This window comes from Lygodium microphyllum, chromosome 8, assembly GCF_053477565.2.
Source record: "Lygodium microphyllum isolate KBCC chromosome 8, Lygodium_microphyllum_v1.1.10, whole genome shotgun sequence".
Taxonomy (NCBI): domain Eukaryota; kingdom Viridiplantae; phylum Streptophyta; class Polypodiopsida; order Schizaeales; family Lygodiaceae; genus Lygodium; species Lygodium microphyllum.
In genome coordinates this window covers 2,515,967-2,588,055 of record NC_141142.1, presented here as the reverse complement: position 1 = coordinate 2,588,055, position 72,089 = coordinate 2,515,967, and the positions used below count along the sequence as shown (strand labels likewise).

The 72,089-nt window shown below is 41.4% G+C and overlaps 1 protein-coding gene across 1 annotated transcript; it reads right to left on the bottom strand.

Moving 5' to 3' along the window:
• Positions 1-44,708: 44,708 nt before the first annotated feature.
• On the bottom strand, positions 44,709-49,402 carry LOC148031899 (protein NRT1/ PTR FAMILY 8.5-like). The gene is made up of 5 exons (XM_087682469.1): positions 49,106-49,402; positions 48,795-49,014; positions 48,478-48,695; positions 47,413-47,969; positions 44,709-45,948 (listed from the first exon to the last, which is right to left on the bottom strand). Exons 1-5 carry the CDS (start codon positions 49,106-49,108, stop codon positions 45,087-45,089), a joined length of 1,860 nt encoding a protein of 619 aa, XP_087538595.1. The 5' UTR covers positions 49,109-49,402; the 3' UTR covers positions 44,709-45,086.
• Between the last annotated feature and the right edge of the window lie 22,687 nt (positions 49,403-72,089).

Sequence of the window (72,089 nt, the reverse complement as noted above, 5' to 3'; positions counted from 1 at the left end):
CCTTTGTGTGGAAAATCAAAGTCTTCTGTCATCACTGCTTACGACTGTTGACAAGTATCCCTGTTGAGTTCAATGAAGAAGGTGGGATGGAGCCGTCAGTTCATCCTCTAAACATGCTAAACTTTGACTATCATAACTACAAATAGAGGAGTTCGTGATGGCAGGCTGTGTAAACCCATTGTGGACGTACACATTATATTTTGATAGAGCATCCAGGGGCCCTAATAAAAAGGGGAGTGTTGGAGTAGTAATCCACGATCCCCGACGTAGAGTTACGATGAAGTTAGCTACTTGTCTCAGGGTAGGATTTACTAACAATATGGCAGAGTATAAAGCCTTGATTATGGGACTGCATATTGCCAAACAAGGTGGTATCTGGCATTTGTTAGTAAAAGGGGATTCCCAGTTGATTTTGAATCAGCTAGATGGGACATACACAGTGCGGAATCCCATTCTTTGTATGTATCATCGAACTGCAATGACCCTACTTGAGGAGTTTGAGAGAGTGTCTTTTCAGCTGATTCCACGTTACTGGAATCAGTTTGCAGATTCACTAGCAAATCTTGCTTATGAAGAAGACATTTTCTTCAACTGTGGTCCTAGTTTGGATATTGTTATCAATGATGAAATAGGACCCGGTCGCTTGTGGGGAATGTTATCAGAGCATGCAATATATGGCAGTAGATGTTTGATATGGGTGATGCAAAGAGTAGTCGAGACCAATCTACCATTGTTATCTCGGACCCATAGGTTGATTAGACAACATGTTATGCATACAACTCTTGCTATATATGCAGGAGGGATGGGTCATAATCTTATGCATTTAGTTTAGGGCTGCGAGTCCTATTTTCCCTCCTTGGGAAGGAGCATATTATTGTATATCTGTACTATTTCAGGGAGGGATGTGTAGGTGCTATTCTGTTTGATCTCATTAGGCCAAGAGGGCCAGTTTTGCGAGGTTTTAAAAGTTTCCTTTCATTAGGCCAAGAGGGCCAGTCGTCTGTTTAGTACGGGTGCGGTTAATGGGTTTTTGTTTTAGTTCTGTGCTAGATAAGTTTAAAGACGAGCTTGGAAGGAGCCTTTGTTGTGCGGAAGCTTCTCATGGCCCTATCCAGGTGATATCTCTCCTTTACGAGTATCGTGTTTTTATATTATATGTGTCTGTGTACTTGTCGGGGATTTCCTTTTCTTATTGGGGACCGGTGTCCAAGGCATGAAGTCCCAGGTTTACGTTAGGTATATCTAGCGGAGGTCTGAGTAGTTGTTGCCTTTGGTAAAGACATTGCCAAATATCAAAAGACCTGTTTTAGAAGGAGTCCTAGTGACCCTATTTTGCTAGCCTGGTAGGCAGCCGTTCTAGGAGTTCTTATTAGTTGTGAGGCAATTAGAGAAGCCTGCTGAAAGGAAATGATGATGATAGAGAAGAAAATAAATATATACAAAGGTGTGTAAAAAGGGGTTATGCCCCCTATAAAAATAGAAAAGAAAAGAAAGGAAAATTTATAAGCAGTTGATCATCGCCTTGCGAGGGCCTGGTAGGTTCCTGGGGACGAGTCAAACCCAGGGCCGATGCCTTGTCTTCCTAGGGGTGGCGTCTTGCTGGAAAAGAAGAAAGTAAGGAAGGTTGGAGCGAAAATAAAAGTGAGCGTCATAAAAGGATTAAGTGTCGCCTTGCGAGGGCTTGGTAGATTCTTGGGTACCGAGAATGGACCTAAGGCCGATGCCCTATTCTCCATGGGTCACTACGCTCAGCTCCCTCCTTTTTACATGCCCAAGTATGGAAGAATAAAAAACCTAAAAGAAGAAATGTGCTAAAAGAAAATACTTCTTGCTCAGGCTATAGGAGTCCTCGCCTGGTAGGAGCTTCTGGTTGTGTTGTCCTTAGTTAGGTAGGTAGTTCGGACCACCACTTAGGGCGACCTCTTTGATAGTTCTTTTTAGTTTGGTTGTGTTGGAGCAGTCGGTTAGTGACTAGCTTCAGACCTTCTATCACATTACGCTAGGCCTACTCCTTGTGGATTTCATGCCTTGGTTTTGTCAAGGGGTAGGGTGAGCATTGTGCTGTGTTTTAATATGTATCTATTTTTGTATCAGCTTGATGCTTCCTTTGGTTGTTTTGTGCAGATCTATTGTGGGATTCGACGGGCTGAGTCGCCCTATCCTGTGGTCGCCAATGAGAGCGGATTTTTGAGCCCGGGATGTGCCTAAAATTTGCCAAAAAATCTAGAATTTAGGGGAAAAATATTTAACATCGAAGGCGGTGGCTCTAGCTAGGACGATTTTAAGCACCAAGTGAAAGATGACTTTTAAAAAGCGCCCAAGCGACACTTCTGGATTTTTGATAATTATTCCGACTATCGTGCAGGCTGTCAAGAGTTTCCAGTCAATGTGGGATGTCAAGCCAGACGCCCAAGATTTGTCAGAGCTCGAATCGGATGCCGAACGAGGGAGGAGCCAACAAACGGTCAAGATATGAAAAGGTTAACCAAAGTTTGGCCAAAAGGGGATGTGACCTTTGGGAGCTTTGGAACCCCCCAAAATTTTTTTATGAAATATGAAATCATAGAGAGAGAATGAGCATGAAATTGTGGAGGAAAAAATGTCAACAGTGCGCCCGAAAATTGCGCTTGATCTCCATGGATGCTTGATGGCGGGTTACAAACACCCTATGCAACCGATCATGGCCCCAATCTTCTCCCTCTTTGCTGGTCCTATCGCCACCCTTTGCCCGTGAAATGGCTGTGGGAATGAAGAGATGGAAATCTAGTCTTTCTCTCTCCTCCCTCTCTCTCTTCCCTAAAGAGTTGTTCTTGTGTGCAAGAGCAAATGAAGAACGGTGAAGGAAAGATTGTCCGATTGGGACCGGATTGCTTCCGGGTCAATGTAGACATGAAGATTGCTGATTGTGAAGATGTTGGACATTGAATGTGGGCTGACCCGCAGTCCCGTAGCAAAACCGAGATCCCGAAACACGAAACCTAAGCAGTAATTCACATTTTTATGAAGAAAAATGAGTTTTTATGCTATTTGATTGATGAAACATTGTTCCCATGGGCTGATTATGCATTATGATGTTGTTTCCTATGAGTTTCAACAGTTTATAATCTGAAAATCAGAAAATCATAACTGATATGGCTGAAAGTAATGTTATAAAACCCGAAAAACATGCGTTTAAGGGGTAAAAATGGGGTTTTTTACAAAATAAATGGGAAATATGAGACATAATACCTACAAAACCTAAAATTTTGCTGTCAAGGAACCTAAGGGCCATAGACCACAATTAATCTTAATTTTTAGTCATTTTTTATTGAAGAAAATAGAGGAAAAATACCAAAAAAGGTGAAAAATGGGTTTTAAATGGGAGAAAATTAGGAAACGGTAAAAGAAAATTTCCAAAAAAATTACATGTGTGTTTGTGCAGTGTACAATGAAGGTAAAGCAGGAGGTTGGCCTCGATTTACCCTCGTTTCTATGTTTACGTTCATGTTTATCGCTTTCTTTGTAAGGAAACACACATAAAATGACCCTTTCACCTATCAACGAATGCAAAACATTAAATGGTAGGGTGAGAGGGGAGGTTGAGCGCCAAAATATAAACTAAAATCTAGTTTATGTGTTGCATCATGCCTTTCGGGCATTGTTTTAAAATAAAGGGAAAGGTAGCATGAGCGTAAGGCTCGGTGTCTTTTCTCTTTGCATTACATAAATGCTAGCATGGAAATCATAAAAAGATTGGTTTCGCACGATGCACAATGTTGATTTTCTTATGTGTGTGCACAAAACCGTTCACATTATGCACTAGGCATAGTTCATGGTATCAACGGAAAAGCTCTTGGACTGCATAGCACTTGTTTTCTTAGGAATTTGACCCACGATTGAGAGCGTAAGGTTATCCCTTGCCGTAGGATAGAGAGTCGGTTTTCTACGAGACTGTTAAGTGAGCACACATGGTATATCTCCTGGATTCGAAATGAAAGAGTGGAGTGTGTTTGTTTGTGTTATATGTTGAGCAGCGCATCAAGGGGCCAATCCCTACAATGTAGGAGAGCTGTAGTGGGGCCGGGGTGTTTCTACCGAGAGGTTGCCTCCATGTATGTAATCGTGGCATTGCCAATATGTATGGGTTCTCTCTCTGAGGAGTTTTTAGAAAGGGAAACATTGGACTATAAACTATAAAAGCATAGATTAGGCTTTAGGGCAGTTTGTCCTTTAGCAGTAGATAGACGCTTCTGGTCCGTGAGGCCGTGAGGGTGTGTTCGTCTGTCATGAGCATGAGGTTCGGCTAGTGCCATAGCCAGTGTCGGCCCATTTTAGGTCGCATCACCGTTAGCCTTGCAGACTTGCTCGAACTACTCTACGAAGCTATATGGGTCATCTTTTGGCTAGTACTTGTCTAACTACTTAGCCACGACAAGGATTCTTGATTAGCTCTTAAAGCCCTAGTTAATTACTAATCCTACAAGCAACGAGGTTGCCAATGCAGCGGCACTCTACTTTACTGACGAGTTGTCTAGCAGTTGCTTTGTAAGAAGCTCACTCAATGTGAGATGGCCTTCTAGCACTCTTTCCCTCTCTGCGTCAGTTCCTATCCTATTTCTACTTCCTAGGGCTATCAATCATTGAATCTAGTATATTTCTATATTCTGACATAAGCTTCTAGCTTGTTGCTCCTAATTGTAGCTCCTAATTGTAGGCCGCTGTGCTTTGCAAGGCCTTCTGTACTAGCTTCCTCTCCTCTTTGAGGTTAGCCATGATTTCCTCGAATGGCCTACGATGGTGGTCCGTTCGGGTTTGCAAATCGTATTTGGTGACTAACTGCTGGATTTCCATTGGGAAATCACCTAGATCAAGCTTTTTTCTACATATATGGTTAGTGCTTAACTCTGCCATATCCATAGTCTCATGCTTCACCAAGTTGTCGATGAGATTGATCAAGTTGGGTAGATCCACTCCTTCAATTGGTCCTTGTTGCATTTGAATCTTGTGTCGTCGTGTCCTTGCTTGGTCCTATACTTGGGGTTCTCGATCACCCAACTACATTTCATGTTCTTCTCCTTACTTGTGGGTTCATTTTGATTGTTAAGTCTCAGTGAGTTCCTTATTATTTACAAACAATCCTCAACTTACACACTCAATGTGTGTGTGTGTGTGTGTGTGTGTGTGTGTGTGTATGTGTACTCTCTTATGTCCACCATACAAAATTAGGTGTTCAGCTTTTCTTAAGTGCACCTCAAGTATTGAAAAACAATGTGGGTGTGAATACAAAGTGACAATTGCAGCTCTTGCACTCTTATCTATGTACTAAGTCGAATGGGACTCTAGGCTTAATTCCTAGCTGTTCTTGCTAGTGATTAGGGTCTATGCTGTATCATTGAGCTCATTTTTTAAGTGCACTTCAATTGCTAGAAAACACGTGAGTGCGAATACAAAGTGACAATTGTAGCCCTCGCACTCTCATCTATGTACTTAGCCTAATGGGGCTCAAGGCTCGCATTCTTGTTGGTGATTAGGGTCTGTGTTGCATCGTTTAGCTTATTCAAGGTCAAATTGGGGTCTGCTGGTTAGCCTACAATTTAGCTTGTTGAATATGCTAATATGAGTGTTAGCACTATTCTTGGCCATTCGGTTGTGATTTTTAAGTTTAGATTTGCATGTAAGGCTTTTGGTGAATTCTCATGTTGCAAGTTGTACTCTCGATCGTCTCGGACGCAGTAAATTTGTCAATTTTGATGTGTCAAAATCTAGTCCAATTATATAGAGTCTGATTTGACAAGTGTTTGATTTCAGCAGTCTAATCTACTCTATCCGATTTGGAGTGTCCGATTCTAAATGGTTTGATTTTTGTATCCAATTATGGGATGTCTAATTTTTGAAATAGAACATGATGAGTTGTTTTGATGATTTGAGTGTGTTGGATTGCCAAAATTGGGCAGGGTGATCCAAGCGTTCGATTTCCAAAATGGGATGAGCTCACACGTCCGAGTGTTTGATCCTCAAGATCAAACACATGGCAGTGGTCCGATTGTTGGCTGGCCGATTCTTGGAATCTGATGGGTATAAGGTGTTGTTAACCCTTAAACGAACAAGGTGGAAATTTCAAAAAAACTAAATTAAAAGACAAGGCCAATGAAAAAGTGAAACAGAAGACGAAGGCATGCTAAGAAAAATATGGAAATACAAAAAGTGTAGAAAAGTCCTAAATCAAGGAGAAAGGTGTACAAGCAAAAGCGCAAGTCAATACTTTTGTAAAAGAGCACAAGGTGCACCATGATTTATTTTAAGAGCGCCGGACTCGACTCTCACCCATGCAAATTGTAAAGGTAGATGGGCGATAGGAAGGAAGCTAAGAAGATAGGAGGACAATGGGAAAAAGGGCCTAGGCCACGGCCGACCATGTAAAGAAGGGGATAAGAGGATGACTATCCAAAAGGGATTTAGGGTTTTGTATATAAATTTGAAAAGTGAATGAAAAGCTCATTCTTGTGTGTGGCCAAAAGTAGCTCTTCTCTTCTTCTTCTTCTTCTTCTTCTTCTTCTTCTTCTTCTTCTTCTTCTTCTTCTTCTTCTTCTTCTTCTTACTTACTTACTTACTTACTTGAGCTTGTGCTTGAGAGAGGGAGTATGAGAGTATGAGGGAGGGAGTGTGTGAGGATGAGGGACAGTGGTGGAGAAACTCTCCATCTTCTCCTCTCTTCTTCTCTTCTCTTCTCTTCTCTTCTCTTCTCTTCTCTTCTCTTCTCTTCTCTTATTAGCAACAATGGAGCTTGGAGTGTGGAACCTGAGGATCGAGCTCGCTTGAAGCTTGTACTTGGATCGTGGAGCTACTAGAGTGCTCGAGAGAGGAGGCAACTCGATCCGGCATGGAGGTAAGCTCACTATACTCGTAGAGAGAGATAGCACATCAGCTATGTGAGAGGTAGCCTTGAGTTCTTGCACGCTCCGAATCAAGCATTGAAGTAGGGTTTTCCACAAACTGGTGCTTGAGGTAGAAAAGTAGAAAAGTAGAAAGTGAGGGAGTTTGAAGAGGTAGAAAAGTAGAAAGTGAGGGAGTTTGAAGAGGTATTCGATCTCCTTAGCAAGTAAGTTTTTGTTTTTTTAATTTGAAAAAGTAGATTAGAGTAGTGTAGGTGTTTGCTTTGTGATTTGGATGCATTGGGATAGGAAAAACAAAGAAAAAAAAAAGCATTGGGGTTTCTACTATCATAACAGGGCAAGAGGGTTTGATTTGTTGCCAGTTTCTATTTTGGAGTTTATTTGTTATTCCATGTATATAAAATCTTTTATTAGGTTCTATTCTTACATTTTGAAAGTTTGTGTGACCCCTCATAACTAAAATCATTAGAATCGAGAAAATTTTCGTCATTCCTACAAACTCGTCTCCGCAGGAGTTGGATACTATTACTAGAGTTTGACTCCCAAAATCAGACTTAGACATTCCAACTCCTAGAATCAAACTCAGTTAACCAACCACAGTCACGGATGAACCAACTGGACCAGTCGAACAAGCCCACCAGCCACAAAGACCTCCATTCTATCAGACCATCCGATCAAACTGTGCCAGTTAGACCACCTTGTGTCTAGTCAGACATCTGACCACCTTAGTCCGATCGAACTGCCATCCTATCATACATACCCAATTGGACTAGGAGCCTCTGACTCCCAGAGTCGAACCACCTAGAATCAGACTATCCGATTTTAATAACCCGACCTGTAAGAATCACACAGAAAATTGTCAAAATTGGACAAATAAATAGAATACAAATTCGACACATCTAACCCCTAAAACTGACCTAGAGCTAAAAGTACATCATAGATCTATCACTGGGCTAAAATCTAGAGCAAGTAGTTCAAAACTTGTCCTTCAAATCATGCATGGTATTTAGCGTAACACCATGTGGGCTCGGGGGATTTCCGCCCCCCCTCCCCCCCAGACCCCCGGAGAGGGCGCTCTGCCCCTCTACACCTTTCCCAAGTAGGCTGGAGAGAAAACGTGCACTATGACAAGTCCTTTAAATTAGATCCTAGTGTAGTAATGGCTCTGCACAAGAATAGATTCTCACTTGCAAAACAAGTGACCAAAAGCCCATACCCAAACAAAGATAAATGGAGACCCTATAACCTCAATGGGCCAATCTAGCCAACAAGGGAAAAAAAGACACACCACAAAAACATGTATATGTTTCATTTAGACTGCATCTAGAAGCCGAATGCAACAACACCAAGCTACAACTATGAGGATGACTAGACATGATAATCCTGACGATAGATGCACCTTGAACAGCATTACATAGACGACCCAAGACATCAGTGGAGAATCCACATCTGGTTGTGAAGTTGGGGACTCAAAGGCATGTATAAAAAAGCTTGAATTTATAAGCCAAGACCCGGAAGATGAAGACATAGTACCACCTGCTTATCTTAGCGTCAAACTCACCGCAAAAGGAGAGCACTGTGTTGATGCTCTCATCAATGAAGGAGCAGATTTTAATATCTTGACCTATGAAGCATGGATCCTACTAGGCTAACCAGATCTCACACCAACTAATGCAACTCTTAATCCTTACGGGGGACATCCATAAGTACTTATAGGGAAGTGAAAAATCATTGTAACTATTGAAACGGAAAGCTTGACTATCCTATTCCACGCTCCTCCAAATAGTGCAAATTCTGGAAAGGAAACTCTCCTAGGAAGACCCTTCAAAAGGGTGACGAAGTGTGATGTTGATTATGTAGCATAGAGGATACACTTGACACTACCAAGTGTGAGGATAATCACAACCTTTAGCAAGGGTGACCTCATCAAATCTTGAGGGAAAGACAAGGAATGTTCTAACATACCAGGCAAGCCCAATAACGAGAGCAAGGACTTGCTAAAAGAGTTTATACAAGCGCATGTTGAACAAAGAGGACCAGTGAGCAAGGCCATGCTTGAAATAAGAAGGTTAGGAGACAATGCCAAGGATAGGCTTTGGACTTACAAATATCATAGAAGACCACAAAAGAAGTTCAAGCCTTATAGACAAAGGTATCGATGGAGAGCCACCACAACGCCGCAATGAATATCCAAAGTGTTGTTATGTGCTCAAGGATATTACGCAGGTAATCGTGGGATTTGGGTACCAAAACCCCTTACTAAACCACCTCTATCAGCTGAAGGTCAGACTGTATCAAAAGCAAAGAAATGCAGGGGAGGAAATCTAAACGAAAATCTAAGTCTCGAGTCAAAAACATTGGAGTGACTGAGCCCCTTATGATTAAAATCAAGAAACCAAACATGACTATTCAAAAGGTAGATCCTCAACCTAGTGTGCTTAACAAGTAGATATCATATGTAATTGTCGAGTATGCACAAAGATCACTAGTGCCTAAGGAGCCTTTGACTTTCCAAGAGGATAATGAGCACCATAGGCACAAATTGCTCATGATAAGGCTAATTGCTCAACAAAGCATATGGCAGAATCGTCTAACAGCCATGAGCAAATCTTTCAGCCAGTGTCAAGTCCACCTAGGAGTCCCAAATCTCCTACACTCTCTTTTCCTAAATGGACACAAGAAGCACAACAACAGTCATCAATTGTAGCTGCTCAATCCCAATCTCTATCTCCATCTGAGCTCCCAAATTTCCAAGATACGGGACATGACACCACCCTTAGTTCTCAGCCTAAGGATATGCCTGTGCAATCCACCTTGACTAGCTCAACTAAAGCTCAATTTTCACAAGTGAATGCGCAAAGGGTAACAAAAGACATGACCACTTCTAATTGGCTTAAGGACTTGACACCGTAGTCTACCAACAATAGCCAGTCCATTGAACTAGCCACTACCACTTCCAATCAGGAATCACAGCAGTCACAGCCTTTGGCCGTGATGATGCCCCTTACAAAATATGTCCTTAGCAATACACATGTGGAAGAGGTGTTGCAACCAAAATCCTTGACACCTCCAATAATTCTGAAGCACCTAAAGCCTAGGCTTGAGGAGAAATCTCTCAAAGATTTGGCCAAGGAGATGGCACATCATTTGACTAATGAACAAAAGATGAAGTGCATGATGAAGCTTGATCACAAGCTGATAGCCATCATAAGTGCGTACGTCCATGTGGACGTTGAAAGGCCAACACCAAAGCACACAAAGCTCATAGCCGAATCCCTGACTTGGGATGAGCAACAACATGTTTGCTCCCGCTATGTAGCTATTGCTGAGGAATTCATAAAGGATATCTCAAAGGCCACACCTAAAGAATTGCGCTTGATACCCTCACTCTATACTACTCAATGTGAGACAAACAAGGAAAAGATCGAAGCAATCAAATGAAAAGGGAAAGGACAAGGAAACTTTGTGTAGAAATGGTACTCCAACCAGAGTTTGGTAGCCAAAATTGGCCACCAACTAATAACACTCATTGAGCAAAGGAAATCCCTTTCAACATCAAGACATGATCCCACGTATGTTGCCCCGACCTCACTAAGAGTATTGGCAATGGTTCATGAGTTTCAGCCTTCTGCCACTATCCAAAAGCATCCCTTATACGATAAACTACTTCTAGAAGAAGATCTACACGTGGCTAGTAGGCTAAGAGTAGGGAGCATGGTACTTGATGTTAGTGCATATGTCTTCTACCTCACTCAAGTCCCTGCAATCCCATATCTCTATGCTTCCCATCAATACAACCGTGACTTCTTCAATTGGTTTCGTCCAAGCTTACATGATAGGAATCCTAAACTATCTCTTGGTTCTACACTAGAGTCACCCAAACCTCTTGAGCAAGAGAAAAATAGCTCTAAACACAACACCCACTCTAATAAGAAGCAATGAAGGCATGCTCCAATGGGTAAGGACAAGAGTCTAGAGTAAACACCTGACCAGGAGCAACTGCAAATGCAATCGAATGAAGGGCTAAACGGAGAGGAAAGACTCTCCAAAAAGAGAGGTAATTGTACCCTCACAACCTAACGAGGTTGTTCAACAAGTTGCAGCTATGTCCCATAATGACATGCCAAAAAAAGAGAATGTTGAGGCCCAACCAAGCACATCAACAGCTGACCTAGTTCACGGTCCTAAGTCTATAAAGAATACACCTCAATTACCCAAGAAAAATAGGAGAAAACAACGAAAACAACGGCAGTTGCAAGTGGCTGTAGACGCCAAGAAGATTGGGACCAAGAGTGTTGAAGAGCTTAGGAATTAAGCATCGAGTGAACCCATTTCCATCTCCCCTAATGGCGACGAAACCTCAGACACATCTGTGTGTTCTGATAAATCAAAGCAACCATTACCATCAATGATTACTGGCAATGCTCAATCCATCGACAACAGAACTTACATTGACCAATCAAGAGTGGATACAACATTGTCACAACAGGTTGACGAAACTATACCAGTCACATCTGAGAAGAACCATGACATAATAACAACAAAGCCTCAGGAGAAACATGAAAACCCCAAGGACAGAAGCAATCCTGGCATTGTAATATTTCCGCACACTGCGTACCGTAAATATTGACTTCCCGCACGCCGTGTAAATCCTGTGCAAGGGTATCACCTACATCGTATTATTGGTAGCTTAATCCATACCATTCACGCTCAAAAATGAGGCCGCCACATTGTAAATAAGAGGCTGAGGTTGAAGACCGTAGAAAACCGCGAGGGAACACCCTTTTTGAAGGGGCAATTTGGAGATTTTTAGGCAAATTTTTTTAATTATTATCCCTTCCCCCAGCCGATGCATGGCTGGAGGAGAGGGAGTGTGGGGAGGAATGGCCAAGGAGGAGTGAGTTGGATTGCATGAGGAGGAGTCCTCCACGTGTGTAGAGGCCCTCTATCGACCCCCCCCCTTTTTGCCTATAAGAACTCCCGTTAGGGAGAGAAGGGAAAAGGAGAGGGACGGGACTGTGAGGAAGAGGAGAGAACGCTGCTGCCGCCGTTGGGGAAACCAGGCCGTCGCCATCGTGAAGCCGCCGCGCTGCCGCCCCAGTCCGCCAGCCGCCAGCCGCCATAGCTGCCGCCCAGTCCGCCAGACTGCCACGGTCCGCCGCCGCCTGGATCATGATTCCCCCCCCCCCCCCCCGCCCCCCCGACGTGCTGCAGAAGCTTGGAAGCTTCTTAGAAGCTTCTAAGAGGGCTTTCATAAGCCCCCTTCCCACTAGGTCCCATAAGCCCGTTTCCACGAGCTTTCCGGGATCTTAAAACCCATACCCTATAAAGGGGTACTCCTACCTAAGGGAGAAGTAAACATATTTTGAGACTACTTGCCAAGACTCGGAGGGAATTTAGAGAGCCATAAAGAGTAAGGACAAAACCCGGAGCCCAAATCCTCCACGCCTACGATGGCCCCTAAAAGGACACAAGGTGCGACTGCGGGAGGTTCATCTCCGAGCATACAAGTGGATATCTCCCCGAGCCCACAAGTCCAGGTTCTTTCAAGTTTATTTTCGCATAAAGAAATGATTAGATGCGCTTAATTCCATAAGGAAGAATGAATTTTACGCTTATTTTTAAGGCATGTGGCAGTGGTAAAAATACATTTGATAAAGTATCTCTTGAAACATTAGGCAAGGTTGAAGCATGACATGAAATTGAAACGAGTTGTCCGCCGTAGAAGACTAGCTGCATGTAGCTATTTTGGTACATTATCAAAGTAATGAATCTAAACATATATTACTTAGGGCAAAGAAATGAAATTGATAAGTGCATTTTTCTTCCTAGACATGGTAGGAATAAGCGTGTGCCGCATGTTAGGCAACATCCTCCTCGTAATGATTTCATGAGGAAAAGTTAACACCCATAAGATATTATCCGAAAAGAAATAGAAGAGTACGGAAATGATCTTATGGACTTGCAAGTGGCATGTAAAATGGAATAAATTATCAATAGCTTTAGTTTTATATAAGCTTCATTGTAGCTAGGAGAACGTTGTGTATTGCATAGTCATCATGCAAAAAAAATGTCATTCATTAGGAGCCGCATTTAGGAAAGGTTGCATGGTTCGTCAAAGCATAAGATTCTAAAGTGTAGACAACAAGGTTGTAGGCATGATTATTTGATGTAAGTCCTAGTAAGTCCTAGGAAAAGTTAGTAACCAGATTATCATGCATTTTTACTACACCAAGGAAAGATAAAGTTATCGTGAACCATGTGATGCGTAGAAGCAATAAATCGCATGTTTACGGGTATTGGTGTAGTTGTAACTATTTATCCTCCTTTAGATCTAGTTTATTATCTCTAGGAAAGGTTCATCCATGTCGCAGGACAAGTATATTGAGTTGCCTAAATCACCTAACCCCAAGGGATTCATATGGGCATGGTTCAGTCGATACGACAAATATCCCAAGGTGCTAACTAAGGTAGCACGATAAGGAGTCGACCTAGTTTACACTCGTTGCCAAGTCAAAACCCTCAAACCCAAAGATCATACCCACATTTCCGAAAAATGTTGAGCTAATTGGATGCTCATGTAAACAATAAGCTAGGATTCCTACCTTATGGGACCAAGCGTCCAAAATGATGAAACCCGATTTGAGTTGGAACCCTAGGACTAAAACATTGTCGACTTAGGGAATTAGGGATGGGTTGGGTAAAAGACACCCTAAACCCTCCTTCTCACCTGAAGTTAATTCCGTGACCTGGATACGCCATTCATTAGGTGAAAAGAGCCCTTGGAATGGAGGCGACGCTTGTGCAATAAATTGCAACGTCACTTAGCCTTGCAGCTGATCATAGGAAGTTTTACCATTCCATGGTTTAAGGTTGGCAGGTTCTTGTGCAAGTTAACTTGCAAGGGAAAAGGGTAGTCATCCTCTTACTCTATCCTCATTAGGGAAAATTTGTCAAGTTAAGGAAAGCTAGGTATTTGCTTGGACGCAAATGATTAGTCAATAAACTAAAGCGACATGGTCGCTGGAATCTACCATAACAAAACCTAAAGTATTGGTAGGGTATGACCCTAACCCAAGAATGATAGGAATCTTGCCAAGTTGCAATTGATTCCGAATCGAATGCGGGTTGCATTCGGAGAAAAGGAGTCACTCCTTAACAGTTTGCTAGCTAAAACGACCACTGGAATTGACTGTGCTTGTAACAGTTTAGAAAGCACTGTTTGCATTGTTTGCTCAATGAACTAAAGGACGAAATGATATCTAAATACTTCAGGTTGAAGGCCTGAAGGGAGAGGCAGCTTTAGTTACCCCCGACTGCCTGCCTGACCCTAACCAAGGGGGTTGTTAACCGCGCCGGGAACGTGGACCGAACCCGCCGTGAGAGGTCTCTCCGTTGAGTTCTACTTGGAGCAGGAGGACGCTTGGGTGCCAGAGGGGGCTCTGGCCGTAAATCCCTCGCCTTCCGGGCCCTGCACAAGAGGCTAACGTGACTCGGGATTGGATCTTGAGGCCCGCATACTAGTCTACGGGCAGAAGCTTGGATTAGTGATCCCTCGTGGATTACTGGATAGCCTTCGGGCGGATTATGAACAAGCCTACGGGCGGAACTCCTTGTATTTCAAAGATAAAAGGATAAAATGATAATAAAGAAGTTGTTTGACATTGTTTTCTTTATGCCCTGTGATAAGGTTACGTGAAGGAACCAGTGCTTAACAGGGTTAATCAAGGAAGCTGTTTGTTATATGTCAAATTAATGTGGTAGGTAATTACATAACTAAAACAAACCGAGGAAAGTGCGGAGGATGGACCATGGGTCCGTCCTATGGATGGGTGGTCCCGGTCAGCCGGGAACTTTTCTCAAAAATCTTCAACGAACAGAGGGATGATCATCATCGCCGAGCAAATAACGAGAAGGATGACCTAGATTTACCTGTTAACCGAATCACGCTGTTTTAGGGGAACGGAATGGGACTATGCTTTATGGCAAAGAGGTTGAGCATGGCATCCCTCTCGTTTCCCATTCTCCTTGAACCAAGTGCAGCGTGAATCCGCTTCGGACCTGGCATTTCTGCGTAAAGTAGTTCGCTCGGATCTGACGCTAGTTGCCGCTAGCTAATGGCCAAACTAGAAAACCTTAATTCCGGTCGATCCTAAGTGGGAAACGGCCAGGACACTTCCGCTACGTGGCAGACGCGGAAAGACCTAGATTACAAAACCCGTAACATTCCATGGGAGTGCCGGGCGGAGTTCTCTAGACAGCCTTCCAATGGACTGCCAAGACGTGTCCTAGAGGATTCTAGTGGACACGTTACAGTTGGTATCAGAGCCGACCAACAATGGAATTGTTTTCATGAGATTTCATTAAAAATGAAGTAAAGAAATTGTTCTTGTCCAAACATTTCCTCATCTTCAATACTGTCTTGCAGAATTACGAGGCGTGGAACAAGTTTTTGGTGTTCCGGATCATGTTTATGACTGCAATGCATTCTCCGCATTATAGGCAGAGAATCGAAATGATGAACATCCTGGAGCAGATTTATAATCCATCACCTTTATATATAGAACGAAGATGGACGGGGTCTTCAGGAATCTACTACATAGCTGCCCACCGGTTCGCTTATCTACAGACCAACCTGAAGAGGATCAAGTGGTTGGAAGATTTGAAAGTCGTGAAGCTGTTCATTTTTGTGGAAGCTCACGTAAATTCGACTTTGCATATTCGAGGTCGGAGAGTTGAATTGAACTCATATGTATATGAGGAAGTAACCCGTGTAATTCCAGCTGATAGGATTAAGGTATTGGGCCGCCATGGGAAGTATGGATTCCAGCGGAAAGGATATCCTGAACTTCCGATGAATTATCGATTCCTAAAGATTCATGACCCAAAACCCTACTATTACACAGTTCCTGTAGACAAATCCAATACAATGTTGTTCTCCCCAAACTAAATGTAATGATTGGATTATCATCACACGAGATGTTGTATAAGGCTACGCCATATAAATATAAATAAGGACTTATTTTATCAATATCCGATTGTGCATCAGGGTTGTTGCAAAAAGTTAAGTAGCTTCATGATTTACGAGATAGCTGAACTAAAGATAAGCTAATGTCAATTATCATACAATAATGTTAAGAAAACTTTTACTCAGGCACAACCCCAGGTACAGGTTCCAAATTCGCCCCCTACATCAAGTACTACTGTGATACAGGAGAAGAAGTTCCTCCTCAAACAGATAAAGCCACCCGAGTTTGACGGGAGAGGCAGATTCGTCCAGTCGGATGCTGAGATTTGGATTGAATCTATGGAGGACTACTTCGAAGCAGCTGGCACTGCACCAACCAATCAGGCCATGCTCGCCAAATTAAAACTCACCGGTGAAGCCAGACTATGGTGGAAACAATGGTGCAGGGATCAAGGGATTTCAGAGGGGTCCGTTACCTGGGAGAAGTTAAAGCAAGCCGTGCAAGGGAGATATTTGCCGCCTGCATATCGTACACAAAAAATGAATGAGTTCTATGAGCTAAAACAATTAGGACTCACCCTTGACGCATACTACTCTAAGTTTGTCTCGCTGTTAAAGTATGCACCACAAATGGACACGACACAGCAGGTGTCCAAATTTTGCGCAGGCTTAAATCCACCTGTAAATACCCGTCTCGAATCTATGCGTCCATCAGATCTTCAGGATGCACTCATTCGAGCGGCACCTATAATTCAGGAAGTGCAAGCTAAACCAAGGGGTATTAAGAATTGGTCTTATAGCGACACGAACAGAGGAGCATTCAGACCCCAGGTTAAGAGAGTTCAAGGCCACAATCAGGGACAAAGGAAGAAAGCAAGGACAAATAACGTCAATAACTTTGTTCCTACTCACGGTAATGGCCGAAACATCCGATGTTTCCACTGCAACGAACTCGGTCACTTCAAAAGGCAATGTTCCAAGCTTAGCGAAGGACACCGTCAAGGTATTGGCCGCGGTCAGGGAGCCGCCGCCCGTGGAAGGGGAAGAGCTGCCTGCATTACTAATAGGCAAAGATGTGAACCAGAAGAAGGGGAAGACCCGACTATGGAAGCGGAATTCGAAAGAGCAACGGTCCATGCCGCTTTACACAAGAAGGGGCCAAATCGCCAGTTCTCGGTAATTCAAACACCGCCGGACTATCAAGGTAAAGGTTTCAAAACCTTGATTGATTGCGGCAGTACACATTCCTTTATCTCACCAGCGTGTGCTAAGAGATTAGGAATAGCCACAGTAGAAGCACCTACCCTACTTGTGGAATTGGCAAACGGTCGTGAGGTAACTTGTGCTAGGCAAACTGCTAAGGAGGAGTTCTATCTGGGAGGAAAGAAAACCTCAGTCAAATTCAGAGTCATGAATTTAGGTATCCATGAGTGCCTACTCGGGATGGATTGGCTTAAGCCTAATGACGCTCACATCCACTGTGGAAAGGGTCAAGTTTCCTTTCGAAACTCTGAAAGAGAGTTTGTTACAACTCAAGGTGAGGCAGGAGTGCCAAGGATCCAGTTAGCCAAAGTATCGCGGATCATAAAAGGGGTTAGGAAAGGATTACCTGTTTACTTGATCAAACTCAACAAGTTAGATCGGAAGCAAGAGTCTCATGAGGGACCCTCTTGGCTAAAGGAATATGCTGACGTATTCCCTGAGGAATTAACTGAACTTCCACCCCCAAGAGAAGTTGATCATGAAATAAGGCTAATACCTGGAGCTGCGCCAATTGCAAAGAGACCTTATAGAATGTCTATTCCGGAAGCTATTGAGTTGAAGGAACAACTCAAGCAACTGTTAGATCAGGGTTACATCTGGCCTAGCAACTCACCATGGGGAGCTCCAGTTCTATTCCAGAAAAAGAAAGATGGGACACTTCGACTATGTATTGATTACCGTGGGTTGAATCAATCAACAGTCAAGAACAAGTATCCTATTCCTAGAATAGATGAGCTTCTCGATCGCCTTCAAGGTGCAAAGATCTTCTCCAAAATTGATCTCAGGTCAGGTTACTATCAAATCAGGATCAAGGATGAGGATATTCCAAAAACGGCCTTCAATACAAGATATGGGCACTTTGAATTCTTGGTTATGTCATTCGGGCTTACAAATGCACCTGCCACCTTCAATAGATTAATGCAGGATATTTTTAGACCATATCTTGATGATTTCGTGCTTGTCTTCTTCGACAACATTTTAGTCTATTCTAAACAGGAAGAAGATCATGAACCTCAACTACGGATTGTCCTTGAGACAATGAGGTCTCATAAGCTATATGCAAAAATGAAGAAGTGTGCATTCTTCAAACGTCAGATTGAATATCTAGGATTCATAGTATCACTAGAAGGAATATCAGTAGACCCAGCCAAAGTCAGAGATGTGCTTGAATGGCCAATACCATTATCCGTCAAAGAAATACGTAGTTTTCTTGGCTTGACAGGATGGTATAGGGTCTTTATCAAAAACTATGCTTTGATTGCAGCACCTCTTACCGACTTACTAAAGAAGCAGACTTCTATTACATGGTCAACTCCCGAACAAAATAGCTTCGACCAACTGAAGCAGTGTTTGGTATCAGCACCTATTCTGAAACTTCCTGACCTCAATAGGGAGTTCGAGGTAGTAACTGATGCCAGCATTCTTGCCTTGGGGTGTGTTCTTATGCAGGTAGGTCATGTAGCATATTCTTCAAGGAAATTGAAGAGTCACGAAAAGAATTATGCCACTCACGATCTGGAGTTATTAGCTGTCATCCATGCTCTAAAGCTTTGGAGACACTACCTGTTGGGTAACAAGTTTACTCTAGTAACAGATCATAAGAGTCTCAAATGGATTTTTACCCAGAACGAGCTCAACATGAGGCAACGTCGATGGATCGAAGTATTGGAGGAGTATGATTTTGAGATCAAGTATCGACCAGGGAAAGAGAATGTAGTTGCCGATGCACTCAGTCGCAAGGCATTCCTAAACTCCCTAATCTTGCAGAATCCATCAACGGCCAGATCTCTGGCTACAAAGGTATCTATGCCAAGCAACCCTATACTCGAACTAGCTAGAGAGGAAGCATGCCATGATTTGGCCTACCAAACCATGATAAAAGAAATAGCTACCAAAGAGCAGAATCTGAAGTCACAAGCTAAGTATCGGGAATTTTCCACTGATAATGGACTTGTTTATTACAGAACAAGGTTATGTATACCAACAAGCCAGTCACTTAAGCAAAAGATATTATGGGAAGCTCATGATTCCCCTTTCGCAGGACATCCTGGCTATGCAAAAACTCTTAATGCAGTTAGGAAGAGCTATCATTGGGAGAGGCTCAAGGGTGACGTTCTCAAATATGTCACCGAATGTTTGTCTTGCCAACGTATCAAGGCTGAACATGTCATGATGCCAGGAAAATTGCAACCACTTGACATTCCCCAAATGAAATGGGAATTCATCAGTATGGATTTTGTGGTGGGCTTACCCCAAGTCCAAGGAGGATACAACTCCATTATGGTTGTAGTTGACATGCTTACTAAGGTTGCACACCTGATTCCAGTAAAGACAAACTATAAAGCCTCCGACATTGCAAGGGTGTTTATCAAAGAGATATTCAAGCTACATGGGCTACCTAGAAGGATTGTTAGCGATCGAGACTCTCTCTTCACTTCACACTTCTGGAGAGCTATCTTTGAAGCTATTGGAACTCAGCTCTGTTTTAGCACTGCCTACCATCCCCAAACGGATGGACAAACAGAACGAGTAAATCAAATCATTGAGGATATGCTTAGGGCTTACTGCTGTCGGGAGCCGAAGAGGTGGATTCAATACTTGCCGTTAGTAGAATTTGCTTACAATGCTTCTTACCAGTAGAGCATTCAAATGACGCCTTTCCAGGCATTGTATGGTCATGATTGTCGAAGTCCCCTAAACTTTTCTGATCCTACCCTAAGGGTGGAAGCTTCAAGACAAATGTTGGAGGACATGGATGACCAAATAAGGTCAATAAGACAAGATATACAAGCAGCCAAAGATAGACAAAAGGCATATGCGGATTTGAAACGCCAAGAGAGGGTCTTCGGAGAAGGAGACATGGTCTTCATTCGTGTACGGCCGAAAAAGAGTTCTTTATCTCTAGGTGAATGCAAGAAGCTAAGTCCAAGGTATTGTGGTCCGTATAAAATCCTCAAATGCCTAGGACCCAATGCTTATAAATTACAACTTTTGGATAACCTAAAAGTTCACAATGTATTCCATATTAGTCTCTTAAAAAAATATGTACCCAACCCAAATCATGTACTTGATGACCAACAAATTGTAATGCCTAGTCAAGGAGTCCTTGAACTAAGACCGGATAAGATCTTAGATGTTAGGGAGAGACAGCTAAGATCTAGAACCTTGAAGGAATACCTCGTCCAGTGGAAAGATTATCCCGAAGAGGATGCTACCTGGATGGATGAAAGCTCTCTCAGTCTTCAATATCCCCAGTTTTTCTCGAGATGAGGACATCTCGATTCTTCTAAGGGGGAGAGAATGTAATATTTCCGCACACTGCGTACCGTAAATATTGACTTCCCGCACGCCGTGTAAATCCTGTGCAAGGGTATCACCTACATCGTATTATTGGTAGCTTAATCCATACCATTCACGCTCAAAAATGAGGCCGCCACATTGTAAATAAGAGGCTGAGGTTGAAGACCGTAGAAAACCGCGAGGGAACACCCTTTTTGAAGGGGCAATTTGGAGATTTTTAGGTAAAATTTTTTAATTATTATCCCTTCCCCCAGCCGATGCATGGCTGGAGGAGAGGGAGTGTGGGGAGGAATGGCCAAGGAGGAGTGAGTCGGATTGCATGAGGAGGAGTCCTCCACGTGTGTAGAGGCCCTCTATCGACCCCCCCCTTTTTGCCTATAAGAACTCCCGTTAGGGAGAGAAGGGAAAAGGAGAGGGACGGGACTGTGAGGAAGAGGAGAGAACGCTGCTGCCGCCGTTGGGGAAACCAGGCCGTCGCCGTCGTGAAGCCGCCGCGCTGCCGCCCCAGTCCGCCAGCCGCCATAGCTGCCGCCCAGTCCGCCAGACTGCCACGGTCCGCCACCGCTTGGATCACGATTCCCCCCCCCCCCCCCCCCCCCCCCCCGACGTGCTGCAGAAGCTTGGAAGCTTCTTAGAAGCTTCTAAGGGGGCTTTCATAAGCCCCCTTCCCACTAGGTCCCATAAGCCCGTTTCCACGAGCTTTCCGGGATCTTAAAACCCATACCCTATAAAGGGGTACTCCTACCTAAGGGAGAAGTAAACATATTTTGAGACTACTTGCCAAGACTCGGAGGGAATTTAGAGAGCCATAAAGGGTAAGGACAAAACCCGGAGCCCAAATCCTCCACGCCTACGATGGCCCCTAAAAGGACACAAGGTGCGACTGCGGGAGGTTCATCTCCGAGCATACAAGTGGATATCTCCCCGAGCCCACAAGTCCAGGTTCTTTCAAGTTTATTTTCGCATAAAGAAATGATTAGATGCACTTAATTCCATAAGGAAGAATGAATTTTACGCTTATTTTTAAGGCATGTGGCAGTGGTAAAAATACATTTGATAAAGTATCTCTTGAAACATTAGGCAAGGTTGAAGCATGACATGAAATTGAAACGAGTTGTCCGCCATAGAAGACTAGCTGCATGTAGCTATTTTGGTACATTATCAAAGTAATGAATCTAAACATATATTACTTAGGGCAAAGAAATGAAATTGATAAGTGCATTTTTCTTCCTAGACATGGTAGGAATAAGCGTGTGCCGCATGTTAGGCAACATCCTCCTCGTAATGATTTCATGAGGAAAAGTTAACACCCATAAGATATTATCCGAAAAGAAATAGAAGAGTACGGAAATGATCTTATGGACTTGCAAGTGGCATGTAAAATGGAATAAATTATCAATAGCTTTAGTTTTATATAAGCTTCATTGTAGCTAGGAGAACGTTGTGTATTGCATAGTCATCATGCAAAAAAATGTCATTCATCAGGAGCCGCATTTAGGAAAGGTTGCATGGTTCGTCAAAGCATAAGATTCTAAAGTGTAGACAACAAGGTTGTAGGCATGATTATTTGATGTAAGTCCTAGTAAGTCCTAGGAAAAGTTAGTAACCAGATTATCATGCATTTTTACTACACCAAGGAAAGATAAAGTTATCGTGAACCATGTGATGCGTAGAAGCAATAAATCGCATGTTTACGGGTATTGGTGTAGTTGTAACTATTTATCCTCCTTTAGATCTAGTTTATTATCTCTAGGAAAGGTTCATCCATGTCGCAGGACAAGTATATTGAGTTGCCTAAATCACCTAACCCCAAGGGATTCATATGGGCATGGTTCAGTCGATACGACAAATATCCCAAGGTGCTAACTAAGGTAGCACGATAAGGAGTCGACCTAGTTTACACTCGTTGCCAAGTCAAAACCCTCAAACCCAAAGATCATACCCACATTTCCGAAAAATGTTGAGCTAATTGGATGCTCATGTAAACAATAAGCTAGGATTCCTACCTTATGGGACCAAGCGTCCAAAATGATGAAACCCGATTTGAGTTGGAACCCTAGGACTAAAACATTATCGACTTAGGGAATTAGGGATGGGTTGGGTAAAAGACACCCTAAACCCTCCTTCTCACCTGAAGTTAATTCCGTGACCTGGATACGCCATTCATTAGGTGAAAAGAGCCCTTGGAATGGAGGCGACGCTTGTGCAATAAATTGCAACGTCACTTAGCCTTGCGGCTGATCATAGGAAGTTTTACCATTCCATGGTTTAAGGTTGGCAGGTTCTTGTGCAAGTTAACTTGCAAGGGAAAAGGGTATCATCCTCTTACTCTATCCTCATTAGGGAAAATTTGTCAAGTTAAGGAAAGCTAGATATTTGCTTGGACGCAAATGATTAGTCAATAAACTAAAGCGACATGGTCGCTGGAATCTACCATAACAAAACCTAAAGTATTCGTAGGGTATGACCCTAACCCAAGAATGATAGGAATCTTGCCAAGTTGCAATTGATTCCGAATCGAATGCGGGTTGCATTCGGAGAAAAGGAGTCGCTCCTTAACAGTTTGCCAGCTAAAACGACCACTGGAATTGACTGTGCTTGTAACAGTTTAGAAAGCACTGTTTGCATTGTTTGCTCAATGAATTAAAGGACGAAATGATATCTAAATACTTCAGGTTGAAGGCCTGAAGGGAGAGGCAGCTTCAGTTACCCCCGACTGCCTGCCTGACCCTAACCAAGGGGGTTGTTAACCGCGCCGGGAACGTGGACCGAACCCGCCGTGAGAGGTCTCTCCGTTGAGTTCTACTTGGAGCAGGAGGACGCTTGGGTGCCAGAGGGGGCTCTGGCCGTAAATCCCTCGCCTTCCGGGCCCTGCACAAGAGGCTAACGTGACTCGGGATTGGATCTCGAGGCCCGCATACTAGTCTACGGGCAGAAGCTTGGATTAGTGATCCCTGGTGGATTATTGGATAGCCTTCGGGCGGATTATGAACAAGCCTACGGGCGGAACTCCTTGTATTTCAAAGATAAATGGATAAAATGATAATAAAGAAGTTGTTTGACATTGTTTTCTTTATGCCCTGTGATAAGGTTACGTGAAGGAACCAGTGCTTAACAGGGTTAATCAAGGAAGCTGTTTGTTATATGTCAAATTAATGTGGTAGGTAATTACATAACTAAAACAAACCGAGGAAAGTGCGGAGGATGGACCATGGGTCTGTCCTATGGATGGGTGGTCCCGGTCAGCCGGGAACTTTTCTCAAAAATCTTCAACGAACAGAGGGATGATCATCATCGCCGAGCAAATAACGAGAAGGATGACCTAGATTTACCTGTTAACCGAATCACGCTGTTTTAGGAGAACGGAATGGGACTATGCTTTATGGCAGAGAGGTTGAGCATGGCATCCCTCTCGTTTCCCATTCTCCTTGAACCAAGTGCAGCGTGAATCCGCTTCGGACCTGGCGTTTCTGCGTAAAGTAGTTCGCTCAGATCTGACGCTAGTTGCCGCTAGCTAATGGCCAAACTAGAAAACCTTAATTCCGGTCGATCCTAAGTGGGAAACGGCCAGGACACTTCCGCTACGTGGCAGACGTGGAAAGACCTAGATTACAAAACCCGTAACATTCCATGGGAGTGCCGGGCGGAGTTCTCTAGACAGCCTTCCGATGGACTGCCAAGACGTGTCCTAGAGGATTCTAGTGGACATGTTACAGGCATTGACCAATCTTTCTCATCTAGGCTTGAGTCCCCAATTATGCTAAAGCCTAGGGAAACTCCCAGAACCTTGCATGAGATAGCAACTGAGCAATCCCTCATCGAACATAGAAGTGTCACAGAGTGCTTGACTGAGTTGGATGCTAAACTCAAATTATTCGCGCTACCTCCTTGTGGACATGGGCACATTCCCTAGGGAGCAGCTTGAGGAATATATGTCATATCTCCTATCCCGGGAAGAGCAAGAATATCTTAATGAGCACTATGACAAGCTCCTACATGAACGCATGCAACTCACCTCTGACGAGGAAGCCGACGAACTACACTTAACTGTGATATTCAACGAAGCGCTTTGCCAACCAAATATCTTAGAGGTAGAGCAACTAAAGCGACAATGAGAGGCTTGAAGCCATTTTAAAAACATATGTTTGAAAACTGCACTACAATGGCTGAACATGGAGCCCAGATTATGACAGTCTCAAAGGAGCAACTGGCCAAATGGCAGTCTCAAAGAGACCCGCCCTATATGTGGTGCCAACTTCTTTTCGAGTACTGATTGCCATTCCAGGTATGGATTTAGCCAAAACTAGCCAAAAGAACTCTCTGATCGATAAAGTTCTCACTAATTAATGCTACATGTTGTTAGTAAACTTGGACAAGGTACCATGCTACTTGATGTTGCAAAATATCTATTGTTATTAAGTAGGCTGCCATGATTACTCGATATGTGTGCCACACTCCAGTACAATCCTGAGTTCTACAATTGGTTTTTATCCTCATGAAGTGACATGGATTCATAAACATGTACATAAATAAACAACGTGTTTTGTGACTGTGTATAGATAATACCAAAAGAAGCAAAGCCAAAACACACACAAGCAATGATAATCAAGTGCAGGTGACATGCATCGAAGTCAATGCTTTGGGATTCGGATAAGTGATGTCTCTTTGAGGTGCACCTACTCATGATGGTTGAAGCATATGACTTGCATGTACTCTCATGAGTGGCCAAGTGAATGAAGGACAACACAGGTCTCTGTATGAAAGTGTTCAATGTCTACATCACCACAAGACCACCAACCACACAAAGAACCATTATGGAGAAAGCAACAGAAATACCAAGAAACAAAGAGCCATGACGGAAGCCCTACTTACTGGAAGAGAAAATTACCCCTGCAGAAAAGCACACATTGCATTTGAGCATGGCCCAAAGCATAGTCATTGGCTACTCTCTCTTTCTTGGCCAGACTCTACATCCGAGGCAAGATTAAGGTGGCAAGCTCCCATTCACAATGAAAGAGCAAGGGAAGTACAGCTTGATGGTAGAAATGAGGGGTTTTAGCTAGGTTGCATGCAAGCTTACCCTAAACCTAAAAGACGCCATCATGGAGGAGCCAACCGTAAAACAACTCTTGGACCAGTGCAGTCTACAAAAGTATGTAGAGAAGGTCGAGCACGCTGTTGATTACATCGATTGCGTAGAATTTCCAAGGAGTTTCAATGCTGAAAGGAATTGTGGCATGGTGATGGTAAGAAGAGGAGAAGAAGCTCGCCAAGTAGAGGTGGAGTTGAGCCTTGTGATGGTGGAGAAGGCCCTGGGTTTAGCCAGCAGCAGGACTGAGAAATGCCCAAGGAGGAATGTGTATAATATGCTGGGGGTGAGACATCACCAATCCAAGAACAAGAGTAAGACAAAGTTCACAAGGAATATCAGGACAACATGGATAGAGTTACTAATAAAAAGAAGAATGACCAATGATCTCAACATCAAGAGAGCGAGAGGACAATCTGTGATAGCAAGGCTAAAAAATTATCAAGTCAAGTGGAAAGGAAAGATCACACTCTCAAAATCCCCATAATAAGAACTTGATCCATCTCCAAAGAAAATAGAGAGCTACAAAGGGTGGAGGAGGAGTAGAAGAGATTAGAAGAAGAGGCAAGCGAACGCCAAAAGAGGAGGAAAGGAACAGCAGGACAACATGGATAGAGTTACTAATAAAAAGAAGAATGACCAACCATCTGTGAGTAGCAAGGCTAAAAAATTATCAAGTCAAGTGGAAAGGAAAGATCACACTCTCAAAATCCCCATAAGAAGAACTTGATCCATCTCCAAAGAAAATAGAGAGCTGCAAAGGGTGGAGGGGGAATAGAAGAGATTAGAAGAAGAGGAAAGCGAACGCCAAAAGAGGAGGAAGAGCGACTAAGGCAAAAGGAAGGAGGAGATTACGCTAACGAAGATGGAATCAAAGATTTAGCCTACAAGCTGGCACATCGCTACAACATGGACTCCATCCCAAGACACCTAAGCCTAACACTAGCTTAGGAGTAGAGAAGCAACGTGCTCCCCTAATCTCAATTGACGGAACCTCACAAGAACTCTCCTTGCTAGGGCTTGGGAAGCAAAAATAGTAAATTTAGCCACCTCAACAAGAGGCACTGGAGCTAGTCCATGAAGAAGGGCATGACTCTAAATCAGACCAATGAAAGAAAGAACGAGTGCAGGAACCAAGTCCCCCTCTGTGACCACAACAAGTACAGTCTGAAGAGAAAATCCCAAGCAAAGACTGAATGCTTGTGCTCATTTAACAAGGTCCGTGAGGTTTGGAGGGGATCTACAAAGCTGTACCCTGAGACCTACAGACCGCTTATTGATCAAGCATTTCAAGTCGAGCAGCCATGGCTACCTCTCACATAACCGACGCGCAATGCCTACCTTACGGGTGTAGTGAGCTAACCTTGATGCTCGATCGAGTTTTCTCCTCTCTCTTGGACTCTGGTAGCTCCACGATCCTTGCGGCAAGCTCAAGCAGCCTCAAGCTCTCTTCGTTAAGCTCCATCCTCCATAACCGCGTGAGAGAAGAGAAGAGAAGGGAAGAAGAGAAGATGAAGAGAGAAGATGGGGAGCTTCTTCTCCACGATCCCATGCCAAGCTATGCATTCCTTGGTAAATCTCCTAGGCCCCCTCGGAATGTAACTATTGTAGAGTATCAAGATGATGTCTAGCGTGCCCCCTCCCAATGCATCTCCAAAACCAAAAAAAAAAAAAAGAAAAAAAAAGAAAAGAGAAAACAAACAAAGACCCACACATAGAAAAAGGAAATGAACAATGAGCTTTTCCATTGTGTCAGAGTGCCACAAGCACTGCACCTAGGGGTCCTCAAGTTAGGCATGTCCAATGGCCTTGGTAAGCTAGCTCCGCCCCTAGCCCTTCCTATCCCCCCACTTCACACTTAGGGCACATCAAGGGTAGGATACACCTAGGGAGTTTGTGCTTGCCTATGGTTAGATCTGTCTCCCTAAGTGGCATCCCCATCACCTCCCTTGTACACAAACTCGATCATCAAGTGCAGGACAACACCACATGCTTCCCTAAGGTTCGACCCAACTCCCAGTTTCAATAGTACAGACACCATGCAACACTACACAGTGAGGTAGACACATCCCCACGTAGTGCACTTCCTTTTTCTTTTTTCAGGTATACTCAACAATGGTGATCAACCACCGACATTGAAGTCCCCCACTGCCCGATCAAATCTAATCTTGACCTTGGCAATCTAATCTTGACCTTGACAATCTAATCTTAGCATCAATGAGCTCAATTATGCTGCATATTGTTGTCAAAAGCATAAATAGTCTCAAGAAGCCTTTACGTATACTTCTCCTCAACATCGAAAATTTTTTCCACTCCATTGAACCCTCGCTTCATCCACACATTAGTACAAGGAACTAGACCAATAGTCTTCTAGCTACGTAAGATCTAAGTATGCACATGCACTCACATAATATATACACCACAATCTATACACAGTTTGGGTCCTCAAGTGTAGGACATTGCTGTTGGCTTGACCTGTCTCCCAAACTAATCAGACTACATCTTGTGCACGATAAGAAGACTAGTACTAATCCCTAGGGAGAGACCATATGAGAGGTTTTCAATTGCAAGTATTGAAGACTCCAACGAAAGTATCGTCATCTCTTCATCAACAATCAATTTTGAATTCTTATCCTTTATCATCATGCAAGCCCACCAAAGAATCATCGCACGCAAAATCCCCAGAACATCAACACCTATGCCAGTCATGAGTGCAACTCCAAATAAAAAATAACCCTATTACCAACTGTGACAACCCTATCACCAGCCAATCAAGCCAACAATGTGCCCCCAACGACCTTCATCTGCACCACCACCAAAATTGCTCCACAGCAAACTACATTAGTCCCTTCCACCCACATCTTCGGTGCATACAAAAGCTTATTACCTACAACGGTGAGTGCCATGGGACTGGCACTCATCTAGGAGTGGGATAATGTTAACCCTCACACAAACAAGGTGGAAAATGTGGAAATCCTAAAGCAGAAGTCGAGGCCAAGGAAAAAGTGAAATGGAAGATGGGGGAATTTAGGGTTTTGTATATAAGGGGCTAAGGGGATAACTGCCCAAAAGGGATTTACTAGGGTTTTTTATATAAAGTTAAAAAGTGAATGAGAAGCTCATTCTTGTGTGTGCCCAAAAGTAGCTCTCTTCTTCTTCTTCTTCTTCTTTTTGTTCTTGCTTGCTTGAGCTTGTGCTTTTTAGAGAGGGAGTGTGAGAGTGTGAGGGAGTGAGTGTGTGAGGGTGAGGGACCATAGTGGAGAAGCTCTCCATCTTCTCCTCTCTTCTTCTTTTCTCTTCTCTTCTCTTGTCTTGCTCACGGCAATGAAGCTTGGAGCGTGGAGCTTGAGGATTGAGCTTGCTTAAAGCTTACACTTGGATTGTGGAGCTATCAGAGTGCTCGAGAGAGGAGACAACTCGATCAGGTGAGGAGGCAACTCAATCGGGCATGGAGGTAAGCTCACTACACTCGTAGAGAGAGATAGCATGTCACATATGTGAGAAATAGCCATTAGTACTCAGCTTGAAATGCTTAAAGGAATAAGCAGTCCATGGGTCTTTGCGGTTGCTGCCTCTACATGCGTCCGAGCTTCCAATTCTTGGATGTTTGATTTTGGGAATTAGACACTGGTAAGGTGGTTCGATTCTACCAGTTGAGGGGACAAAATGGCAAAAAATCGAATCGATGACACGATTATGAGCAAGCTAGTAGTCGAGGACTTCTAGAATGCAACTATCAACACAAGGAAAGGTTTTTATATACTTGGAATGCACTAACAATGCTGTGGGAGTCGGTTGATTCGTAGGAAAGCATGGATGTCCAAGCTCTCTCTCTCTCTCTCTCTCTCTCTCTCTCTCTCTCTCTCTCTCTCTCTCTCTCTCTCTCTCTCTCTCTCTCTCTCTCTCTCTCTCTCTCTCTCTCTATGCCACAAGTGAAAATGAGGTCTGCCCTTGCTTCATGGCATCTTAAACCCTAGACTCAACCTTAATCTTTCTAATTGCTCCCCATGTGACTCTAACACCTCTAAGCACTCTTTTTTCCCATTTTTTCCTATTTGTGTCCTATTTGGGCTTGTTTCATAGCAACAACCCTAAAGCTTCCTGCTTTGATTTCTTGATTCTATCCTACTCTAAATGTAACAAAAATTGAAAGCAAAACACTAAAATGATTTCTCCTACTTGCCTAATCATCAAAAAACCAAAATACTTACTTGTTGCAAAGATAAAAAAACCCAAAACCTCCTACCTATCTCAAGCTCCAGTTCGGGGACGAAACACTTACTTCGTGGCTCGATTTGAGGTGGTGCGCAAGTGCTCAACCTTGAATCCATTGGTCCCGGCAAGGAACTAAAATGTAGAGGTGAGCTCACACTTAACTTCTCCAAGACCCACGGACCACTTATTGTTTCAAGCATTTCAAGCAAACACATATGGCTATCTCTTACCTAGCCAATGCACCTTTGATCCTACCAGGGTGTAGTGAGCTTACCTCGATGCTCAAATGAGTTGCCTCCTCCCTCAAGCACATCGGTAGCTCCACGATTCAAGATGTGAGCTCAAGAATCCTCAAGCCTCCACCTCCAAGCTCCATCCTCCATAGCCGCACACGAGACAAGAGAAGAGAAGAGAAGAGAAGAAGAGAGGAGATGATGGAGAGCTTCACCTCCAAGATTCCTCACGCTCACACACTCACTCCCTCACACTCTCATACTCCCTCTCTCAAGGACACACAAGCAAGCAAGAAGGAGAAGAGAAGAAGATGACTCCACTTTGCCACACACCAAAGAATGAGCTTCTCTATTCACTTTTTTGCTTTTATACATGCCCTAAGTCCCTTGGACACCCATCCCCTTTTTTACATGACCAACCATTGTGGCAAGGTTCTCTTTTCCCATTCCGTTGTATTTGCCCTATCTGTTTACCTATGCTCGTCTACCTTTTACAATCTACACAGGAGGGAGCCTAGCGCTCTTTTACAAAAGCTTTAGGGGCGCCTTACATTTAAAATGTGACTTTACCTTTGAGTTGATTTTTTAGGCCGCCCTTTGTGCTTTTGGATGTTCTCCATCCTACTTCTTCCATTGCATCTGCATTTTTTACTTCTTTTTTCTCCATCTCAAACCGGAATTAACAGGATGTGATTTGGGAGCTTGGAGCTTGTTGAAGGTCGAATTTCTATATCCACGGCACATATATATATATATATATATATATATATATATATATATATATATAGAGAGAGAGAGAGAGAGAGAGAGAGAGAGAGAGAGGACTAGGCCACCACAAAGGAGAGAAAAACACGAGAGGGATAAAAGAAAGAAGAGAAAAAAACAAGTGCCAAGCTTTTGACTAATTTGAATTTAGATTAAACCTATCATCATCATTAATCCAAATATATCATTAAATAAAAGGGACCAAGACTGTATATCATTAATGCGAAGAATGTCATACTTACAAATATAAGAGGCTAAAAATAGATATTGATAATACAAATTTGTAATATATATATATATATATATATATAGTAAATTATGTTTTCCTTTTTTTAAATAGAAGTTCCTTTACGGAGGCTTTGCTCCTAAATTGATCTAGCGCACTCTCTTCCTATCTCCTAAAAAGCATTTTTGAGACCTCAAAAATCCCCCAATGATTAACCTAGAAAGAAGAATTGTATTTGCTTCATCATTATTTGTCATGATTAACCTAAAAAGAAGAATTTTATTTTCTTCATCATTACTTATCATGATTTATCTAGATAAGATCTCAAACTAATCATTAGGTTCTCATAAATATTATAGTAATATGATAAGAATTCAAAATGCTGTGAACCTCTATATGAGTTTGACTTGGTCACTCAATGGAATGTGTTAATGCCCTACTATACATCTCACATGAGATACATTTCACTTGGCTCTTGCCATCTTAGTCTAGACAAATAGGTATGAAGATATAACTAATACTATGCAAACATAATTGTAGAAAACAAAGATAGTTTGTAGACTCTCTTCGCAATATATGATTGTTTTGCTAAAGCCACTACATCAAACCTCAACAGCCTCTACTCTATTGTTTCTTCTATACTTGTAGCTTTTGAAATACTCGTAGGGCAGCTTTCAATTCCATATACAATATTCCAAGGCTCCTTTACAACCAATACATTGCACATCATATAAGCCCACAGTGGATAGTTGGCCTCATCCAACTTGTCCTGAATGGCCAATATACATAACACATCATTGTTGCTAGCTATGACAATTATCTATACTTGATGCAAAAATAGTCTTGCGATCAAGGGTTAATAAAGAAAAAACTAAGGTACTTAGACTCTCTAATTTTGATGGCCATGCTCTATTAAATAGATTTGGCTTAGTTGACCTTGGGCTAGACAAAATAATAAGGTATCTAGGGTGCTGTATTGGTCTAGGTGTGACTATGAAAGATAGGTTTGAATGGCGGGAGCAAAAAACATATGCTAAGCTAGAATATTGGGCAAAGTTATCTCTCTTCTTTGCAAGAAAATTGGTGCTCTTCAAACATGTGCTTCAATCATATTTAGTCTTTGGCTCTATGGTTCTCCTCTTTGCTAAATTTTTCTCACATAAAATTGAAAAGAAGTTTAGAAATTTATTATGTCATAACGATGTTAAACACTCTTGGCACATTGTTTGGCTTGGGTCCAAGTTCAATCTTCAAAAGCTCTTGGTGGCTTGGGGATCAACTCTCTTTATGATAGGGCCATTAATTTCAAGCTATAGAAGCTTTCTCCTTCCACTCAATTATGGGATGCTCTCCTTCACAATCGGATTGCAAGAGCACCCATTAAGAAGAAAGTGTGGGCATCTCCACATGTTGCTTTTTTTAATGAAAAAGATTGAAGTGAAGGACTTGTCTTAGCTCGTTATTAATTCATGGCATAAGCTATTTCATCTTGGTAAATGGGACCCACAAGTATGAGGAGATGTTATCTTGATCTATCGGTATGGTTTAATCCTTTAGCAACCTTAGACAGAATGCCATTCTTTTGGCATGGCCCTAAAAGAGTGCTTTCCCTCTTTAACAAGGGCATCATGCCCTTTGGGATAATTATTGTTTGGACTAGCATCCCATTAATGAAGTTTTAGGAAATTTCACATTGTTTGATAAGGAATTGAACTAGTTAATTAACTTATCATCCAAGATTAAGGATGCTTTGACCCTTGTCTCCTACCCTCACAGTGTTGAGATGTCGAGCTCTACATGAGCTAGCATCCAGTACACATGCCTTGGTGATATGGCACTATATTATTCACTGGCATGTTAGGTGACCGACATGAGGATATGCTAGTGATTCTACAGATGGACTACACCCATGCAGTCCATCCTTGTTATGGCACACTTATTGTGCCACCTCTTCTTTCCTAATGGGTCCACACTTAATGACCGTCGCATGTACATATATTGTGGTACTTTCATACTAGTCTATTATAATGGCGTAGACTTAGTTCTTTTTTGTGGAAGAAAAAGAAAGAAGAAAAAGAAGAAAATTTTAGCTCTATATCTTTGTGTTCTTAAGTTTCCATTGCCTTTGTATATGTGTGCTCTTGGGTGCTTTACCTCTCTCCCCTCTTAGTTGTTTTCATGGTATTAGAACCATCCCATCGCTGGCGGGGCTCAATTGAAGGCCAAGTTGAAGATGTTGGAGCATGAAAGTAAGCAAGCAAGCATTGAGTAAGAAGCTCTTCCATTTTGCTCAATTTGCCTTAGGTTATAGCGGTAGGAATCTCCTGAGGATTGTAGTGAAACTTGTGAGCAAGAAGAATGGTATATGTATTGCAGATCAACCCCTTTAGGACTTTCCCACTGTGATTTATTGCATCTGAGGCCATTTCGACCTCTGGTCTAGACCTACAAGTGGTCTCAACAATGCTTTTTGGGTATACAATAGTTTCAGCTATGTCCGATGTTTATAGGTTCACATGTTATTGATTTTGAATCTCTAAGGCTTCACATGTTTGTTGGTTGCATATACAAAAGGCATTTGCATACACATTTCATATTGTAGTTACTATTGTGCAGTCCACTGAAAAAGGTTGCATGTTTAGTTGTGGTGCATCCGGTATCAGCTTGCTTGTATATTGCAAGTTTTGGCAACATTTTCTATTTGCAATCAAAATTTCTGAAAAATTAAATCAAATTGTTAGCAAGAAGCTTGATAAGAACAATTATCTTACATGGAAGTTTAGGATGACAAATTTCTTGAACGGCAAAGGTGTTTGGAATTACATTGAAGGAGACATGGCCCTACATGGCATTTAGATGTCCAAGCTCAAAACTTTGCTAGAAGAGAAAACAACTGATTGGGTCATGAAAGCGCACTCATCCTAGACTAAATACCACCACAACCTTTTAATTGAGAAGCCAAGGCAACTTATGATTTCTACCTAGAAAGCAATACCTTTTGTGTGGTTCAATTTGATTCTATGGAGAACTGTTGTGGGAAAGTTTTCTACCAAGGATATGATAAGAAAATGAAAATAAGTGAATAATATTTGCCCTATGTGTAGGAAGTTGGAAGAAAATGTATTTCATTTTTCCTAGGCTTGCCCTCAAGTTAGAAGAATTTTGAGGAAAGTGCAAGATTGGCTTGTTAGAGTACATCTCCATGATTACATCTCATGAAAAATGCATTGCTCAGGCAACAAGGAAGAGTGACCCTTGTGTTGGTTGTTTTAGGGCGGTAGAAATGGGTTGAATCATAAGGGGCAACCATGGTTAATGTCTATTCCTATGGATCATTTTGTTAGTTTTTATTTTGACCTTCTGAGTTTACTGAGAATCAAGTCAAAGGACTTAAGCTATAATCTTGTATGCTCTAAGTTGAATAGTGCTATCAAAGCTTGATCTCATTTTGTAAGGTTGTACATACTTGTTTTAAATGTGGTAGTAATAGTATTAATATCAATAAGATATTACAGCATATAAAGATGCATCAGGGTACTATGCCAAGTTACCTCTTCTAAGCTTTTTCCAAAACAACTTAAAAATATAGTGAGTATTAGCTAAGCTACCCATCACAAAGATCAAACTAAGTTTAAGTTTAGCAATATTATCAATAGGTGTGCCTCTCTCCCTATTCCTAAAGACCATCCAATTCCTACTCTTCCAAATATGCCTTCGGGTTGTAGTAGTTCTAGCAGTATTGATTAAGAGAAGAGCATAATGGAATCATCATTCTCAACCTGGTCTCCAAAAACCAACAATTTCATGGTAATGGACTTGTTGAGGTTGGCATTCTCCATCCAGTGCTTTACTTCCTTCCACACTGGAGCAACTTGGGGGCATTCCCAAAAAAGATGACAAATCTCTTCCTTTTTAATTTTACACCAAAAGGTGAGAGATTTCGAAACTTGGATAATTTGGCCCTTCTAGGGAGTTTATTCAAGTTACAAAAACCTCCATAAGAAGATATTGAACTTATTAGACTTATCAAACTTGGATAGTCTCGCCCTTATAGGGAGTTTACTCAACAACAACCTCCATAATTATCAAATTTGGTAGCTTTTAAAGGCTCATCTTCTAGGTAGCCATGATTGCAAAATGGGATTTCTTATGCCAAGTGGACTAGGTCTACATTGTGACTAGAGTTTGTGGAACTACTGACTTGCAATCCCAAAATTTGACTCCAGCGTCGTCTGTTTCCAATTGCTTAAGTGGATGTAGCTCAAAGGGAGCTAGTGAGGTCAACCACAACTATTTCAATTTGGCAAATATCCTACTTAACCACTCAACCTCTTTCTCATTTACTCTGAAGTGTGTCCTGACCCTTGTCAAATCCTTCTACTTCCTTGCAGTCACATCCCATATATCTATCCATGTTCTGGGGGGGTAGAGCCTATATTTAGTTGGAGTGAAAGATCTCCCTTACTATTTAGCTCTTATGGCTAATGAGGCTCCTTCAAAAATTGGTTCTAATTGTTTACAAAACCTTGAGATACTTGTGAATGCCAGATTCTAACATGCAAGTTGCCTTCGATCATATCAAAGTAGTGTGCATTTTTCCAAGTACCCTCATATGTCATAGCATTCCCTAGCCCATAGCTTATCAGATTGAATTGTCATCACGGTTTTCCTTTCGTGATCAGCTAACCAAATAAATTTCCTAAAAACTTTTGGATCTACTCCCAAGAGGTCTTGTTGAAGGGTAGAATAGATGCCAATAGATTGTCATTGATGCCAAAATTGACTTAGCTACTACTAGCTTGCCACCAAAGGGAATCTTGGTGTTATACCATTCAGCAACTTGGCTTCAATTTTCTCCTTAAACTAGACAAAGCATTGCTTATTGGAAACCACCGCCCCAACAAGACATCCCAAGTACTTGACGACCTATCCAACTTTAATCACTCTAAAACCATACTCAAGGGGCCATAGTTGTGGTCTAGCATATGTTAGGGGAATCATCTCAATTTTGGATGTGCTGATTTTGGATATAGGTAGACCCACAAATTTTTCATAAGTTGCATCAATTATTCATGAATTGCTTCTCAACCTAGACAATGTTGGCATTATTATTAGCAAAAAATTAGGCAACAAATTGAGTTCCATTAGAAAGTGGCAACCCTTTAATAGCAACATCAACAACTTGTTTGCCAATCGTCCTTAACAATGGATCTACTATGAGAGCAAAGAGTAGGGGGGCCAAAGGGCACCCCTGTCATATTGATCTCCTAAAGAACTTGCCAGTTTAATGAAAACTAGGCCAAATTCATATCCTTTGAGATGAGAGATAGTAAATCTCCAGTTGATATGATTAGAGGCTTTGTCGAGGTCCATGTTGACCAAGACAAAGTCTATCTTTAAGCTTAATGGATGGTCAATAGAGAACATAAGATTTAGCATTGCATAACTTATCTTTCTTCCATGAATAAAGCCAAATTGTTTCAAATGCACAGATTTAGGCAGCAAGAACTTAATTCTTATGGCCAACACATTGCCAGAGCAAGGATTTTGCACATGAAGGGGAGCATAATGAGGAGCTATTAATGCACGTGCTCACTTCTCTCTAATGAGTTAGGCACCAACTTAATGAGTCCTCTATTGAGCTCACATGGAAATTATCTCCAATTGAGCATACTCACTAAACCATCAAAATAGACATCCCATATGGTCTGGAATAACTTAGATGGTAAGCTGTCTAGGCCTAGGGGTTTACCATGCTTCATGCTATCCAATGCAAACTTAATATCCTCTTTTGTGAAAGGTCGCTTGACAAGGAGAAGTGCATCTTTTGGTGAAATACACTTCACAACATCTTGAAAGAGAAGAGAAGCTCTCCTCTCATAATCTTCAAGGTCAACTAGTTCACTGTGCAATAGAAGCAAGATGCTTTTTGAACATTTTGGCAATGTGTGCATCATTAGTAATCCTCTTCCCATCTTGATTGTCCACACCAACAACTATTTCCGTTCTATCTTAGTCTTCAAGGCATTAAAAAACAAAGAAGAGGGATCATCACTTGACAACTCCCATGCTCCTCTAAGTTGCACTTTAGTAGCCTACTAGGCGCGCTACATGCCAGCTTTCTCCCGGCGCTTCACGCCAAAATGTGAAGCACAAATTTTTTAATTTGTTCACACATTCTTCCACTTAGTAATGAATCAAATAGTCTTGCAATCTTTACACTTCATTATAAAATCTAACAATTCAATACAATAACATTGATTATCTCAACCATAATAATTGGAAAAGATAACTAAAGAAAAAGTGATTTTTAAATATCACTGAAAGAATTCCAACTATAACAACATGTAAATGGAAAAGAAAGTATATAATGTTTTCACAAAGATAGTCGTACTATCGAAAATCAACTATCGAAAAGAAAGCTTTCTCTTCTTAGATGAATTATCAACAGTGGATCTAGCATGGGGAACATGTGTGGGCGAAGTTGTGACACGCCCCGCCCTAGATTGTGCTGCAACATCTAAAAACAAAAAAAAAAGACTTTAGAAATAACAATATTAAATTTATAAAGCAAAACATTAATGAAAATGGTGAGTAAGAATTACCTAGGGACGTGATATGATTGGCTCTAACATTAGTAGAGCAGTCGGCAGAATTTGGATGAAACTGATGCAAAGTTACAAAACATGATAAATCTTGAAACTCCCATTTACTCCAGTCATTTGGTATGTGTCTAGTGTGGGACTGAGATATGAAGTACTCAACATCTGTTTGTCCAACATAGTAGCATTGGATCCATCCAAAATATAAAATTTCTACATATAAAGGAGTATTTCCATTAGTCAATCCATCATTGGGTAATCTTTCGATTACCCTAGCCAAAGTTCTATGGATAATATCATCCGTAGCAATAGTTCGCAATGCTTCTTGAAGTCTCATTTGATAAGGAGAGGCACGATAATATTCGAACACTGTTTGGGCCATCTATTAATAAAATTTAGAAAACATAAAAATTAGTAATATTGATCAAATTTTTAAAAAGAAAAAAATGAGTTTACAATATTGAAATTAGAAGACCAATTTAGAAGAGAAAGAGTTTGTAATGCATATTGTATAAATATTGTATAAAAGAACTTTATACATGACAATTTCTCAAAACTTACTTTTGTATAAATGCAAACAAAATTTCATAGAAAATAAGTCAAACATGGTTTTATTCAAGGAATATAATATTTCAAAAGAGCATGAGAGATTAAAACATTTCATTTTTTGTTAAAGGAAAAAAGTTGAACTTACTTTTCTTTGAAGACCTTAATACTTAAAAAGAATAGGAGACAGTAAAATAGTTCATTTCATGATAATATATGATAAAAAAGAATAAATAAACTTTGATGATATTGCACCAAAAATATTATGCAAATATAATATGAGAAAAAAAAACATTATAGTTATGATAGAAAGTTCAAATAACTTTTTATGGTAGAAATAATTTAAACACTATGTTCTCATATAGTAAAACAAACATACGTTTAACTCTACATAAAATCATGAATATCTATAGATACATGAGAGATATGATTAAAACATTAAAGTATTAAATCAGATAAAATAAGTCAAACTTGCTTTTCATCGACAAAGAACTCACTACTGAAAAAGAGCATAAGAAAGTACAACACTACATTTTATAGATATGTGAACAAAGAAGAAAAAAAGGCTTTGATTGTATTGAAATAAAAATATTATGCAAATATAATATGGGAGAACAAATATTACACTTTTGAAAAAATAGAGATTACAATACTTTCTGTAAAACTTCTTTATATACAATATTGATGGTACAATTTACCATGTCCTCTTTCTCATCAATCAAGACTTTCAATCTGTCCAGAGATGTTACTCTTGAGAAAGCAACATAGAGTTGACCATGAGTAAAGACTGGGTTTTTAGATATATCCCCAAACTTGATAACATTTGGCCTTGAGATTTATTGAATGTCATTGCAAACGCCAAACGGACTAGGAATTGCAAGCGTTTCATTGAGAAAGAAAGTTCCAGTGTAGTTGGGATGAAAGTTATCCTCGGGATAAAAACTCTGTCACCAATATTGGTCCCTGTAATTATCTCTGCATCAATGACCTTGTTATTGAAAGCCTTGCATACCAGCCTAGTACCATTGAATAAACCTTTAAAAGGATTTAAGTTCCTGAGCAATATTATTGGAGCATTTACTTTGAGCAGCAAGATATGAGGAGGAATACCTCCACCGAGGTCAAGGGAATTTAGATATTCCACAAAATAGAGGAATGAGTTCTCCTCAGTTCTATCCACAGAATCAGCATTGTAGTATTGTTTAACCTCTCCCGACATCAGCTGCAATGCATGATTGTTTATCATTTCCACATCAGAAAAATGGTTTACCCAAACCACTATCAATAGCATTCATTATTGTCATAAAACAATTTCTTTGTCCATCATTCAACATAGCTTGCATTGTTAAGAATGTATTCTCTTGTTCTACCTTATCATATAGTTGTTCATCAAGGATCAAAGGATTTGTGTACTCTTGCATTGTCACCTCAGGCAATCCATGATACTCTGCCAAATTGCGTCCATGTTGATCTAAAAGTTTTTGAATATACATCAGCGCATGATTATTGGCCTCATCTTGCATATCAACATTTTGCCTATTTTGCAACAAGGAGAGTCGATGTTTTATATCCTCTGTCAGCGGAACTAAGAACTCTTCCCATAGAGCCCCAGGTCGGGCAAGCAAACAAAATACCAAGATGGATGCAAACAAATTTCTTAATTGAGCACCGGTTTGCATCAATGCAGCTTCACACAAACACATTTGCCAAACCTCCTATATCATTTGTTGGCCATGAAAGTTTTGGCACTTTTGCTCTCTCTCTCTCTCTCTCTCTCTCTCTCTCTCTCTCTCTCTCTCTCTCTCTCTCTCTCTCTCTCTCTCTCTCTCTCTCTCTCATGTTCCCTTGCATTTATTATTTCCATGAGAATCAAACAATATAACTCTACGCACATGAGGCCTTCATAAGAAATCTCATCAACATCTACTGAGGTGGCGTGATCTATTCCATTAAGTCATTTAGAAAGGCTTACGAAGAAAAAAATCTATCGTTACAGCAAACTTGACTCGTCACCTTAAGCAAGAAGGAATGTGATTGGTTCGGAATGAAAGGTGTACAACGTTGATGCCTATCTTCATGTGCGCCTAACGTAACGCATTCATTGATTTTTCATCAACTTGTTCTCTACGACTTAGATATGACACGTTTGTCATGTGTGAGATGTATGAGCGAGAGCAGGAGGAGAGGGAAAATCTAGGCAGCCTTTACCAGCCCTGCACTGTTCTTCATGTAGCTCAGCTGCATCACTGCCAGTGCCGGCGGCCAACCCCGCCCACACCGCTAGCAGCTGTTGTCACGCCCACTGCGTTGGTGCTATGCCCGCCAGTCCAGCTCGCACAGAGAGAGAGAGAGGGACGTGTTTCTCCAGCAGCTCTCACAGACAGAGAGGGCACCTTTGACAACAAGCTTCTTCGTCTCATGGACCTCCCCCAAGACCCTTCCCTCTCCCTCCCTTCCTTCGTCTTTCTTCACATGGGCTTTGATCCCTCCGCCATCGCCTACATCGATGCCATTCACTGATGCCATTGCTAAGGTGCTCTAGGAGCTCATCGACATCCACCATGGTGACATCATCCTCCTCTTACACAACTTGATCTGCATTGTGGTGAGGCATCGTGATACGCGCGGCACAACTCGAGTTGAGAGAGACAGACACAGAGAGAGAGAGAGAGAGAGAGAGAGAGAGAGAGAGAGAGAGACGCATGTCACTCTGGAGAGGTTTCTGTGGGCCTACATGTGCGCCGCATGTTGACCTCCCAAAACTCTCGTTAATAATAGTAAGAGATAGCAAACCTAGAATAGTAAAATATACATTCCAAATTTTGATATGAACACAAATATATTAGTTTGCAAAGTACGGACCTTCGTCAGGCATGCTCTCCATAGTACGAACCTCCTCATGTGCCCAAGCTGCTCCTTATATAGAGGAGGAGGGTCGAGGCTCGAGGAGGAGGGTCGAGGAGGGCAGCAGGGGCAGGTCAAGGCTTTCCAGGTAGATGATCGAGGCGGGAGCAGGCCGAGGCGCAGGTCGAGGCGGGCAGGTCGAGGCAGTGCGCGCGCTGCGCAGGTCGAGGACGGGCAGGTGCTGTCGTGGCACCCACCCCCGCCATTGTTCGTGGGGAGGCTAGGGGCTACCACATGGCACCCATCCCCCACCTCCCCCTTAACTAATAGTAAGGATATGCATTCTTCCTCCGGGATGCTTCAACACATGATAGTAGTTGTTGAGCCCCTAAATCATTTGGACAATGCTGAAGTATTGCCAATAAGGATTCTCTAGCCTTCGAAGCAACCTCATAAGCAAACCTCTTCCCGAGTTTCCACCACCCTAACGTTTGAACTTTGTACTGATTCGTGGCTGGCTTCTCGGGATCCATAAGAAATGCTTTGGCACAGGCGAATTATTTGCAACACATTGAATACAATTTTCTAAGCATTCGAATCTGCGCCATCGAAGAAAAAGAGTATCGTAGATCATTCATAAATTTGCGATAAGTCTCCGACGTATGAGCTGGTTGCGAATTCTCGTGGATCATTCCTTCATTGAACGCCTGATTTTTGTAGGTTATTAAAGGAGTTTCTTAGAAGAATTTCTCATGAGAAAAAACAATCCATCTTCCTCAAGGAAAATCTTCATTAGAAGGTATAGAAGTATTGTATTTTTTGTTTGTATTATGTAGTTTCTAGTTTATCAATGATATTCGTGAAATTTTAAAACACCCTCATTTTACTAATATTTACAATTACAAACTCATATGCCATTTTAGGTTCTCAAGCTTTTGTACATACACCCTTTGTGAGGATTCTAAGTAATGTACAAGGCACCCTTCAAGCATCAAGGTAAGGTTTCTAATTCTCTTAATGCATATATCTAGTCAAATTATCTAAGAAAGATTAAAACATTAAAAAACCAGTATTGAAATACTTTTTCTTTTACTTGTTAGTAGAGATTCAAAAGATTGAAACTTTTAAAAATCGTTATGGAAATACTTTTTCTTTTACTTGTTAATAGATGAGTTATTAAGAAAGATTGAAACTTTAAAAAACCATTATTGAAATACTTTTTTAAAAACTTGATGTAAATGTGTCAACAAACTTTATTTGAGATGCTTAAAAAAGGAAAAAATTTAATTTGAATGTCAACCCTAGAAGTGAATCCAAAGATGGATCTAAATGTTAATGTAGATGACAATCCAATTGTTGATATAGATCTTCGTCGTCAACTCTTTGGTAATACTCTGGAGCATGATGAAGATAAAAATAACGAAGTTGAAAATCAAGATGATGATAATGAAGTTGAGGATTATATAGAAATATTCAGTGATATGTCGGGTAATACTTCAAAACTCTACAACATCAACAGAGTACCCTAGAAAATTTCGAATAGAGTGGACTAGAAAATATCATTTTTTGTAGCATGTAGTTTCAGAGGGAAAGAATGAGTATATGAGGTGTGAGTAGTGTGAGAAATTTAGGGTTAAAAGACAATGGGGGAAAGGAAAGGGATGTAAGACCATGCAGTTCAGTGCGGTTTGAAAACATGTTATCTCTAAAGAGCATCGGTGGGAACACACCAAACATGATGCGAAAGTAAAAGGAGAGAGTATCAACACAAGTCAAAGCTATTAATGATAGAAATAAGGAGAGACTAACTATAATAATGTATCTCATGTACCTTGTGGCTAAGGAAGACTTGGCAATTCAAAAGTTCGTCAAGCTTTGTGAGTTGGATTATACAATGGCACTAGAGCAATGCCTTCCTATCATGATTATTCACCTTATATAAATTTCATGGTGGGCAAGGAATTGGCCTTTTCTATATATGAACATCTATACAAGTTGCAATGCTAAGAGCTATTGTCAAGTCCTTATTACACCTTAATGATAGATGAAACAACTGATAGGGGATTAGAGAAATACATAACCATTTACATATCATTCTTAACCTTTAAGAAAAGAGGCATATGAAAAGTAGAATTTGCATAGCTAATCTTAGTTCCTAATCATGGGATTGCTCAGACAAAGTTTGATGCTATCAGGTTAGTTTTGAATGAGATTGGTTTGAGCATGTGGCATCTTGTCGACATTGCCACTAATGGAGATAGCTCAATGTTGGGTTATGGTGAAGGCTTGGTGGCAAATTTACAAAGAGAAGTGCCTCATCTCATTAGCACACATTGTATCACTCATAGAGAGGCCCTTTCCATAGTTGATGCAAGTAATAGTTTTTCTTGTCTTTCTTATGTGGAAAAAATTTCTAGCAAGGTCTACTCTTGGATAAATGCCTCAAGTTTATGTCATACATCTTTCCAAAGTTTTCTTTTATAAGAAATAAATATACAAATTTTGAAAGTACTTCAAATCCATGATGCTAGATGGTTGGCAAGAGGTAACATAATGGAAAGGTTATGTATGCTCGTGCTTGCAATTCTAACATTTTGGAAGATAGTACACTTGCATGGTATCAAAAACTAAGGATTTGTAAAGTATTGTTTTGCATGTGTATGCTTGTTGATGTCCTAAAGGCCTTAAATCTCTTGAATAAAAGGTTTCAAGAGGATACTCAAGATATCACAACCATCACTCCTACCATTGAAGTGACGATAAAATCTCTAGAAAGGAAGTTCTTAGAGCAACCATTTGGAGCAAGTACATATCTTCTCAAGTTCATGGGTAATACAAGAGATGGTTTATTATGGAGTGTAAATGAGGATGGGAATGAATATATACATCAACTTCTCTTCACAAAAAGTCCTAGATAAAGATAAAGTAGGCATTGCTCTTGATAATGGAAGGAGTGATGTTGATAGTTGTATTCAACTTGCAAAAGAATTTGTTAGAAAGATTATAGATTGTGTGAATGAGAGGTTTCCAAATATTTATGTTTTTGGTGCAACAATATTATTTTCTCCCCAATATATTCCACATGATTCAAAAGAATGAGAAAATAAGGCGACCTATGATTGAACAAGTTATTATAAATTTGCTAATTCTATTTTAGATGCACAAGGATATAAAAATGAAATCTACGTATTCACTAATACACTATATTTTGGATGTGAGGGAATGAGTATGAAGGATGCATGGGCTACTAAGGCTTGAACCTAGGAATGCTAAGGAAGAAAGGACGCACCTATAAGGTGGGGCTTATGGTGGTTTGAAAAAGGTTGTGGTGTAGATGGTCATGTCTTAGCATGAGCCTTATGGTGGTTGGAGTTTTTAGTTCCTTTTAAACTCTAGATTGGCCTCACCTTGGTGGGGCTTGTAAATGCTTTCTTTATCTAATATACTCACGCATTATTACAAAGGGACCTATCAGAAAATGCTCTCTTGTGAGCTTCTTCAAAATTGACACCCAAATTCAGAGCAAAGGGCATCAAAACAAAGCTCATGAAAAAGGATAAATGTATCGATGATTTTCTCTTGAAGCCCAACCTTGGGAATCACATTTAAAACCTAACGTCGCCGATGATGATGTATAACATTAGACCACACATTGTGACTAGCTAGACACGGACTTTCTTATTAGGCTGCTTGAAGCACACTTTGAACACATGACACTTTTTAATTGAGCCTACTCAAAATAGCCAAAGGTCTCCTTCCTAATTTCACCTACTATGTACATATACTACTCGATAAAAACATGAATATATTCTTCACATTTTTTTAAAAAAACAAGGCACCATAGAAACATGGAAATTTGTGCAAAAGTTTGAACCAGGCTCTGGTGGGGGCATAGATGAGGTAAAGATGCGACTTGGTAATGTATACATACATAATAAAAAGAAGTGCGAGCAGAAAAGATACGCTGGGGGGGTGGTACCAAAAGAGCGGAGACTGATGGGTACATACCCAAGCTGCGCACCGCTGCAGTTGACTGCCACGGGCCCACCAATGTCGGGGGGGGTACTAGTGCTGCGTGGGTGGCGGAGCTCGTGAGATAGTTTGTCAGTGCATGAGAGGACGCCGTGGACAGTCAGGAGTCTTATCACCATCCTCCGTCACGATTAGTGTAAGTTATAGTTATTATTATTGGCAGGTTTGTTGGAATTAGTAGAGGGTGAGGTGCGGGAGCCAGTGGCGGAGTACCAGCGGGCGCCGGCGATGAAGATGGCGGTGTTCAGGAGGGTGAGGCCCAGGAGGAGCCAGTAGAAGTAGTCCACGTGCCCCCTGTTGAGGTCCCGGGGTATCCAGCCCGGGCGGCCGCCGGTGGCGGTGAAGCGCATGGTCAGGGAGACGAGGAGCGAGCTCGCGTAGCTGCCGATGGCGAGATTGGCCAGCGACAGCGAGCTGACGATGCCTCGCATGGAGTGCGGAGCCTCGCTGTAGAAGAAGTCCATCGCCCCGACCACCACGAACACCTGCATCGCCCCGAGAATCACGTGCTGCGGGGCCAGCCACAAAACGCTCAGACGCCGCCCCCCGGCAGCCTCCCTCAGCCGCCACGCCTCCACCAGCGCCGCCACCGCCATCGCCCCCGCCGACCCCAGCTGCCCCACGGCCATCCTCTGCAGCTGCGTCAGCCCCTCCCGCCGCCCCGTCACCGCCCGCGCCGCCGGGACCACCGTCCGCGGGTACAGCACCGTCATCAGGAAGATGCTCGCCACGTTCACCACGCTCATCGACGCCGGCGGCACGTGGAAGCCGCCCAGCCGCGTGTCCATGGCCGCCGCCTGCTCCACGAACAGCGTGTTGATCTGCGAGAACACCGCCGAGAACAGGATCGCGCACAGCCAGATGGGGATCATCCTGCACAGGCACTTGATCTCCTCCACCTGCGTCACGCTGCACAGCCGCCATGGGTCCACGGCCGCCGCTTCCTCCTGCTTGTCCTCCGAGCCCGATTTGACGGCCGCCTTATCCAGGAACCTGTGGTGGTGGTGGTGGTGATCTCTTTATTAGTCCATTGTTATCCTACTCATCATATCATAGTGCTTATGATGATTGTATTATTAGCTTCCTACTGCCTTAGTGCTTTAGATTTAAGTTACCTTTTAAAACTGTATTCTCAACAATCCGAATCACAGATTCTGCTACAGATGTTTACACAAGTATTTTAAACTTACAGTGCCGCTTCTCAATCAAAATCACAAATTCTGCTACAGATTTTATAAGATTTAAAGTGTGTGATCTCCTTCCGTAAACCAGGTGAGAGCGTGCAAGGGCACATCTTGTGAAAGCAATTTCTTTAACCTTCAAAAACTTTACAAAGCAAGGATTTAGATCATTGTTCTTGGAAAATTGGCGTCTAGTGATAAGTGGGACATACGCACCACTCTTTAGAGTCAACCAAACCAAGGTTTATCTTAATCAAGTAGTGTCACATAGGCACAAACCTTGCAAGTTAGGTTATGCAGATTCAACTTCCAAGATTCTATTTTGGACAAAACATCAACTTTTGCAAAGAAGATCTTGGAACTTTTCTAAAGGAGGTTTTGTAAACAAAGATTTGGTTTAGTTGTTAGCTACATAATCCAAAACATACAAAAACCGAACAAAAGCATACAAATAGTTAAGGTTGAAGACTCATAACACGTGCATGTATGATTTTCTTCATATCAGTAGGCTGGTACAATCTATTAATATATAACTATGTTAGATCCAAACACATATATTTTGCTAATAGATAGATGTCAATGCTTAGAAGGGTGAAGCTCTGGCGCAAGTTTTTTGGATATTGGTGCGTGTCCAACATATAATTGATGTGTTTGGAAAAGTTTTGACATGATGGCCAAAAAGAGCATGTGGAATAGGCCTCAATTTCGAAGGGTTGCAAACTTTCCATTTGGAAGAATCCAAGGCCTCTCTTCCTAATGATCTTAAGACAAGAACTACTTCTTTCCACCCTCTTCACTGATGTGAATATTTGTTGATAGTGCAAAAGTTTACATGCATTTAAAAAAGTTTTCAATTTGAAAGGCCTTAGATGCTCCTATCTAAAGTCTCGGTGAAACACTTTGGAAACCCTATCGTTGCTACCATAAACCTGTGAAGGCTACTGCAACCTTGAAATTCTATGTCCGGCATTGTTAAAAGGGAAAATAGAAGGAAGCAATTACTTTGGGTGGGGAGAGGGAGGGAGATCGCATTTATGTCGATGTTGCAGTTGTTATTGGTTTGTTAAAGGGGGGTGTAATGACGCAAAGGCTGCAGGCTCTGGCTGTCGGTTGGAGGTTAGGTAGATGCATCTTGCAACACACAAAGAAAGAAACCAAATTGCAGGTACACCGTACAAGCAGTGCCTACTTACTTGTCGCTACTACCCTGCGTACGCGAGAAGGTAGGTGGGTGGGTTCCGTGCGTGTGTGATGTTTATCAAAGCGTGTAACCGACCTGAACCTGGGGGTGTGCGCCATCCGTCGACTGCCCTGCCGGGCGAGCTCTTTGTCCGGCAGGTCGTGCAGCTTGGCCGGGTCGTTGGGGACGTCCACCCCCCGCTTCCAGAACACCGCCACCACCACCTGCGCCACACGTGTAAACGGATTGCCGGCCGGGCGGTACTGCCTGTACAGCGGCGTCCCCGCCGCGAAGAGCAGCACCGCCAGGCCGCCCACGCCCGTGGCCAGCCAGTAGCCCAGCGCCCACTCGCCCTGGTTCTCCACGTACACGAACAGCGTGTTGGCCACGATAGCGCCCACGTTGGTGAAGAAGAAGAGCCACCCGAAGAAGGTCGTCTTGTGCGCCTCCGAGTCGAACTGGTCTGCCCCCATTGCCAGAAACGCCGGCAGGTACCCCCCGCTCCCCAGCGCTATCACGTACATCGCCGCAAACAGCACATTCACCTGCATCGCCGACGGCCCCGCGCACTCACCCTTCGCCACCATCGACAGCGCCGCGCATGGCGGTTTCAGCGGTTTCAAGGTCACCGACAAGCCCAGTAGAATCAAGCCCTGCGCACGCGTCCGATTAAAGACCAACAAACCATACGAATGATCAGGACCAGGACAATATGGGATCGATTAATCAATCGTACATGTGTATGTGCACGGTTCACAGACTGAAAATTGATTTGCCTGATTGGTGTTGATCAGTCAGACTGGTCAGGTGAAAGCCTACTGAGATGAACTCGTGTTTGAAACTGAATCAGGTTGAACAAGCACGTACCATGCATGCTACGATAGCTACAGTTGCCATCATAGCCTTTTAAGTCTCTCGGGAAGCACAGGTAGCTCCCCAAGTTGGGCAACTAACCACAGAGGCCTAATTCTAAAATCATCCGAAATCTAAAGTGGGCTCGGCTCTTCACCCTCTTCAAACGACCTAAAGTTGAGGAAACACTAGACAAAGTTCCAATATTTACTGATTACAGTTTCCCCACCATGAACTCTCGCAGTACAGAAATGCAATTAACCAGAGCTTGGAAGGTACTCTGCGAGAGCAAAAGCAAGCAGGTCTCACCACCATGTGCACAAGTTGGAAGACCCCCGAAGTCCAATAACGGCCCAGATAAGAGTCTCCCAGGAAGCCGCCCAGCAGAGTGAGAAGCCACTGCGTCCCCATCCAGTTCGTGACGTTGTTGGCAGCCGCCGCGTTGCTCATCTGCAGCACCCTCGTGAAATACAGCACTAAGTTGCTGGCCACCGCCAAATTGGCGACGTTCCATAGCCCCTGATTAGCTGTTGCCAAACACCGACGAGCCAAATTAGCCCTCTCTGACAGGCTTGGTTTACACTCTCATTACTGACACTAATCGAAAGGCCTATAATTCAGTTCACCTAGGATGAAGAAAGCGGTTTTGGGTCCTCCATGCTTGTTAGTCGCAGGACGACCTCTCCAATCTAAAGCCTCGATGGTTGCTGAATCAGCAGGTTCGGAATTATACCCTCGCTCTAGTTGGCTTTCCACTTGCAGAGAAGCTGCTGCTGCTCCTGCTTTTCCGTCCATCTTCTGTTTGTTAGGGCTAGAATTAGCGTCTTGCAGCTGTGCTTGAGACTCCTGCGTGTCAAATTAATGCACACACAATTTAATCCAAGACATTTCATTTAAGGAAAGACATGCTTGTGTGTATCAACAGGTACCAGCTTACCATAGTTCTGGATAAATGGACACGGACAGCAGCAGGCCAGCAGGCTGCCTCCTCAGTTAAACAGGGAGCTGCAAACGGCTTAGAAGGATCTAGAAGTATATAACCTTCATGATGAGTTGTATGATCAGATAGAGTCGTAGAGAAGGCAAAATACCGAAGAAAGTAGCTATGGCCGGAAAGAAACCATGGCCGGAAAGAATCTAATCAGTCAGCACTGATGAATCTGTCGTATCATACGAGCAGAGCGATGTTTGAAGGCGAGTGGTTCATTTTGGAACGAGCTCCTCTTTCAATGTGGCCAACTTTAAAGGAGTAGCGTAGTAGGCCAAGCTTGACTTTGTGGCGTAAGCAGCGTACGGGCGCATTTGCAACATTGACCGATATAACCGCGAGCGAGAGAGAGGGGGCCCGGGGGGATGATGGATGTGCCTCGTGTCCACAAACTATAGCGTTAATTTCGGATGGTTGGTAAATTGTAATTCCTATAGCATCGCACGTATTTGTGAACAAAACGAGTAACCCATGGCCACCTTACACAAGGTTATAACTGATAGGCCCTAGGGGCCATCTTTTATCAAAATCTACTAGTGTGCCCTCACTTGCGACGTTGGGTCTAAGAGCCATGGCATGTGCAAGTCAAATCAACTTGTCATTGGCATATTCGAGCATCGTGGCGTGTGGACATATACCATATTGACTTGAACTCCAAGAAGATAGGGACTTGGGAAGAAGATAGGGACTTGGGGAGTGAAGGTGGTACCCCCCCCCCCCCCCCCCCAAAAAGAGGAGTTCTACCTTCACTCTCCCATGGACTGGGGGGTAGTGGATGTAGTACCCTTCAAATGACAAGTACAGTCTTCACTCATATGTGTAGAGAAGTAAAGCCTTGGTTCACTACTATAAGTCTTTACTTTGCATGTGGATATGCTGCTCTAATTTGCACTCATCAATCTAACCCTCGAAAGCAATCCCTTCTCTTGTGCTTTTTGTGCTACTTCTCATACAATCTTCTGTAGTCTCTTCCATCACATGTTTTACAAAATTGTGTCCTATGAGATTTTCATGGAGTTAATAGTTATGGAACAATATTTCATCATTGAAGGGTGGTTCTAAAAGATTTAGCATACCAACTTTCCTTCTAGAGAGAAGCCATTGTCAACCTGATAAATGTGGTAGATTACATCCTACTTGCACCATCTTGCGACTTGGCAATATATATAGCATGTATATGAAACTTCAATTGTAATAAGTGAAACTTAGAAATACCCTATATTGAATGTTAATCTACAAAAAATAAGTTGCATTGTCAAAATGATGGACTTGTAAGAGCATGTCAAAAGAAGGGCAAAGCTCTAAGTGAGGGCTACATTCACATTCAACTCTAAGAATTTTGTCATGGTATTGTTATAGCCATCAAAAGTTCTCATCATAAAGTCTTTAATACTCAAATTTTTAAATAAAAATAGAGGACATTATGAACAACATATTGGTGTACAATAAATGTAGAAAGACAAAAGCTTCACCTTAGTTTATGGAAAGAATGTTTCAGATGACAAACCAAATGAAAAGAACATAAATTGCACCTATCAAGCATAGTCGTCATAAAGAAAACCACGAGAGATAACATAGACATATTCAATAAAAGATACCATTAACACCAAAGAAATGGTTTACAAACCTTACAATCCTAGGGAAACTAACCAAGCTAAATCAAAATGATACCAAATTTGGTTATATCACACACCCAAATTTATGAAGATAACGAAATAGTTACAAAAATTCATGTATGCCCATGATCATGCTATTAATCACACGTTCCATTAATGCCTTTACAGTAATCTTAACATGTAAGTCTATGTGGGAATTCATTAGTTTTACTTATCCATAGCTACAACCAAGCAACAAAGCGCCCCCTTCTAAGGGGTGCCCCATTCCTTGCTTAAGTTGACATTGGCATGGCTACCGATAATTGGTTGTTTGGTGTGGATGTTGATTCTCTCTCCTTGGTGATGTTGATTCTCTCCCCTCCTCAATGACTGTTTTTCAATGCTGCCCACATAGTGTTGTGTGAGCCTTGCATCTCTCACTATGAGGTCGCTTTACAATCTCTCTCTCTGTCTGTCTCTCTCTCTCTCTCTCTCTCTCTCTCTCTCTCTCTCTCTCTCTCTCTCTCTCTCTCTCTCTCTCTCTCTCTCTCTCTCTCTCTCTCTCTCTCTCTCTCTCTCTCTCTGTGGCTCTCACCTAGTAGTACACAATCAAGGACAAAACCGAGGTATTCAAGCAGTACAGTACATGCTTAGACCTTTGTTTCTCATCATAAAACATGCAAATCGACCTCTCTTACCCAAAAATACATAGATACAAAGGACTCAAGTTCTCCTAAAATAGAGGATGAAATACCTAACTTGGAAGATCACTCAACTCCTCTCGACTATGTGGTAGAAGAATTACAGCGTTTGGTGCTTGGAAGCATAATGTTTTTAAGAAATAGAGTAGTTACTACAAAGAAGTCTCTTAATTTTGATCTTCTACCTCCATTGAAGAAGAAGAAGCCAAGAGCCATGAATCCCAACCCACCAGTCAATCCTGAGGCTGGAGCTTCTAGTTCTCTGGCAAGAAGAAAGAGGACTTAGAGTGCAATGTCGCACAATTCTAAACAAGGTGGGTGGCTAGTGGTTTTAACAACATTTTTTGGGACCAGGTTAAGTTGCAGCAGTTTATAGCAACCTTCAAAGGTAAGGCCCTCGTAAGGCCATGGATTGGTATAACACTTATGATGTTGGATACTTTACCACATATGATGGCCTTAAAACTGCTTTTTTAAGTAGATTTAGAAAACATAAGATAGCTATGAATGTGTTAAAGAAGCTAAATCAAATCAAGCAAAAGACAATGCTGGTATAGGACTATGCACAAAAGTTCAAGAAAGTACGGAATAGGTTGAATGCAAATAAAGACCTTTTATAGATCTGCGATGTTCATACTTTGTCAAGGGATTGGATAAAGCTATTGTAGGAGCAATTGCCAATGTGAAAATTGAAAATAATAATACCATAGATGTGTTGGCTGAAGCAGCACAATGGGTGGAGAAAAGACTTGGCAAAAAGCAAGCCCAAGAAAAAGAGTAATAAGGATTCCTTAGGCTCTAATTCTGATGATTCTAAGTTAGAGGACAATAGTGATAAAGAGGATTCCTCATCAGATTCTGAGTTGGATACCAAATCAAGCGACTTGGATGAGGATAGGAGTAGACGAAGGTAGAAGTGGTATAAAAAGAAATCTAGGAAGGAAAAGAGTTCTTCTAAAGAAGATGAGGAAGAGAAAAAGAGGATAAGACAACTTTCAAAAAAAGGTTAGAGAAGAAAATAATGAAACAATTGTTGGATATGGGAGTTATTAATACTCCCAAGAATGTAAAGTTATGTAGCATATGTTAAAATTTATGCCATATATGTCAAAAGCTCTTTAGAAAGATGTGCCAAGTAAGGATGTTTTAAATGTCAGCCAACATGGGTTAGAGCTGCAAGTAGGTTGTGATTGTTCAAATTGTATAATTATGAAAGATTGTTTGAAAGAGACAAAAAACCAGGCATAAGATAAATTGGGATGATCAAGAGAAGGATAGGGATGTATCCTCTAAACAAATTCAAAAGTTGTAGCAAAAAAAGGTGTCAAAACAACTCAATACTGCAGATTTGATGTATGAAGTGTAGGGGAGTCAACCACAACATGCAGAAAAACAATAGGATTTGCCACTTACAGGGGTACAATTTAGTGGCTAATAACAAAGTCCAAAGTTTTATGAACAATCTCAAGGTTCTCATGAGTTATTTGCTACATTAGCTAAATCTTCATTATAGTTAACTTTAGAATAGATCCTTGACTTGATTCTAATACTCAAGGAGAAACTCTTAGCAAAGATTATGTTGAAGTGATGGATTATAAAGTGCCAACCATACAAGTGGAATACTTGGGTATAAAATTTGATGATGCATTATTAGACGGCGGCTCGAGAGTAAACATCATACCTGAAGAGTTGTGTCTTGCACACACAAATTACAGGGACTAGTACCGGCATTGTTTCAAGTCAAGATGGTTGACTAGTGGAGGCTTCAGCCTTTGGGGATCCTAAAGAATCAACTCGTTGCAGGGCTAAGGTTTAAGGTAAGCTTTGTTGTCCTCCACATGGAATGTCTAGGAGATTCATATCACATGCTGTTGGGAAGGCCATGGTTTAGATTATCCAAGTTGAAGCAGGACTGGGATGTAGATGCACTAATCATTTCCCATGGTGGTAAGGAGATAAAGTTATCTACACTTGATCAAGTAGAATTGAAACCCAAATATCATCCATTGGTTGCTCGAACAATAAATGTTGCACCCGAGATTGAAGATGATGAAGAAGAACTCTTTTTACATGCTAATCCTACCATTGTACCGGTCTTTGAAGTGGATGTTGAAATTTTTTAATCTAAATATAATGCGTTTACAATAATAATACTGCAGGAAGCAACTTTACCACTATAGGTAGAAGGATCACTATTGTAGAGGCAAATAGGGACTTGATATAGGAAAATAGTGACTTGATACATCAAAACACTAAATTGGATGGAGAAAGTAGTTATTGTCCTAAGGGAAGTAAAGGAAATGAGGTGGACACTCTCAACGAGTAGGAAAATGCTTCATCAAAGAGACAGAGGAGGCTCTTGATAGAGCCAGTCCAGCAAGCCATTATTGATGCTGAGTTGAAATATGAACACACTAAGAGCAAGTCAGAAAGAGTGCTTGAAGATGATGTTCAAAAAGTATATTTGGATGTTGAATCAAGTTCTAATCCAATATAAAGGTGAGTATATTTGTTGAGGAAGACTTCAAGCAACAATTGAATCATCTATGTAAAGAATTCCAAGATATTTTTGCTTGGGAGTACACTGATGAAAAGATTTGATCCAAGGGTGTGTCAGTATAGGATTAATTTGAAGGCACATGCTAAACTCATCATGTAGAAAAGGTATTGCGTATGAATCCAAACTATGCTAAACAGAAGAAGGAAGAGATTGACAAACTTCTTAGAGTTGGCTTCATCAAGCCCATGAATGAAGTGACTTGGTTGTCACCTATTGTAGTAGTACCCAAAAAGAATAGCAAGATACGAGTTTGTGTGGATTATAGAAAATTGAATGCAATAACAATAACTGACTCGTTCTCTCTTCCATTTACAGACTCTTTATTGGATGATATAGCAAGTCATGAGATCTATAGCTTTCTAGCTAGTTTCTCAGGATCTAATCAGATATGAATGCATCCAGATGATATGGATAAGACCACTTTTATAATAGAATGGAGAGCGTTTGTCAGGACTGTTATGAATTTTGGGTTAAAGAATAGACCACGAGAGTTTTGAGGTGTAGACATAAAACCTTTGATCCATATCTCACTACTTTTATGAGAGTTTTCATAAATGATTTCAATGTGTTTGGCAAGAAAGCAGATCACCTAAAACATCTTAGGCTATGCTTTGAAAGATGTTGTCAACTTGGGATGTCACTTAACTCATTGGAATTAGTTCTTACTTCTTAATGAGGGGTTCTTTTAGGCCATATTATCTCATAAGAAGGTATGGCTATAGATCCAAGGAAAATTCAGGCGATTCAAAAGGCTATTGTACCTACAAAGTTCAAGAAGTGATGCACTTTGTGGGGTAGGTGAAATGATAGAGTAGATGTATCTTTCGTATTTAGCTCATATCTATGTCTCGCTCACTTTGCTTACTAAGAAGGGAGTTCAATTTATATGGAGGCATGATCACGATAAAGCTTTTGGTATACTAAAGAAGGTGCTTGTAGTGGCACTGATTTTGCAACCTCTACAGTGGGACATTCTATTTCATGTATTTCTTGATGTATTTATGATTGTGGTGGATGCATTCCTAATGCAGGAAAAAACTGCAAGCTAGTTTAGACCTATCTACTATGCAAGTACAAGTCTTACAATCATTGAGAAGAATTATACAATGATTGAGGGAAGCTCTTGTAATGATATTGGCATTACATAAGTTTAGGTATTACCTACTAGGGAACCAAGTAATTTTTTATGTGGATCACTAAGATTTATTGTAACTCATTAATAAACCATAACTTACAGGAAGATTAGGAAGGTGGATGCTTCTTTTGCAAGAGTTTGATTATAAAATAGTGCATACATTGGGCAAAGACCATGTTGTAGTTGATTTTTTGAGCAAGATTGAGTTAGCAGACCCTGTACAAGGAGTAAATGATCAATTGCTTGATGGAGATCTATTCAAATTCAATTCTTTCTATGATCAAATGTTGAATATTCTACTTGATGGAGTAATGCTTGTAGAATTGTATAGAGATCACTGTAGAAGTTTGGCATTGCGAAGCAGACACTTTCAAGTTATTATGGGAGTGCTCTATAGGAGAGCTATTGATAATGTATTGAGAAGATGTGTGACTATTGAAGAACAACTAGTTGTACTACATGAGGCACATGTAGGGATGACAGGAGGTCATTTTTCAGGTGAGATTACATGTAAGAAGATTCTTCAAGCTAGTTTATGGTGGCCAACGATGCTCAAAGATGCTCATCAACATGTGAAGGAGTGTATTAGCTGATGTGGGAAGGTCAACCTCAACTTAGAGACAAGATATAGGATCATCCAATCCTACCTTTAGAGCCCTTCCAGAAGTGGGGTGTTGATTTTGTACGCCCTATTAAACCAACAGTCCATCAAAGTAAAAAGTAGTATATTTTAGTATGTACGTATTACTACACTAAGTGGGTTGAATCCAAAGCTTTGCCAAATAATAAAAATTTCTCTATTCCAATATAATGACCAATTTTGAATACCCTATACAGTTGGTAAGTGACCGTGGTAAGCATTTTTTAAAGGAAGTGATTAAGGAGCTGACTTCTAAACATATGATTTTCCTCTTAGGGAAAGTGGTAAAATTGGGGAAAAGTTGGAAATTACACCTCTTTTGTCTCAAGTATTTTCCCTTGAACTCAATGATTGGTCTAAAAATTGGCATTGTATGGATGAAGCAATGCAATAGGAATTTGGGAATGCCATAGGTGCAAGGAATTAGTATGTACTTAGGCATGTCAATCCCAAAGTATGGTATTTCATAAAATGGTTCATGGAACATTTTCTTCTCTTCATCAAGACCGATACAATCATTAAGGATACATTTGGAATATTTTGGTATGCCAAAAATGTAGCTATTCCTAATTGTCTAGGAACTCTTCATAACAAGCTTATCCAAGAGGTGCATGTGCCTACTATCAGGAAACAACAGTAGAAGAGTCGGATTGGATTGATGTTGGTGACTTTGTGTGCACACTTGCAGGTTGTATGTCCGACCATTCATGCATCTCTATGGGATTCACAAAAAGGTGAGAAGCTTCATGACTTCAAGAAATAGAAATTAGTGGATGGTATCCTTGTGGATATATATGACAAAGATTCAAGTCACTCTCGTGCTTTACTAGATAGTGGAAATGATCATGGAAACAAGCTAGTTTCTCCATTAAATATGGTATTTGCCTTACATGACGTACCACGTGGTGATGTTATTGGTAGTACTATGCCTTTGAATTTTTCTGAATGGTTAAATGATGATGCTAAACATGATGTGGTTCACGAGGATGTTTTCATAACAGGTATGAAAAAGAAGGTTTGGTTTTCTAAAGTCAAGATGGAGACCATGTATAAAAAATTAGATTGTATGCAGCAGGGAGATGCTATGTCTCATGACCGAAAACCATTGGTTGCAAGGTATGTTCCTCATAGTCTTAAGGAAGCATGTTCTCTTATGTCTAGTTTGCATAGGTTTATGGTTGATATGAATTCATGTGGTGCTGTCAAAATGGATGTGGTTTAGTCATTACAGCAGTAGTTGTCTTGTATGAAGACCAAGAAGGATACTCTGCTCACTCATTGAGATGGAGAAAATGAAACAGTTACATGCTAGTGAAGTGGATGCTTTGAGAAGACAGATTGATGATTATGGTGACATGTTGTCAAAGTGTAAGATATCATTGGCTACATTTAAAGAGTGGACATCCACTATGTAGGATATGTTTTAGAATGAGATTGATTTAGTGGCACAAGAGAATGCTAAACTTAAGGTCGAGAGGATTCTCTTAGATGCGCGATTGGAACCTTTGCTTAAGGTTGAGAAGAAACTTTTTACTGATTTCGAGGTGGACTTAGAAGGTTCTATTTTTATGCAAACATAGTTGGCTACTATGAAGAATACATTGGTTAGAGTTATGCATGATCACTGGGTTTTTATTGTTGGGAGAATATCTCAGGTTATCTCTCGGCCATATGTAGTTGTGCAGTAGTCATTTGTTTCTGAAAACTTGGAAGCATTGATTCATGAGAAGGATATTCTCAAGGAGAAGCTTGAAAGAATGCATGTTGAGTATGATAAACTTTTGGGTATAATTACTAAGTTGCAAAGTATCAAGCAGCATCATAATGCTGAGCCTTTGAATAAAATATAAGCACTGAAATTCAGTCCTCGGATTATGATGTTGTGAAGACTGATATCACTAAAGTTTTGCATGATATTAGTAAATAGGTTAAGATCAAGAAGCTTACATCTAATATGATTCATGAAGTTGATTTTCTACCTTTTGTATCACATGAGAAGTATACACCAGAACAATCCTCATAATGCTCATGAGCCTCACATCTCATGAGGTTCTTTGCCTATGAAACTGTCAGACTTTCAACTCATGATGTTCGTTGCCTATCATTGTCAGACATTATTTTTTCTATCTGAATACCTATGCTATGTATACCTACGTTTTGTGATTGTGTTTTTAGGGGATTATGCAACTACAATAGAGGGCTATAAGTATCCCACTAGAGAGGCTCTACTTATCATTACTCTTTGTGGCTTAGTTCATGGTGCAAGGTTGTGAGTAAGTCATAATTTTTCTCATTAGGTATGTCTATTCTGGATAAGGCATTTGACACTGTGACATGCAAGAGTTCAAGTCATGGCTATGCCAGCCATCCACTAGGTTGTGCTAGGTGTTAGCCATGGGTTGATGCACTATGTTTGCCCTTAGCATGGTTAGAACCTTAGTCATAGTAGTTCTATCTATGAAGCAATCTTTAGATGCCTCATGAAGTGTAGTTATGTAGACACTTTTCAGGAATGACCTAAAGAGGTATTATGGGTGTCTCACATTTTTTGCTCATTGCTAATGATTACGACCTATTGTATGATTGTTATTCCTAATGATAAATGAGATCTAATAGTTGGCACCATGATTCTCCATGTTTCTATCTATTTTTAGCATATTCTTTGATCTATGTTTTTTGATTTGTTGACTATTAGTGCTGTAGTATGTATTCCCATGTCTCTATGTCATTATTTTTTGAGTTTCCTATGAGTCGCGTGATGTGGTATTAGGTATTTTCAGCACTGCCTATAGTAGTGAGATGTATTAATGTATGAGGCACTATAGTCCTATTATGCATTCCGCATAGATTAGGGGCTGCAACAATTCTCCTTGCTATTTTTCTATAATTGTTTGTGCTAACAATGAATTCTAGGATAAGCTCAAACCATAGGAATTTTTCTAATAAAATTTTCCCTTTAAATTTTATATAAACTGATTCAAGAGATCAAAAGCAACCATTGTTGTAATTGATTATTTGCAGCCTTTAATGTCTTTCCAAATGCATCCAAAGCAAGCACTAATGCCTTAAATTTGAGCTATAATGGCTATTCAAATCCATGTACTTGTTTTGAGTTTATTGAACTAGGATTTCTACCTCATTTAATGGCAAATAGTAAGTTGAATCGAGTCTAGACCTCAATTCATTGTGCTCCTCAATCCAATTATTGACTCCCACACTCCCATTCTAATACCAATTGAAAGAATTTGATTTAGATGTGCAATGCAAGGGAGGTGGCATAAGATATAGAGGCTCAATTGATCATCATGATCATCATCATCCTCATACTTCTCTTCTCACGATGCACACAATGAGTATATCCCAAAGTGGATAGGAACTTTTGACTTTAGGATACTTTACATATCATTAGGAGAAATATGGACTCTCTTTTTTGCCCCTGAAGGAGTGAATAAACAAATATAGGCCTAACCAATGAGAGAGTTGGGATTCCAAATTCATATAACATGAATCTTCTAGCCATATCTTGGCCCAGATCTTCCCTCAACAATAAAATAAAGGGGAATGTGGGGAATACAATGTTGTCACTTCCTAGAATTTTGTGATTCAAATTTCCATTTTTATTTTTTTAATGTTTGACTTTTCATTTCTCCCCTTTTTAGTTTTTCCCTCTTTCTTAAGCCGAACTCAAATTTATCGTATCTCATCCTTCGCTTCTTGTTTCCTGACGAAATTTTACAACCTCATTGTTGCTTGCCCTATCTATAACTCTGTAAAATTTCATTTCCTCTACACAAACATAGAGCGAGTTTCACATGTTTTATGAGAACAGAGCTTGTTCTACCAAAGCGTTAAGATTGTAAGTCAACTTCTTGTTCAACATCTCTGGGGTTCTTTGTGAAAAGAATTACAGGTACAATGTGTTTTTTTAAAAAATTCCATTTAAATTTCATTTCATTTGGAGAGAATATTTGCAAACTATACACATGCTGATTTGTAACTTTTCTATTTGGTTATTATAGATGTCTTCATGGAGGAAAAACATCAGTAACATGCTTGCAGTGGAGGTCTTCAATAGGAAAGATAGTGGTGGTAATTGGATTTGTGATATGTACTATAAGTTGGATTGGATTTCGATGCACCCAAGTACTCGAGGGAGTTTCAAGATCAGGCATAAGGATGTTGCAAACCCTAGCAAACATTGTAAATGTAGAATTTTAGAGTTCATAAAAGTGTTTAATGGAACAAGTACAATAATAGAAGTGTTGATCCAATATGTTTATATGCACAAACAGATCTCTGTACACGACGAGAACTACATTGCAAATTATAAACAAAACAATAAGTTTGTAAACTTTATCATTGTTTATTCTTTTGCATTAGAGTTGTTTTTAAAAATCTTTGCAGTGTTCTAATTCAATCTTGTTTTACTAACAGCTCCATATCCATCAACTTAACATGAATGGCAGAATGTGGAATGTTTGAGTGACAAGATACATGTTTGGCATAAAGACATAGGTTCTTTGATCTATGATAATAACGATGCAAGTCAACTTGCAACTCAAAATAATAATTCATTGTATGTAGTGGAAAGTTAGAGATTGCAACATGTCCCATTGCCGCCACTATCTAGTGGTGAATGTTTGATTGGTAGCTTGGAATTGTTAGGAGCATGTAAGTCCAAGATAAAATTTGACATCAATAGTGTTATGAAGCCACCATAGGCTCCAAAGATGTGCATCTTAGTTGGTTTATTCCATTCTCATTGTTTGCACATTTGTTTGATTCATGTGATGTTATGAAGAAAACAAAGATTACTTATCAATGCAAGTGTCCATTCTCATTGTTTGCACATTTGTTTGTTCATGTGATGTTATGAAGAAAACAAAGATTACTTATTAATGCAAGTGTCCATCAGAGGAATGGATGAGTCAGCTATTGGGTGAGTCTTGGCAAGTCAAAAGAACACATTTTGATAAGATGATTGAGTGCAGGCTTAACCAATTTGATCTCACATTCAAGTAAATATTTTTTACCACTTTGCATGCATTAATTCAATTAACATAGGACTTGCTTAGATGAATTGTTGTGCTAGTCACATTTACGTACCATTATTTTTATTTTTATTACAGGTATTTTATTGCTAGACTAACTCTGTGCATTCGCTTTTAATATAGAAGATGACGAATTTTATGAGGGGAGTGGATTAGCTTGGATCAAGATACCTGAGATGAGATACATACAACTCTCATAGATGTGGTTATCTTGTGGAATGGTCATAATTCTTTTGTGGTTGGTGCGGAAAATCATTTGCCCATTTCTTTTTTGAGACAAGAAATCCAATTAACATCCAATGAGCCCCTATGCAACTTCTATTTCAAGTTAGATAATAGAAAAGTTAGGATAGCAATCCATGGCAAGTAAACAATGTGCTTCTCCACATATCCTTGAGATAGTGGAATCCTTGTTTTTTTAAAAAAAATAAATAACAAATACAATTTTTTTTTTAACTTTTGAGTACTTTCAATTTTGATCATCTTAGTTTATTGTGATCCAAGTGTGTGATAATACATATTGTAATTAGTCAATCGTGTTGGTTAAAATCATAATTGAATTGTAGGTTGGAGTTCTATAATCTATGCAATATTGTCTTTGCATAATGATGTATTGTATCTCATCTCTTCTACTCATTTCTTAAATTTAAATATTAAATTGGATCCAAAGGGATTTTGAAGGTCTTTTAGATTTCTTTTCTTAAAAATTTTCTTTATTTTCTCTAGTTGGACTTGTGAATATACTCAACGATCCAAGTATATTCAAGGATATAATAATGTATAATGAAGTGTTTGTCTATATGAGTAATTTTAATGGTGACTCTAAAGTATTGAAACAAAGAAACTAAGGTAATAGTATTAATTTGAAACTTTAGGGTTAAAAAAGAACCTTTATTTAAAACCCTAGATACATAAAAGTTGTAACTCTAAACTCATTTTCACTTTCATTCTCTACTTTCCTACACTTGTGCTCTCCTTCCTTCTCTCTTTTACCACTCTCGCCTTCGCCGTATGGATTAGCTCCACATGCTACGTACACATATGAGACTAGATATACCCTAGGTTTTGCATGACCTTGAGTCTAGAGAGCTTGCTTTCCATCGTAGACCCTAGCTCTAGTATAGTGGCATTGAAACGAACCCTCTCACCACTTACTCTATTCCAGAATCTGCTCTCAAGTGGGTCACCATAGATTTCTTGTATAGTTTATGTGCCAGATCAAGCCATGCAAAGGTGATATATCAAGCCTTGGTGCATGTGGGGCAGCATCTTTGTGCCAGAGCAGTGCCCACCTCATCCTAGGACCACGCCACGATGGATCTCATCGAGTGTGATGCATCATTTTGTTGAAAATCAGAGTTGAAGGCTTGAGAGAGTGTGCACAAGAGGGAGAGAGAGAGCTCAAGTACAAGAACAAGATCTTGTTTAGTCAGTTGCACAAAGTACAACTAGTATACTCTCACCTTCATTGAGGGTGAACTTTAGGCTATTTACATAGCCACTGGAGAAGTTAGGGTTAGTGTTTCCCCTGTCCTCCAATCCTTTTACACCTAGCTACCCTTATCCTTTCTTGTGTAAGAAGAGTTTCTTTTCTTTCTCAATGAGATGCCTTTATAAATCAGGCTACAAGAAAAGGTTATAGGTAGAGAGTGTTACAAGACTCAAAAGAGTTGGTCACCTGTGGATTGGGAGGCAAAGTTGACCTCCAATCCCTTAGGTACTTCTGGAACACCGGGACACTTATTGGTGACATGCCCAGTCTTTTTGCATTTATTGCATTTCATTTTGTCAAGATATTTCTTCCAACAATTGCTCATAATATGCCCCTTTTTGTGACAGAAGGAGCACTTAGTAGAAGTTGTATGGACTAACACATGTTGATGGGAAGTAAATGCCGAAGACCCTTCAGTATGGTTTCTCTTCTCTTCATCCAGGCATGATTGAATGGTACTTGCTAGAGTTGGGTTCGGGATATTAGTTAGGGTAGTCACAAGGGTTGGGAAGACCTTCTTCACAAACTTTAGCACGATGGCAATGGCATCTTCATCATGGATAGGTGCTTGAACGGAGGCAAGTTGTGCCATAAGCCCCTTCATATGTGAAATGAACTTGCTTAGATCTTCTCCCTATTTGTATTCCAAGCTAATAAACTCAATCTTGAGAAATATCTTGGAGTTCTTCCCTGTAGCACCATAGAGTCTTTTGAGCTCATCCCACTTTTCTTTTGCAGTTGAGAGCTGGTCAATGTGATGAATTAAGGATTCATCTAAATGAAGCATGATGATAGCTTGAGCCCTTTCATTATCTTCTACATCAAGGGGATTGGATGGGTCAATTACTTTGGTCCCTTTTATGAAGGGCCAATATCCTCTTTCCATCATTTTGTATTTGATCAAAACTGCCAAGGATGGAAATATTTTCCATTAAATTGTAATGAAGGAGGCAGGAGAGAGAGAAGGAGAGGAGAGAGAGAGGGTGTAGAAGAGAGAGAAAGAATGCAGAAAGAGAGAGAAAGAGAGTGACGAGGAGAGAGAAAGACTAGAAAAAGAGAGAGAAAGATAGAAAGAGAGAGAAAGAAGCCATGAGAGCTTGGAGAAGGAGATGAAGATGAAAGAAGACTTGTATTAAAATTTGATAAAGAAAAATCAAATCCCTAACACCTTATATACCAGCCAATGTAGCTAGTATTTTCCCATTATTAAATCCCCCTCTCTTATATTCCATCCCCACCCAAAGGTTTTTGCCCTCAAAAACAATTTGGGCACTTATGCTAGCTGGGTAGGAGTAGATCAGAGCACTACTCTGCTGTATTATTACAGGGGTATACAAATGAATGAAGAGGTATTATTGCGTATGTCGGGTCATTGTGGTATGTACATTACATGGGTCTTATTGGGGAATTATAAAAATGAAATTTGACCCAAGTATCTTGAGTGAATGTGAGTTGCAGACAGTGGACAACAAGCTGTTTACTACACGACCATGCTGTAGTAAATCTGTCATAACTTTCTGTAGGAGACTCCGATCGGGGTGAGCCATATATCAAAACGGAGCTCTCGAGGAGAACTTTCAGCCCATGTATGGTGTCCATTTCTATCCATAGTGCAGGGTAAAATCTGCTTTGAAATAGAGAGCTGTCTGCAATCATTCTGAGAGAAAACAGGGCCATAGTTAGCTAGATTTCAGCCAAATCGACTTCTAATAGGTATGGAAACTCTTCCAAAAAGTCGGGCAGGTGGAGGATGTGTTGAAATTTTTTGTAAGTTGGCAGTCCTTCCTTCCCGCAAGGGAACTCCCTTCATGAACGAATTGTGTCCTCCACGCGATCTGCGGGTGAAACACCCCTAAGAAGCTTTTAGTGGAAGCTTCTAGGAAGCTTCTTAAGAATCTTCTTTAGTTTCCTCCTTCCCATCAGTCGAGCATGACAGCATCTCCTCCTCCTCAATCGCGCTGCAAATTGGTGATGATGACGAAAATGATGATGATGAGGGTGGCGGCGGTCCTGGTAGCCTGGCGGCGTTTCACGCGGAGCAGGGGGCGCTGAAGACCACGGGGGGGGGGGGGGGGGGGCTCCCCTTATATAGTGGGGAGGGGGTGGTTCATGGGGGGAGACGGCCGTTTGACGAGCCGCCACCCCTACACCTGGGGGGTGCATGCCCCCTCTCCCACTCTTACTCCCTCTCTCTCTCTCTCTCTCTCTCTCTCTCTCTCCCCCTCGACATGCTATGGGTAGGGGGAGAGAGAGAGGTAAAAAAAATTTGAGCTAATTTTAAAATTTTTGAAAAGGGGGGGTTCCTATGGGAGAGGCACGGGAAATGTTACATCCTCTCCCCCTTAGAGGAATCGAGATGTCCTCATCTCGAGAAGATTTGGGGGTATTGTTGGTTGAGAGTATTTTCATCCATCCAAGTGGCATCCTCTTTGGGATAATCTTTCCACTGGATGAGGTATCCTCTCAAGGTCCTTGATCTCGAACGCCTCTCCCTAACATCTAGGATTCTATCAGGCCATAGCTCAAGGACTCTTTGGCTAGGCATTACAATTTGTTGATCATCAAGTACATGATTCAGATTAGGTAGATACTTTTTCAATAGGCTATTGTTTCTTTAGTAGATCAGTCAGAGGTACTGCAATCAAAGCATAATCTTTGATGAAAATTCTGTACCACCCTGTCAACCCAAGAAAACTACGTATTTCTTTGACAGAAGTTGGTGTTGGCCATTCCCGAATGTCTCTACCTTAGCTCGATCTACTGAAATTCCTTCTGCTGATACAATGAATCCCAGATATTCAATCTGTCGCTTGAAAAATGCGCACTTCTTCTTCTTGGCATAAAGCTTGTGTGCTCTCATTGTTTCAAGAACAATGCAAAGCTAGGGTTCATGATTCTTTCCCTGTTTAGAGTAGATTGGGATATCATCAAAAAAGACGAGAACGAAGTCATCAAGATAGGGCCTAAAGATATCTTGCATTAACCTGTTGAAGGTAGCAGGAGCATTCGTTAGTCCGAATGACATCAGTAGGAATTTGAAGTGTCCATACCTTATACTGAACGCAGTCTTCGGGATATCTTCTTCTTTGATCCTTATCTCATAATATCCAGATCTGAGATCTATCTTTGAGAAGATCTTCGTCCCTTGAAGATGGTCAAGTAATTCATCTATTCTTGGAATGGGATATTTATTTTTGATAATTGCTTGATTCAACCCTCTGTAGTCAAGGCATAGGCGAAGCGTTCCATCTTTCTTCTTTTGGAACAACACTTGAGCTCCCCATGGTGAACTGCTAGGACGGATGTAGCCTTGATCTAACAGTTGCTTGAGTTGCTCTTTCAGTTCGATAGCTTCTGGAATGGACATCTTATATGGCGTCTTTGCAACCAGTGCAGCTCCTGGCACAAGTTTGATTTTGTGGTCGACTTCCGTTTGGGGAGGAAGTTCCGTCAAATCTTCAGGGAATACGTATGTGTATTCCCTTAACCATGAAGGCTCTTCTCCAGATTCTTGATTATGATCTAGCTTATTCAGCTTAATCAGTGTGGGAGCTCTTCGAGCTCTACCCTGAGACCTACAAACCACTTATTACTCAAGTGTTTCGAACTGAGCAGCCATGGCTACCTCTCACATAGCCGTCGCACAACGCCTACCTTGTGGGTGTAGTGAGCTTACCTTGATGCTCGATCGAGTACCTTCCTCTTTCTCGCACCCCTGCAGCTCCACAATCCTTGAGGCAAGCTCAAGCAACCTCAATCCCTCTCCCATGAGCTTCATCGTCCATAGCCACGTTCAAGACCAGAGGAGAGAAGAGGGGAGGAGTAGATGAAGAGGGAGAATGGAGAGCTTCTTCTCCAAGATCCCTTGCCCTCCCATGATCACTCCCTCACACACTCTCACGCTCTCAGTCCCTCTCACAAGTACAAGCAAGGAGGTGCGAAGGTGAGAAAAAGGAGGAGAAGAAGAAGATGATGTCTACCACACACGAGGATGCTCTTCTCATTTACCTTTTAACTTTATATACATGCCCTTAATTTCCATGGGCAGTCGTCCCCCTTTTTTACATGGCCGGCCATTAGCCTAGGCCCTTTTTCCCATTGTCCATCTATCTTCCTAGATTCCTTTCCACCGCCTGTCTACATTTACAAATTGCACGGGTGAGAGCCCGGTGCTCTTTTACAAGATTTCAAGGTGCGCCTTTTTATTTTAAAATGCGCCTTTCCCCTTTTGTATTTGCCTTGGACCTTTAAGGTTGCCCTTGCGCTTTTGACATTTTCTCCTATTCTTACTTCAGTCGGGCTACCTTTTTTTCACCTTTGCCCTGCGTCTTTTCCACTTTCTTTTGCTTTCTTCGTGTTGGGGTTAACATTACCCCCCTCCTAGACGAGTGCCAGTCCCATGGCACTGTGGCGGGAAGTAGTGGAATAAAGGATGCTAGTGGTAGGTGTGACTGGCGGTTGGAGGACACTGAGGCTTGTGAATGAGAGGTGATGGGGTTTGATGACGATGCCCAAGAGAGATTCCACCATGCTTTAGGCTTGCTGACGATTGCGACATCTTTCTCACTGTTCTGGCGCCCCTCTGGAATTGGTCGTCGTTTGAGTATCCGAAACGCTTGAAACAAGAAGCAGTCCCTTAGGAAGATGGTATTGGAGGGATTTATTTTGGAGAAACCCCCCGAACGCTGTTTGTCGTGAAAAGCCGTGGCATGGGCTGAAAAACCCTTGTCTGGGAGGAGAGGATCTTCAGTTTTGAGGTGAAAGTCTTCAGGCTTGTGGTGCTATTAAGCGATCCATAGATCTTGAGGTAGTGGGGATGGATCATCGGATGGTGAGGTTCTAAGATCTATGCCAATGGCAGCCCATCAGTGGGCAGATGGTTGTCAACATGAAATCTATGGAGCTACTGAAACCTTCGCAGCGAAGCTCCTGAAGTTGCAGTAATGGGGTCATGTCGGACTTTTGGAAAAATTCATTGTCATTGGAGGATGTAGTAGACGATCGCCTTTAGCCAAGCAGCCCGTTCTTGAAACATGAACATAACCTGCAAGAAAAGTGGTGCACTTCCTAGGGGGTGTGTATGTCTCACTGTGTAGTGCATGGTGCCTATGCTAGTGGAACTGGGAGATGGGTCTAACCTTGGGCAAGCCCTTGGTAATGTCCCACACTTGAGGACCCAGTTTGTGTGGCTTTTGAGGTGCGATGCGAAACTCAGGGTGACAGGTCCGAAAGTCCTGCCCTTGATGTGCCCTGAGTGTGAAGTGGGGGAGGGGCTAGAGAGGACTCTAGATGCAGTGAGTATGGTGCACCACAATAGTGAACGAAGACAGCAGTCACTTTTCTTCTTCTTCTTCTTCTTTGCCCACTGTCAAGGACTGTGTCTCTGTTTTCTTAGGGAAGATTTGTTTAATGACTTCTTTGTCTCCTGATGTGCCATCTGTTCCTTCGTTGGAGGAGTCTGTTATAACTTTGATGGAAGTGGATCCATTGCCTTTTTGCAATCCATACAACATCAGCACCACCTTGTTGGGTCCTCTATCTAGGGTTAGGGTCCCTTTGAACCAATCCATCTCTGCCATTGCTCCAAAAAGCCATGGTCTTCCCAATAATAGAGGGCATGAGGTCCCATTAGAATTTGGTTTTACCACCAGATAGGTCAGCCAATAATCCCTTCCTGCGAGGGTTGTCTTTACATATGGGAGAATGCCCAAAAGCTTAATTCTGCTTTGATATGTCAATTTGATAAGCCACTGCATAGGCTACATTCTTTGCAAGCCTAGATCCTTCATTGTTACATATGTCATTATGTTTACTAATGAACCTCTATTAATCAATGCATATGATATAAAGCATCCTTCAATCCACACACCAATCTCTAGGGTACCTAAATCCAAGAAAGTGTTAGCTACATCCACTTCTTTAACAAGATCTAGGGCTATATTGAACTTGGTTGCTATGGAGGGAGCAATCCTTAGGCCTCCTTTTCTTGGTAGTATGCTTGTGAATTTCTTTTGACAACTAGGAGAAAACATCAACAACTGTCGAAATGTTTGGTTTAAAGGTGTCTAGTTCTTTGACCAAGTCGTTTTCTTTGATAGGATCTACAGGCTTTTCCAATTGGCTAGTAAATAGGGCAACACCCACTTTTTATCTTCCCTCTTCCCTCTAAGAGAGGCAACCTCTACATTTTTTCTACTTTTGGGGGTACTTCGGCATCCTCTATCTCCTAGACATATGGTCCTATCTCTGTAACTGTCTCTATGGCTCTCTGTTGGCACTACAGTGCTCTGTACTACATTGTTCTATTTCTCCTTGAGAAGATTAAACTTCAGTGATTTAGATGAGGAAATGTTATCTTTTGGAGCTACAAGTTCTCCTTTCTTAGCACGCATTACTGTGGCAACCTCCAATTCCACCAAATTGAAAGCAGGTTCTTGGGTCTTCTCTTGAGTCTCGAAAGTAGCCTTTACTAGAGTTAGAGTGGGATAATCTTTTGCAGTGTGGACTTCTCCTTTGCATCAAGTGCATAAGGGTTTATAGTCCATGGATCTTCTTTAGTTTGGATAGTTTTGTGAGATATAACCCTTTTATCCACATTTGTAACACTCCACTTGTGATCTCTGGCCACCGCTAGATTGTGTCCTCTATAACTTTGAGAGGGACTCCTTGGGCTGAAATTAGGACCAAACTCCCTAGGCTTTAGTCCAATGTCTTGCATTGTCATTTTGGATTCCAAAAAGTTGAATCTTGCTTCTTCACCTTTCTTCCTTCTTTCGTGTATCTCCTTTGGAGAGCAAATATCCTCTGTATGGTTCTTCCTTAAATAGTACGAATAGAATGCTCCAAGAGTAGTTGGTTTTGGGGTACATTTGGTGGCTAAATGTTCTACTTGATCGTACTTTCCACACCATGTATTAGACTGCATCACGTCTCTTCCACCTCCTGTAGGAATGGATATGTTAACGGTATTTACCTTCAGCATATGTAGATGTTTTGTAATCACATCCATCAACTCTTTCTTGATGAATTGGACAGATAGTCCTTTAGGTTTTTACCTCCTGGAGTACTTGCTGTAGGATTTTGGGAAGCTTATATAATCACTACATAAACTTGTTGAGTTGATCCAAAGGGTCCTCTATTCTGGTTTTGATTCAAAGCTCTTGTTGCAACTGGAGATTGTTGATTCTAGTTGGTAGGGTTCCATTTTTGTTGTTGGGTCACCATTGGGGGAATTGTTTGAGGCCATTGCTATTGTGATTGAACCATCCTTTGAGGCACTATCGTGTGTGGCCACTGTGGATTCGGTACACTGTATTGTGGCACTATTTGCATCTGAGGGTAAGGGTAGGGAACTATCCGTGGGATTGCATTTGGTGGGTATACCATTCCTAGCAAGGGAGGAGGTAGGACTCCTCGTCTTGAGGTTATTGCCAGTCTTGCTTCAACTTCATCATACACTCTTGCACCTTCCATTGCAGCTTGCAAGTTGACTTGTCTTCTCAGTTTCACAAACTTATAAAGTTCTGGTTGTAGGCCTCTATGGAAAACTCCCTTCTCGATGCCTTCATCCAAGTTATGGTTGGTCCATCTCTTATTCCATTCTAGACACATAAGCTTCCACTAGTTCACTAGAGGACTGACTTAGGTTCATGCCTAAATTTAGTGAGGAAGGCCAACTTCAGATCTTCCCATGTGCCAAAAAGTTCCTATTGCTTGTCTCTTGTACCATTGAAACATCGCACCTTTGAAAGTGGCAAAAAATATCACGAATCAATGTTGGGGGGTTCTGGCATTGTTAGCCACACATGCTTTCATAAACTCTACTACATGAAGATCAGGGTCTTCATTGTACTCTCCCTTAAAGATGGGCAAAGGGACTACATTTGTTGGCCTGTCATCAATATTTCTAGGATGGATTTGACTAGGAAAAGGACCTTGAGTTGCCATGTGAACTTCTATAAAGAGTGCCACTAAGGCATCAAAGGAGGCTTCTGCTGCTAGCTCATTCTTGGCTTTGATTTTTGCCTTTTCTCTTTTCACGTACCTCTGGACTCATTCTAGTGCTTGCCTCTTGATTGTGTCATTTATCTGTAAGCCAACTACGAAAAGAAGCAAAGTATTTATCAGTGGTGGGTGAATACCTTCTTGCCTGAATCCAAATTGACTTTTGAAATCACTTCTAATAGTGAGATAGAAGCATGGATATACTATTCACCCTGTTACATGGCCGCAGCAAAGCCAGAGACAAACACAAAGACAGAGACAAAAGTAGAGACAGACATAGAAGCAAAAGGAGAGGACATAACAGAGAGTCTATTCTTCTCTTACAGAGCCTCCACAGATGCAAAAATGAAGTCTAAAGAGAACGAAGATGAAAGTGAGGAAGAAAACTGTGAAAGTGGGTTGGAAGAGTCTATCCTACTCGTAGGAGAAGGCACAAATGAGGAAGAAGTTCCAGAGGCTATAGAAGCCAAGATCCCATATTGTTAGACAAAATGACACTGGAACCTTTTGGACTATATCCATAAGAAATGGATAAAGAAAAACAAGCCTTCCTTTAGTAGTGGCTCTTTTTGCCCTAATCCACCCTTCTTAAGAGAAGATGGTGACGATGCACCTTGCCAACAACCACCAATCTTGCAGCCCAAACAGAACTCTGAAGGTTCTTGTTATGTGTCGTTCTTGGATGCATCCTCAGAAGACGATTCCTCATGCCAAGAAGTAACTACTTTCCAAACCAAACCTGAAACAGCCCTGATACGCTTCCAGCTTCCCAAGGAGCAAGCCCAATCCTCACTAAAAGATGACATTGGTTCCAATGGAGCATCAAAATTTGAGACTACTCCCTTGAAGGAGTCAGATCTCCACCTAGAAGTAGTCTGTGGGACCTTCATCTACGAAATGGAAGGTGAAAAGCAATTAATGTTCCTAGATGCAAATGGTATCGAACATCACCTGAAGGTGGGTATCAATCTTCCAAAAGAAGAATTGTCGGTCCTGTTGTATGACCTATTGAAAGAGAACTTGGACGTGTTTGCATGGTCCTATAAAGAACTGAAGGGGATTGATCCCATGGTGTACCAACATCACATCCATTTAAATCTTGATGCCAAGTGCGTGAGGCAAAGACAGAGGCATATGAATCCAAATTATTCAGTCCTAGTGAAAGCCGAATTGTTTAAGCTCCTTGAGGCCGAGTTTATCTATCCAGTTGGCCAATAGCGAATGGGTTTTTTCCATTGTGGTCATAACCAAGAAGAATGGAAAGCTACGAATATGTGTGGACTTTTGAAAGCCAAATCTTTTGAATATGTGTGGACTTTCGAAAGCCAAATTCCAAGACTAAGAAGGATCATTTCCCTATCCGTTTCATAGACCAAGTGTTGGACATAGTGGTAGTCCATGAACTCTATTCCCTCTTGGATGGATTCAACGGATACAATCAAGTCCAAATTGCAAAAGAAGATCAATCCAAAACAACCTTCACAACATGTAACATTCCCCGTGCCCCCGTGCCTTCCCCATGCGAACCACCCCCCCTTTTTAAATTTTTAAAATTTTTTTCTCCCCTTGCCGTCTGCATGGCGGGGGGAGAGAGAGAGAGAACGAGTAAAGGGGGAGAAGGGGGCATGCAGCCCCCCCAGATGGAGGGTTGCACCACCCCCCCCTCCACCATATAAGGCGACTCTCCCCCCCCGTCAGGACAATTCGCCCCCCCTCCAGCTCGTGGTAGGCAGCAAGCTCCCCCCCCCCTCCCCG

Excerpts from the sequence above, each read along its gene's own strand:
- LOC148031899 (XM_087682469.1), bottom strand. Across the intron at positions 47,970-48,477 it reads TCCAACTTGTGCACATGGTG|GGCTTGATTCTACTGGGCTT; the intron begins GTGAGACCTGCT and ends ACGCGTGCGCAG. Across the intron at positions 45,949-47,412 it reads GCGCACACCCCCAGGTTCAG|GTTCCTGGATAAGGCGGCCG; the intron begins GTCGGTTACACG and ends CCACCACCACAG.